This window comes from Miniopterus schreibersii (assembly GCF_964146895.1).
Source record: "Miniopterus schreibersii genome assembly, chromosome: 3".
NCBI lineage: Eukaryota > Metazoa > Chordata > Mammalia > Chiroptera > Miniopteridae > Miniopterus > Miniopterus schreibersii.
The window spans coordinates 74,684,454-74,756,542 of record NC_138103.1 but is presented as its reverse complement, the minus strand read 5'-3'; the positions used below and the strand labels follow the sequence as shown (position 1 = coordinate 74,756,542).

Here is a 72,089-nt window from a genome sequence, read left to right as displayed (position 1 = left end):
GGCAAGGATTTTGCAATTTTTAAGAGAAGCTTTCCAGGCTCTAAAATCCAAATGCAGAGCAGTGGTGTGATTTGGGGGGTAGGAAGGTATGAATTGGAGGTTTCTGGCATCTTTATATTTGCCCTCCACTGGTAAACAATATTTTTTATTGCTCTTGTGATAACATGTTTTAACATGGCCTCTACCCGCTCCTGGGCCCCTTCCCCCCTGGCTCTGGGCCTCAGACAGACAGCTCTTTTCATTCTTCCCACACTAGCTCCCTCCGCACCCGGGACCTTGGCCTGAGCTGCTCTCTCTGCCTGGACCACTCTCCCGACCACCGGGCTCCCTAATCCACCCCTCATAGTTCGAGCCTCACTTCCCTGACAGCCACCCAGGTGGGGCCCACGGACGTGCTCTCCAGAGTACCACTTATCCCAGTGGGGACCTGACATGTGTTGGATTGGTTTTTTGGTGAAAGGTCCCATGAAGGGGGAACAGTGTGTGCCTTTGCCCCACTGCTATATGTCCTGGAACCTGGCATTGTCTGAAATAGGCTTTTAATAAAGAGTTGTTGAATGAAAACATTAATTAATTAGTTAATTAATGAATCAAAAGCAACTAACTTTTCTGTAGAGGCCCAATTTCAGGATAAGGAAGTGAAGGCAAGTGACAAAAACAAACGGCAAAGTAATACATTAAGCTCCTAACCCTTGGTATTGCTACAGATGAAAGAGAGGGGGCAGGTGGACTTCTAGGGCAGAGAAAGCAGACAGGCTTCAGACCTGCCGGGACCTGCCACTCCAACCGGGGCAGCTTCCTCACTGTTTGAAAGTATAACAGGACCAAACTTTCAAACCAATAATACAGCTGGTGCTCAGATTCTTTTTTTTTTTTTTACAATATTATGTGGCATTTTCGTTGTGCCTTTCTACTAAAACTCAAGATAGGAATACGAATGGAAAAGATCATTGAAATCAGCTCAACATAAGGTGACCTTCAAGCAGTCAGCTGTGTGCCTTTGTGAGCTGACTGCCTCATGTGTGCCTGGGGAGGCGGCGGGTTGAAGGGGATTCCCGAGGCCAAGGCACCGCTCGTCTGGGATGGGGTGGAGGTGAGTCAACCCTCAGGTAGGGAATGAGGGGCACTGGACCGGTGACCTTTAACAGGACTTTCCACCTGGAAACTCCCAGAGTTTATGCCTGTGCTTCCTGTTAGTCAAAGCTCCAGTCTCCTCCTTCCCTAACCTTTGCTAGAAAGACTGAATCAATCCTGCTGCTCCCTGGAATTGCATGGGGAGATTTTAAAATCGAAAGCCTAGGCCCTGCCTGTGACCAATAAATTAGAATATTTGTGGTAGGGTCCAGGTATCGGTATTTTTAGAAGCTCCCTAGATAATTCTGAAGTGTAACCACGGTGGACAACCACTGTCAGACATGGAGCACAGTGGGCTGGTTCCTTTTCTTTCCTGGTGCTCCTTCCTGCCTGACCTCAGATGGCCTAAATGGTAATGGTGTGGCCTCTGCCCCTTGAGTGTGGTGGGCTGGACTTGAACTCAGATAAACTTAACTATCTGGAGGGAAAATGGCTAGCACCGTTGGAAGGGTGGGGAAGGTGAAACGAAAAGCCCTTCGTGATCCACAAACCTGGGTGGTCAATCTGTGGTTATCAATGACCTCTACCACCTCAGGGCTCCCTCCTCACTCTCCCCAACTCTAACCCTAATGCAGAGGGGGTGTTTTAGGGGTGATCAGCCCCTTGACGCTCTAAGCACCCCTCGTAGAACCTTTCTTCAAGGCTTCTGGTTCAGCCTTCCTTCCTCCTTTGCATTTTCTCCTTACCTCGGCTGCCGCGTCTGAACTGAGGGCTGGCATCGTGGCCTCTCCCTCCCTCTCAGCTACCGAAAAGCCTCCTCTCAAAGTAGAGCCAGTCAGAACAAGGCTGTGCACAGTGTGGCCAGAAGAAGCTGCTTATCTGGATCATTACTGCATTCATTACTATGGTGTGAGCTCAAGCACCAGGGGCCAAGTCTTGTTGGATGCCCTGGCTCTGGCAATGGGCTGCTCTGGCACTGCCAGTGTCGTCTCTGAAAGGGAGATCAAACCAAGGCTTCCAGACCATTGGGGCACTTGGCATCTCTTTGGGGAAATTTGGGTTGCCAGGCCCATATCTTCCTGCTCCCTTAAATTTTCCCCAAGCATCATAGGAGCTGCTCTGGGGATTTGATTCCATGTCCCCAGTTCCCCCCACCCCAGAGGTGCCAGCAGCCCTTTTGTTGGTTTGGCTCTCCACTTAGATCACTGAAGCGATTTCAGGTCCAACTGGGCAACACTCAGCATTTCATTTAAGTCTTGGCAAGGTTACCATGTTATTACTTAACTGTGCTGCTGCTACTCAATAAGTGGGAACTGATTGAAATAACCACAGGAGTTGCTGGATTCCCCTAATTTTAGCGCAGAGTTAAAGCTCACTCCCACAGTTGGAAGTTAAAATAGGCTGCCAGCCCACAGAAATGCCCACCCACCACACCTAATTGTCACACCGCTGATGCCTGTCCCGGGGGGAGCCATGGAAGGCTGCGGAACATTCTCAGAAGCAACGTTCTTCTCCTTGGCAGATGCCTGAAGTCATTTTGGCCGGGCCCAGTTTTGTTCAGGCCCAATTTTTTTCAGCCTGTGGAAGTGTGCATGACTGCTTTAGATACTCCTGTTTTCTTCCTTAATTTGTTTAACAGGCGGTCCAAGTAGAGAGTATACACTAGAGCAACAGAAGAGAAGAGAAACTTCTGTTTGGGGGCGCCTCTTTAAATGACTCATTCCCAGAGTCCAGATGTGCGGAGGTCAATGACCCTGAACAATTAAGGTAATTTAGAAAGCAGAAAAATGGTATCGAATCCAGGCCAACTTGCCTTCTCTCGATGTCATAGCAGTCAACCACAACCCAAAGGCCGCAACTTGAAGACACATTTGTGTAACTGCCCCCAACCCTCTCTCTCTCTCTCTCTCTCTCTCTCTCTCTTTTTGGTTTCTTTCTATTAAAAACTGTTTTATAGAATTTTGAAGAAATTTTATGAGGAGTTATTTTTAATAGTGTGCCTGCTGCTTAATATTTCTCATCACTGTGCAATTTTGTGTAATCTTCTCCTATTTTAAGTCTTCATCTGTCCTTCACATCTTAGCACAGCATAGTTGCTCAAACTGTCAAGGGCAAAGTAAAGGAGCAGGACGGAGGTGATTTCAGAGAAAAAGGCTTTATCCATGAGGCATTTCCTGAGAGGAGCCGGGGAGCTCCCAGAGTTCGGTCAACCTTCCTGTCCCCACTGATCTTTCACTTCCACGCCCTCCATTGCCATGGCCACATGTTCTCCCAGGCCTCACGGCCTTGCCGCTGGACTGTGTGGGAGCCTCTTGACACCCATGCTGGTCATTAGTGTCACATTAGTCCTCTTTAAAATATGTCTTTCCCCATTCCGCTCTCCTGCCTAAAAATATTCAGAGAACTTTCTTTTGCTTGTAGGATTAAGTTCCAATCTCTTAGACTTTAAGTGAACTAACTATTCCTAATGGGGTGCTGCCCTTGGGCACCATCGCACCTTCATGAAAACTCTTTCTAGTCAGGCTCACCACTTCCTTAACCAACCTTCTTACCTCTGTCAACTTGTATTTCACAAATGCCACATCTTTCTCCCTCCTGCCTACCTCACTCAGTCCCATCGGGCCTTCCTACCTGTCCAAGGCTCTGTTCCTTTTGTAATCATTCCCAGCATATGGCAATCTCCCCATTTTTGGATTTTCACAAGTACTTTTTGTACCATTATCAAGCTAGTACTTTTTTTTAAAACACGATTTCTTGAGAGTCCTAATCCTTGTAACTATTGCTAATTGATTTTTTTTTTTAATAAGTATTTCAAGCATCCAAAATGGGCAGGAGAATATGGACCCAGGAAAAGACAAGGAAAACAAACAAAGGAGTGGCCAATTTTGTCTATGACATGGAGCTTTCATAGCTGGCTGCTCTCTGAAGTCTATCAAAATCTCCATGGCCAGTGTGGCTCAGTGGTCAGAGTGTTGTCCCATGGACCGAAGGGTCTTGGGTTCGATCCCGGGCCCTGGTTGGGGCACGTGTGGGAGCCAACCAATCGATGTGTCTCTCTTACATCCATCGATGTTTCTCTCTCTCTCCCCCCTTTCCTCCCTTCCACTCTCTCTAAAAAATAAAAAAAAAAACACCAAAAAATTTCCTTGAGTGAGAATTAACAACAAAAAACCCATCACAATGCCTGCTTTGGGAATCGTTGGGTGACAATCACTGTGGCATTGGGACCACTTGCACGTGGAGTCACAGTTCTTGCCTTTCAGAAACCTATCATAGTAAGAAAGAGACTTGGGCTGGTTCATTTTTTCTAACCCTGCAAGGAAATCAAGTTCATGACCATACTTATTCACACATTTACTGAATCAGGCTGAGCTCAGAACTAAATGATGAAAATGAAAATTAATCAGGGACTCCCATGGGTCTCACATATGGCAGTTTTGCATCTTTTCTTTTTTAAACTATAACTAACAACTGTTTTTCTTACTCATTTTCTTTGTTTGAATACACAACTATAAAAAGATGGGGGCAGTAGCAGTGATGGAAATGAAAAAAATCCATGGAAACAGTTGAATATCTGCAGAGACAAAATTAGGCAGGAAGGAAACCAAAGCCATTTCAGTATCTCTGAGTGAGGCGTGCATACCTTTTCTTGCCAGGACCCCTGTGTCAGGTCATCAGACCAGGTGGCAGGTGCTTCCTTGACTCACACAGAAAACAAGTCCTGGGTCTCTCGTGCTGTTGAAGCGAGTTATATCTGACACATGACCACCACGCCTTCCTTCCCTTTCTGTTCTTCCTAGAAGAGAGAAAAATGGTGAAGCCACTGAGAAAAGAGTCAGAGGAGGCTTTGTGCCTTTTCTTGATTCGTGGGGATTTAAAGCAAAAACACTACTTGACATTATAAAGTAGGGTTATGCTTCCTTTGTTGAATTTTTGTGGAGAAACCAAACTATAACAAAAACCAAGCAATTCTAAAGAATATCATGCCCCGGAACACCATTCACTTTGGGAGAACGTCATGCACCTTGGGAGAACACCATCCCGTTAATGCATAGAAACCTCTTCTTCTCACACTAGTTAACAAATAGCATTACACATGATTCAAGTCAGATTTTTAAAACTTGTCTGGTGCCTTTTATTAAGAATGAAAACTATGTAAGACCCTTGCTTCAGGAAACTGTTCTGACATTTTAATAGCAGTATTGCCTTCGAAAGAGCAGAGAACATCCAGGAACTTAGATTCATAGACCATAAATCAAGAATTCATCCAAAATGGAGAGCCCTGCTTCTGAGTGATGGGGTGCTTTGTATGTCACATGTAACTTCTACACTTGACATAAAAGTTCCCATAAAAAAAAAAAAACACCCACCAAACTACTTCTCGATTGTTTTAATCAAGCAGAGCTATCTAAAGTGCTTTTTAGAAAAGACCATCAGGAAAGGACCGGAAAGTAGTCATTATGACTAATCAGCCTCAGGACTTGGGGTAACCAATATTGTCAGTGAGGGATTTCAGAGCCCCAGGGACATTTTAGACGACTCGAATTCCTTCCATTGTCTGGAAGGGATACAATGAGTTAACATGCCCCAGAACAGATTGAATGTACTGCCAGCTGGTAGTTTACTCTTATACAGGAAGGCAGCTTTTCTTACACACCATCCTTTGTTGTGCTAAAGAGAAATATATAAAAGCCTAAAAGTAAGCCTCAGTTCTTTATGTCTGGCAAAATCGTCAGCACAATGTGCCTCGAGGATATATCTACCGTGCTTGCCTAGCAGGGTTGAGAAAGAGTAACATCACATTGTCATAACCGCCCCCCACACTGGACAGTTTATAAAGAACTTCCATATACATTCTCGCAGCTGAACCTCCCAGCATCAGTGGGGGGCAGACAAGGCAGATGTTAGCTCTTGAGAGGGGTGACCCTCTGCTGCAGCACCTGTCCTGCTTTTGCTTTAGGAAGGTTGAGTTCTTGTGTTGTATTTTCAAGTATTTTATATTGTACAAGAATGTTTACTGCAGCAGCGTTTACAATAAGGAACACTGGAGGCTACCTGAATGTTCGTTAACAAAGGACTCATTAAACTATGGTATTGGCCCAAGTGGAACACTATGTGGCCACTGGGAATTTTGACTCAGAGGTCTTAGAGGTACATTCATGAGTGCTGATGTAGATATATTGATGAAGAAAATTATTTGTAATGCATTTAAGCCAGTAAACAATGCAAGATGATCCCTTTGTGATAGGAATGTGCACCGTAAGAGCGCTTACCTTTGCTCTGAGAACGCGTGTGATACTGGTTTTCCTTCTCATGCTCATCGCAACTGTAATGTCAGTGACCTTTAGCAATGCGCTACTCAACATTTTCAACCAGACAAACTCTTATAATAATAATAATTAATGGAACAGGTATAGCTCTACCTCTGGGCCTCCTGGGTAAAGTGGTCCCCGCTGTGTAGGTGAATCAGCCATGGTCCTGGCAGGGACCTGAGTTCAATCAGGTGGTGGAAATGCAGAGTGTGAATGGAGGCACAGTTTACAGTGGTTGAAACAGGTAAGGGGAGAAAACAAGGATGACAAGGCACCCAGACACCAGGAACAGTGAGAAGCCACAAGCACCTCTAGGGCAAAGGGACAAGAGGAGGAAGTAGTTACAGGAGCCCAAAGATGGGTGCTATGGAGGAGGGCCCTTGGGTGGAAGCTGCAGCAGTGAAGAAGGGTCACAGCCCTTGTCAGGCACCAGTGAAACCGGGAAGAAATACTCTGTCTGACCCCTTTTCTTCTGCCTTCTTATTTCCCGCTGGTGCCTCCTGTTGACCAAGCCCAACTGTAAGCCCACTGATAAGGGAGTCTGGGTAAACAGTCCATAAAAGTGAGCTCCCCAGTGCACAGAACCAGGAAGAAAAGGGCAGGAAATGGGTCTGATGATGGGGGATGAGCATCAAACCCAGGGGGCAGAGCCCTCAGTGTCAGTGCCCTGGAGAGTAGGTCTGTCTCTTAGGAAAGTGAAACCGAAAGGAAGAGCCTGCTGGGGCGGTAGGAGGCCAGCGATTTGATTTTTCTGTCTGTGCTCAGAGCTTCAAAAGCATGGGAATGGGATCACAGATCACTTGGCCCAAAGTGAGCACAGAAATCCTTTTCCTTATTATAGAGAGATAAAAATTTTGCATTTTTAGATACCAATAATATCATCCCTGCTGCCTGAGGGGGAAAGGGCTTCAGGGGAAAGACCCAAGTCATCCCAAATCTCCTGTTTCCCCATCTCTACTCCCATGTCCTTGTCCATTTCAGTGTCCTCATCACCAATCCAAATAAGAGTGGAACAAGAGTAATATCGACAGCTCACATTTATTGTGCACTTACCAGGTGGCCAGCACCGCATGCTGTAGGTACGGTTAACTCATGTAAGTCTAACAGCAACCCTGTGAAGGAGGTCGCATTGCTTACTACTCTACTGAGTGGCCAAGAGCATGGATAATGGAGCCAGGCCACTAGGGTTTGAGTGCTGCTCCTGCCATTTCCCAGCTGTGTGACTCACCTTTCTCATCTGTATAATGGGGACAATAGTAGCGTCTACCTCATGGGATCAGTATGAGGAATAAATGAATATATATGAGTAAAGGGCTCTGAATGGGGCTTGGCACATAGCAAGCAGTCAGTAAATGTTCGTTGCTGCTGTTGTTCCCAATTCCCACATAAGGAAAATGAGGCACCGAGATGTCAAGGTAGGCACCTCAAGTCACAGAGCTGATAAGCAGCAGAGTTGGGTCTCTAACCAGGGAGTGGGGTTCCAGTATTATACAAAAGGGGACACTCTTTCCTTCCTGCTACTTTGAAACACAGAGGCTGGGATCACCTCCCCTGGTTTGAAGTTGATCGACTCTGCCTGACTGCCTAACATGCAAAACAAGCCCCTCACATATCGGGACACCTGCCTCACTGTGCAGGTGACAACCTGCAGACATCCACCCTTCCCACAAATTTCACTTCCTCTAGGGTCATTTCCTGCAGGTGTCCAGACCCCAGCAGACAGGGACAGGTGAGTAGTTGCTTCTCAGACTCATATGCCTTGATCAGGCAGAATGGAGAGCAAAGTTGTGGGAATTTGGGGACCAGGGTCAGCCAGACTGGTCCTGAGTTTCCACAGTGTGCACCATGGCGAGCCATGGAAAATGTGTGCTCCGTTCAGCTGAGCGGGCCGCTCTGGGTGGAGGAGGGTGGGACAGACTTCCTCCTTGCATGGAGGTTCCCATGACTTTGCCGTCATCAGTGTATCTACTAACCTGAGTAGTAATCCGAGAAGGGTCGGGAGCAGTCACCTGAGCAAGGTAATAAAAAGCCAGTACAAAATGTCAAGGCACCCGACAGAGCTCAGACTGGAATTCACAAATTCTTTAAGTCTGGGCCACAGCACAATCCCTCGGGCTCTTTATTTCATTTCTTGGAAACTAGCTTACCTGCATCTCCTTCTCGACTTCCTCTTAGATGGCAGTTTTATAACTAGATTTTTCATCAGTCTCATCTTTCATATTATAGTGGAATGTGATCAATTACCACCTACAACCAAGTGTGCTCAAAGCTGGGCCCCCAGCGAGTCAAAAGGCCCCAGTGGAATGTCCGTGGCTTGTTGAAAACACAACAATGAAATGGCCATTTAACAAATCTTTTTTTTCTTTCTCTTTTTCTTTTTTTTTTTGGGGGGGGGGGCTGGTGTTTGGTATACATTAAAAATTTAATATGAATCCAACAACATGCCCTCACTTTTACGGTGCCTAGTAATCAAAGTCAAAAGAGAATGCCTAGTATTCATAAAAACCCCCAGAAACTCCTTCCAAAACATACCAAGTGAAAAGTGTGTAATTTAAGTTTGCACAATGCTGCCTTATTTTCTCACTTTACTTATCTTCAGAAAGTTACCTTCAGGAAAGGGTTCGTTTAGTCACTTGACACTGAGCTGGCCACAGAAACTGCTCAACAAGCATCCTTGGCTGTAGCCTGGCACCTGGCCTGGTGAGAGCAGCAGTGGTTCTGGACTCAGTTTCCTCATCTGTCAAGTGGAGGGGTTGGCCTAACCTTAAATAATTTCTAAAGTTCTTTCCAACTTCAAAAATACCTTTTTCTCCCTAGTTCTGGACCTGAGAACTTTAAAATATGAGCTGTGTTCTGAGTTTTTAATTAGTCAAGAAAATGTTTCTTAGCATTGAACCAAATGGGGGGACATCAAGAACTGAATGGCAGAGGTGGGAGTGTGGATGGGAGCTGAACCTTTGCTGGTCCTTAGGATGATGTTCTGGTGATTAGAAAATGCGCCCTCCTTGGGTGGAAGTGCCTTTTAGGCATACCGCTCAGTGAGCCAACATTCCCTCTTGGGAATTAGGAAGAGGGGCCCTGTCTCCTGGGCAAATGTGGCCTGTGCCAGGTGCTCTGCTTGGTGAGTGAAGTCCCCACCTACTCCTCAGCCAAGCCCCGGTGCAAGATGTCACCTGCACAACCCACCAGAAGAGCAGTGTGATGTGCTTCGTGGCCATGAATAGAATCTACAACACTTAAGCAGGAACCTGATATTTTGTGTTCTCCAAATTCCTTTTTACCTAAAAACAAGCAAGCAAGCAAGCAAGCAAGCAAACAGAAAACACCTATGGTGCCAATATGAGTAGAGATTGCTTGAATTACAACACATGGACCTCTCAGTTGACAGAAAAAGCATGTTTATGAATAGATCTCTGGTAGTGTCTTAGCTTGGATTCTCTCAGAAAGCAGAGCCTGAGAAATGAGGATGAGGCAGGTGGTTTATTTGAGGAAATGCAGACACCAGGGATAGGAGAAGATATCAAACAAAGGAGGAGGGAAAGCAAACCAGGGTCGTTTATTGAGCTGGTCCCAATAGTGGTCAAATGGGTCTCTCTCTCGCTTGGACCTTTGTAGGCTGTCCTCTCAAGGAACAGAAGAGAGGATCACTCCCTGGCTCTTGGTACCGCTCTGTCAAGCGTGACCTGGAATGTTAACTCCTCAAGCATCCAGGTGTGCACATATGTCAGAATGCTTCAGTCCATGGTCGTGCTGGCAGAGGCATTGAGTCAAGGAAGGTAAACCCATATCTGATTCTGGTAAAGGCTGAGTCACTGCTCCCTCCAGGATAGAGGGTGTCTGATGGGAGAGACCTACTACCAAGTGACCTGCTGGTCTCCTTCAGGGACACATGGCACAGGGAAGGTTCTGTGTCAGCCTCTCTGGTGACAGGCAGACATTTAGTACAGAAGTTGCTAGCCTGGTCTTGGTGAGATGGCACTCACGCTTTTGGGGCCATGCAGACCTCTGTCCCTGCGTCATGTCCCCTCTATCAGGCAAGTCCTGGAGCCGCTGGTGAGAGAGGCTGGTTGGCATCCTCCGGACATCCAGTCCACTTGGTAGTGCAGCTGGCTGTGAGACACAGATCCGTGTGCTGTGTGTTCAGTACCTTAGGTCCGTCTATGTATTTTCTCACACTTTATCTCCCTGTCTCCAAACTTCAAGTTTGCTCCTTTGAGGCTTCTGCCCCAACCAGTGAGCCATTTGCCACTGCCTATGGCTCCACATGTACCCTTCACTCGGACAATTTCTCCCTCCCTACAGAGCAAACAAGCAAGTACACTGTCCACAGCTCTGCTCGCTGGGAGGACTGACCTTCCCTATCCCTCAGGGCACCCTGATCGAGGCTATAGTCTGGTGGTGGTTCAGTTTTTGCTAGCACCAACTTGTCAAGGCAACCCATCTACGAACGAGGTCCGAATTTTTTCTCATTGTTGGTTGGGAGCTATAAAGCCTTAGGTGTGAACTGAGCAAGAGAGGCAGATAACAAATGAATCTGAGGCAGAAGGAACTTACCTGTGTCCTCTGGTTCCCTCTGGACCAATCCCAAATGAACCATTTTCACTGTATGATACATTATTGCTATGCCTGTCGAACTCTGACCACACCCAGCTCATAGTGAGCAGATCTGGAAGCATGGTCACTGGATGTCCTATGGTCTCTATCAGGGCTCAGGAGACATTTTTCAAATGGCTTATACTTTTCTGCTGCAGAAGGAAGGTCTAGCTCTAGAACTCTAGGATCTGCTCAGCAGATCTCTTTATTGGGCTTGACAGAGACTATACACACACACAGCATCTTTATTCACAATAAATAGTACCATTAGATCTACTGGTCAGATGGCCTGAGTGCCAGGGCCAGTTGTCCCACAGCAGGATCTGCTGCAGATTTTGCTTTGACACAGAAAACTGGCATCCTTCGAGTACCCAGTAACTGGTGCAGTGTTCCTAAGAGTAGTATATGCTGCCTTCCATTTCTAAATATGTTTAGTGATTTTAAAACACCTCAGAATTCTTTGACAATCATGCAATCAAGATATGGGGTCCATGTTCCCTCTTCTGGAATCCGGCCAGGGTTTTTACTGCTCCAACTAAGAGGATGGTGGCAGGTGTCTAATGTGACTTCTGTGGCTGAGTTGTAAGAGACCATGTAGCTTCTCCTTTGTTCATTGGAACACTTGTTATTCCAACTACCCTGAAGCTTCCACACTGTGAAGAAATCCAAGCTATGTGGTGAGGCCACATGCTAGTGATCCAATTGACAGTCCTCACTGAGCTGGCCTTCAAGTCATCCATCCCAAGCACTAGAAATATAGGTAAAGCTGATGCCACAAGATTCCAGTCCAGTTTGAGTCACCTCCAGCCATTTGAGTTTCCCCACCTAAGGCTCCAGGCACCCTTTCTCAACTGAGTTTCCTCATCTGAGCCAGACCAGACAGAAAATGGCTTGAGGGACTATTTTTTCAGTTCTCCCAAGTATGGTACAAAATGAATACCATTTTAGATACACTGGAGAGAAATTGGTTTATTACATACTAATGGATGCCTTAGGGCACTAGGGCTTAATTCTATCATGGAACCCCAATTTAGAAAAGCTGGCAGAAATTGAGAAGGAGAGAGACAAGACATTCTTGGTGCATCTTGTTCAAATTTCTGACCCACAGGATCCGTGAGCATAATAACATGGTTGTTGCTTTACATCACTAAATTTTGGGGCGGTTTGTTATATAGCAATAGAAAACTGGCATAAGGTATGAGACCTTACCTCTTGTTCTGTGCCTGAAAAGTGTTGTGCCAGCACCTTCCAGATCATGGAACTCCTAAAAATGTTACTGATGGGGCAGGATGAGGAATCTTTGTGGGGTTTCATTTCTCTGACACACACCTTGCTATTTCTATTTGTGTGGTGTCATCAGTGTAGTTCCAGCACGCCTATGAAATATCCAGGCAATGGAGAGGTCTGCAGACTGTTTCATGACTTTCCACAAGAGTATTCTCATAGCCTTAAGCAAGACTATGAATGTATACTCATGTCCTTCCCACTTAAATGAGACCTGCTTTTGATCCTATATATTGACGAGGGGTTGAAAAGAACATATTCACCAGATCAATAGCAACATGCAGAGTGCCAGAGGCTATGCTGATCTGTTTTATGAAGACATCTAGCTCAGCAACTGAGATTGGGGCTACCACTTAGTTAAGTTTATGGTAATCCACTATCATCCACCATGATCTGTCAGTTTATTTTTTCAAGGGCCACACAGATGAATTATATAGGAATATAATGGAGAACATCATCCCCATACACTTTGTCCTTGATGGTGGCACCAATTCTCTTTCAGGATGCAGGGTTGACTTGGGTTTACTGTCTTGGCTGGTAGAGTTGAGGTTGGAGTTGAGTTACAGAGGCTTCACTTGGCCCTTCTTGCCCTAATGGCTCTTACTATGTATGTTAGGGAACCAATGGGAGGATTCTGCCAGCTACTTTGTTTATCCATCTAAATTATGCACTTGGAAAATGGGGAAAATAACCACAAGGTGAGTCTGTGGACCTATTAGATCTACTTTGAGGTATACATGTGCCAGCTCTCAATTTTTTCTCCATTTCTACTAGCAAGTACCACCCCAGCTGGCTGTTCTTCTGTCTCATTGCTAGAAACACTCTGGCCTTTTAGCCACTGGCACAGACGCCTGAGGGCCAAAGTATCTTCCAGCCTTGGTGCCCAAATAGTAATCACATATACCATTCACTGTCACTTAAGAATTGCCACATGGCCTTTGACATTCCAGTATCCTAACATCCTGATTGGTGCTAAGGATCCCAGACCTATAGCAGAACCTCCTCCGATCAACTTCAGTTTATGGGGGACAGCCACCATTGGAGTTTCTCAAAAGATACCAGTGCTTTCTTCATCAGTGCATTTTTTGTTGCTTTTGTCAAAGGAATGTCCTCTGGGACTTTCTGGGGAATATAGACAGATGAAGAGTTCTCTGATCTCACGAATAAATCCATCTTAACATTTCCATATCCCCAACCTTTCTTCAATAGTCTGCCAAGGTCATTTAATCCATTGTTGTAGCCATGTTCAAACAGTCATGCCAGCAGTGTATTATGAGTGGTGTTTTTGCCAGGATGTTAAGTCCTGAGTCAAGGAGGAATGCTCCCATATCAACAAAGTCTTCCCATCCATCTTTGTTATCAGACTTCCCTTGTCCAGTCCTCTCAAGATGCACATCCATGTATTTTTTGCTGGTTTCTGCCAGTGCCTATTTGCCAGGTCTTGCAAGTCTTTTGGTATCCAAGGAGCAGGCATTGTATTTCCTGGATCAGGCTGTGCTGAGACCTGACTCCAGTAATGAGAGAAGGGGAAGGTCAGATCTTGAAGAGGACAAGCATCATCTTGTGAAGCACCTGCCTCAAATGAGGCCTTGGTATTGTTTCCACACAAGGGGAGGTTGTTTTACTCTGGAATGGGGGATCTAGTTTTTACTTTAAGTCCAGAATGTATGACAAGATCTGTTTTTTCCCTATTATTTTTCCCTGTTTTCTCTATTTCTGGCTTCTTTTGAGTTTTTTTTTTGTTTTTTTTTTTTTATGATTCTGTTTGATCTCCTTTGTTGTCTTCTTAGCTTAAACTGTTTGTTTTGTCATATTGTACTTCACACGTAACTTAAAAACCTTAGAATACTTCTATTTTCCTCTCTAAAGCTTTGTGCTATTTTGTCATTCATTTCTTTTATATATATTATAAACCTTACTTTACATTTTTTTGTTTAAATGGAGAGATTTAACTTATAATTTTTAAAAGTCAAATATTTACAGCCATTTCCAATGCTTTTCATTCCTTTGTGTAAATCCAGATTTTCATCTGGAATCACTTTTCCTTCTGCCTGAAGAACTTTCTTTAACATTTGTGTGTATGTGTGTGTGTAGCATGGATCTGCTGGTGACAAATTCCTTCTTCTTTTGTATATCTAAAAAGTCTTTATCTTGTCTTCATTTCTGAAAGGTATTATCACTGGGTATAAAATTCCAGGTTAGCAGTGTTTCATCTTTAAAGATATCGCTCACTGTCATCCCACTTGCATTGTTTCTGATGAGGAACTACTGACCTTCTTTTGTTGTTGCTTCTTTGTACATAATGTGTCTTTTTGCTCTGACTGCTTTTTAGATTTTCTCTTTATCATTGGTTTGAACAATTTGTTTATGATGTTTGTTGATGTACTTTTCTTTATGTTTCCCATGCTTGGGCTTCAATTCTTTTTCTATACCCCCATCTACTCTCCTTGTAAACACCAATTACATGAACACCGGGCTGCTTAAAATTGTTCCAAAGAACCACTTTAGCGAGGCTTCATTGTGTTCTCATTCTTTTTCATCTATATGTTTAATTGGGCATAGAGTTGACTGTTATTTCTTAAAGTTCCTTAAAGATTTTTCCCTTCTGTAATATCTAATCTGTCATTCAATCCATTCCATGTCATTTTTATCTCAGAAATTACAGTTTTCATCACTAGAAGTTCACTTTGGGTCTTTTAAATACCTTCCATGTTTGTACTTCACTAGTTGACCATCCACAATACAGATTTAATAATTGTTTGAATGTTCTTTTCTGTTAATTGTAACATCTGTGCAACTTCTGAGTTGATTTTGATTCACTGTTATTTCTCCTCATTATTGGTCCTATGTTTTCCTGCCTCCTTGCATAACTGGTCTTTTTTTTTACTGGATGCCATACTTTGTAAATTTTACTTTTTGAGATATACTGGCTCTTTTTGTATTCCTATAAATATTCTCAAGCTTTGTTCTGGGATGCAGTTAAATTGTTTGTAAACTGCTCCTTTTCAGCCTTATTTTTAAGATTTGTTAGGTGGAATCAGAACTGTGTTTAATCTAGGGTGAATTATTTTCCATTACTGAGAAAAGAGCTTTCTTAGTACTCTATTCAATGCCCCATGAATTATGAGGATTTTCAGTCTGGCTGATGGGAACATGATCCTTTTCCATCTAATTTTTTTGGGTGGTCCCTTCCTCATTGGGTAGCTTCCTCACATGCATTCCTTCATCAGTGCTCTGCTTAATATTCAAGGGGACCCTCTGCAGATGTCTGGGGTTCTGACTCTGTGCAGCTTTCTCATCTTCAGTAGTCTGTCCTGCAAACTCTAGTTGTCTTGATCCCCAGGAATCAGCTCCATCCTTTCTCAGGGAGTCCATTGGATTCCTGTGCCTGGATTCCCTTTCCCTGCATGGACGCCTGAAAAGTCTCTCAAAACAGTAAGCTTTTGTAGGGCTTAATATATAAAGGAAATTGTTTGTTCCCCATCTCTGGAAAATCACTGTTTTCTTTTTGTTGCCTGATAGCCAGTGTTTTAAAAACTGTTGTTGGATGTATTTGTTCATTATTTTGGTTGTTCCATGAAGGAGGGTAAGCCTGTTATCTCTTATTCCATCTTGGCCAACTGCAAAGTACCTCTGTCTTTAAAATGTCCAATGCTGGCCTGGCCGGGCATGGCTCAGCGGTTGAGCATTGACCTGGGATCTGGGCGATCGCAGTTTGATTCCTGCTCAGGGCACATGCCTGGGTTGCGGGCTTGATCCCCAGTCGGGGGTGTGCAGGTGGCAGCCAATTAATGACTCTCTCATCATTGATGTTTCTATCTCTCTCTCCCCCTCTCCCTTCCTCTCTCTGAAATCAATAAAGATATATATATTTTTAAAATGTCCAATGCTGCATTTCACCTTCCAGTTGTAGAATATTTGCAGAGATCTTGAGGGCAGAAACTAAGATGAATTAATCTTTTAACCCTAGATGACTGACACAGGACTTTGCATACAGTAGGTGCTTAGTAAATATTTGGTAAATTGAATTGGAATAGGACAATCAAGTGAAAATTTCCCCAGGGATATTTTTTGCCTTATGCAAGAAAAAAATATCTAAGAGTTCAGTAGTGAAAACTTTTAAAAGAAGTAGCAATCTTGCTATTAGGGGAAGTGTTTAAGCAGAGTGAGGGCTCTCATTTGCTGGGAATCAACATTTCTGTATTGTTCGGAGAAAGTCTCGGTCTGATGCCAGCTTCCCGTTAACACCTCTCAATCTTATTCTTTGCCAAATGTGAAATATAAAAATAATTATTAAGGACTCTCTCTAGATTAATTATAAAAAGGATATTCCTCTCTAAACTTTCGTCAGCTATACTCTCTGTTATTAGGAAACAAGAAAGCCTGGGTACTGTTCTCCCCAACTGGCTGATTCAGAAGTGGAAATACATGGGGTTTAGGGGACTTGTGTTAAGTTACACAGTCAACTATAGAACCAAGCCAAGAACGCAGGTCCTTAAATACAAGGCAGCATTCTTTCTCTTTGGCTATGCTGTCTCAGAATACCAAAGGAGGTTTCAAAAGTCCAATTCTTATTTTTTTAAATGTGAATTTTAAAAAGTAGGCAGGAACAAAGATAGGGGAACAACTGTAGAATTCAGGTAACATGGCGCGTGTTTCCACCATAGAAAGTAAGACTGAAATTGGAGATGTTCTGCGGCAGAGGCGAAACAATATGAAAATGGACTCGGGAATCCCCAAGGCCCTGATGATCTGAAGAATCTAGGTAAGTATTGAATTAAACCGGACAAGCAGGAGTTCAGGTGAGCCAGGCAGTTTTCAAGGTAAATAAGACACATCCAGTAACACAACCTCGTGTCAGATAACAGAGTTTCTGGATAAAAGAGCTTTAGATAATCAGGGCTTGGCAGCGTAAACAAACACAAGGGAGTGGAGGAGGAACTAGTCGATATGATTCAGGTAACAAGGAAGCTGGTGTCTATAACCGCACTCTGACTGCGATGGTTAAATTTCCAGAAATCATCAGGGTAGGGTGGTGGAGAGAAATGTTGGATAATTAAACAGTGTATGTAGCCTACATTGTTGAATGACAAAATAGTATTGCAATTTCTGAACGCCTTGGGAAGGCAGGATGGAGTAAGGATAAGACAGGAGCCCCCTGCTTGTCATGGAGCAGCAAGGAGACAGGGAAGGAGGGGGCAGGGAGGAAGGGGCCGAAGGCTTTCTCGGGTGTCAGAGTTAGCACTTAGGCTCCATTATACTCCAGTAGGACAGTGGAAATGGGAAAGAGAATGAAACAGGCCTGGATTACTGGGCAGGAATAGCAGACCTGGTTAAGAACTGTGTGCTCTACCCACCCCCCCACCTCCACCACTACCTACCTCCACCACTCTCTCCTTTTCTGTCTCCAAGATCCAAGGCCCCCTCACCATCCAGCTGGGAAACCCATGACTTGAGACCTAGTAGAGCAGAGGCAGGGCCCTGAAAATGGGGAGCAAAGGGGATAAAGGATCAGTGAGCCCTGGAGAAGGACAGGTAGAGCTGGTCTGTCTGAGAGGAAAAAGAAGTGAGTCCTTGGTTAAACTGAAAATGGAAAGATGGTGGATGCAGGCAGAGGCTCCATTTCTGACTTCTACAACCTCTGTAATGTGGTATTTCTCCCATGGGTTGAAGGTGGCAGGAACATGGAAAAAATTTTGTGAGAAAAGTATTATTCCTTTTTTTACTGCCTTCTTATATTCTGAATCAGTCTAGAGAAAGCCATAGTTTGAAGCCCCATTCCCTTTAACACCTCTCCAACACTGCCTAGTCTCCTCTACCCCTTTCCTTAATAAAAAGTGAACAGGCCTCAGCTTAGGAGCCCTAGTAGGCAGCTGTAGTTAGCTGGAATTCAATCACAATGCTTTGTTTCCATAGTATTTATTTCTATTGATGGAAAATGATCTGATTTTAAATTTACAGTAGCCTCAGTTTTCTTTAAAATGAAATTCAAGTAAAAGAATTTACTGTATTAAAATTCAAGCTGAGTGATTTGAAACTAATTATCAAAAAAATTCATCATTGACCTAAATGTCAAGAAAATGACAAGATGCTATGGTGGAACTAAACCCTGGTCTGGGAATCAGAACTCTGCTGGGGACTCCAAGAGTGATTTTGGGTCAGTGATTTCATTTTTTATTTTTATCAAAGATGTATAACTGCTAGCCAGAACTTAGCAGGAGATGTTCAAAGTTTTAACATATTACATTACTAAAGTTCTAGTCAAAGGTAAAGAAATAAGATGTTTAGTACATGCCAACTTAACATACATATAAACTCAAAAACAGTGAAAGGTCATGTGAAGACACCCACCCTTAAAAGAGCTTTTGGATGCCAACCATCAGAGTCAATTTTTCTAAGGGATCTTCTGGTTCTAAAATGCTGTGCCAAGTATTCAATCCAAGGGCTGGCAAAAGCAATGATCTGATAAGGAAGAATAATGATAGATTATCACATTAAAATCTCATTTTCTTTATCTCTACCTTACCTATCAAGTAGGTAGCCTGGAATGAATCTGCTTGAAACAGAGGTCAGGTGCCAAGCATTTCCCTTGTCACCCAAATCCCTCTGTCCTAAAATAAATGTTCTCATTAAAAGTCTTACAACCTTTTTTTTTTTTGAAGGTCAAAGGAATTGGGGCCTTAACTAGATAGGCAAGGGGAACAAGCTGGTTGGCTTTTGTTGGCCCACTTTTGGCCCCAAATGGAGAGACTGCCCCTTCCACCTCTGTGCAGCTTCTCGCAGTTGGCCTGCCCAAAGAATTTCCTATCTGTGGGATTCCCCTGAGATCATCACTTTGCATTGGAGGGCAAACAGGGGTTAGGATAAGTGCTTTAGAGACTAACAGCCTGGGTTCCAATTTCAACTCCCCCAGGGAGCCTCCATTTTATTTAAAATTTCACATTTATCCAGCATAATAACTCAGTGAGGTAGGTTCAATTTCGGGGCAGTTGCTGTTACTACAAAACCTTTGTGTGAATTAGAAAAGCACATGCCCCTTTCTTTAAACCAAGCCCCAAACACACACATATACTCTGGGCCCATGAATCACAAAAAGACGCCTTGTCCTCCAGGCCTGTGCAGTTTCTGGCCTCCAGTTTGGGCTTGGCAGGGAGAGCAGGGAGAAGATTTAACACCTACCTGCCCCTCCACTCTGAGCTTTTATGAAGGGCTCAACCTACCAAACCTTACCCAGTGGCCTGGCAGTTATCACCATTTTACAGCCAGGAAAGGTTAAATATTTGTGTTTTAAAAAGATCACCCTGGCTGTTTTGTAGAAAATGGATTGGGAGAGGATGAGGTTGAGTGCAGGGAGCTGTTAGGAACCTGACACAGCTCTCCAGGTGGGAGATGAAGGGCACTCAGGTTAAAGGGTAGCAGTAGGTCGGTGAGAAGCAGACAGATTCCCGGATACTTAGGCGATGGAATTGACAGGTCTGGAGGCTGCTGCAAGGATTCAAAAGATGACGATGATGTGATGATGATATTAATAATACTATATAAGTTCTGTGAACCAGTAAAATTGACTAAGTTTCATTCCTGAATGGTTGCCATGAGAATCAAAGATAACATAAAGTGCCCATCCTATAGATCTTCCATAAATGGCAAACACTAGTTTAATTACTATTGAGCGTCCAGGATTTGAAATTCCTCTGTTAGTTAAGAAGCCTTGGTTTGTGGGCAGGGGCAGTAAGTGGTAGGTAAGGTAGGCAGTGGAGCATAATTATGGCAGTGCTTTCATCACTTACTGAGCATCAGATTAGATTCCTTGTGTAACTTCTAAAGGCAACAGATGCTCAAACCCATCTCCATTCACTTGGTCTAGGGTAGGGGTCTTGGTATCAATGTTTTAAAAGCTTAGAGATGGCCAGGGTTGAGAACCATGGAGTTTAAAAAGGGGGGGGGGGGGAGTGTGTGTGTGTCTTTGAATCAGACCAATCAAGGTGAAATCCTGGGTCTGCTCTCCATGCTGTGGTTTCCTTGCCTAAGCCTCAGATTTCCTATTTGTAAAGAAAGGTGTTTATACAGCCCCCTCCAGGTTATGTAAGGATTAAATGAGAGTGGTAGGTGCTCCTTGGGAAGTCTCTGTTCATGCTTAACTTGGCATGGTGCTTGGCCCCTAATGTGGGTTCAACAGATGTGACTGCCATGACTGTGGGATCAAGAAGCAAAGGAACTTCTGGGGGCCGGGGGCCAGCCTGGGGCTGAGAGCTCTCCATCCATCACTTTGTGTAATCCTGGTCCAAAATGCAGCCATCTCTTTCACAGATGCAGAAACCCAAGGCCAGAGAGTAAGTCATCTTCTCAAGGCACCAAGTGGGAGAACCTGGATTGGAGTCCCATTCAGAGCCTGTCACACGAGAGCTTAATGGTGGCAAGGAGGGAAGTGTAGGGAAGGGAGATGAGCAAAGGGCCAGGAGCAGAGGTGCTGCTGACTTCAGGGTGAGCAGAGAAGCGTGTATGTAGTGTATGGCCGGGGTAATGAGATGGCATACAGGACAATAGCTGCTAGACAGTAAGTATTCAGTAAAGGTTATTTTACCTGTCTCTTCATTCAGAGCTGCCTCCTGGCCCTCAGATAAGGGTACAAGTTCATCCTCTTTGGTGGGACACATCTGTTGGCATGTATGTCCATCCTTCCCTTTTCTACATGTTTTACTCCCCCATCTACATGTTTATGGGGACAGCCACGGTCATATAATGTCCCCTTTGGTCTTTGGGGGAAATTCAGAAGAGGTATCTACTAGAGAAATACAGCCACTCTGGCCTGGGAGATTTTAACTTTCTCTTTTCCATGTGCGTTTGCTTTTATCAAAGCAGGTAATCTGCTACTGACCAGATACAGCTGCATTTGGACACTGCACTGGGGCCCAAGGATGTCCCAAACCACTGCCTAGGAATGCCAATTTCTCATAACAAATTATAAATCAACACCAGCAGCTTCCCTGCTTAGTAAAAAAAAAAAAAAAAAAAAAAAATCACATAATTCCTTCTGCACTACTGCATTAGACACATTTTCTTTTCCTTTCCTGAATGTACAGTAAATCCCAAGTGGCTTAAACCATGGTGCCTCTCTTTAAACACAGTATGAAATCACGACCGAATTTAAATAAAAAATAAATTCTGTGTTGTGCTTGGAGATTTTCTCCTGCCAAAAATTCTCACACAATTAACACACTAGCAGAATGTGTTGCTAATTTCATGCCACCGGAGTCTTTTCTACTTCAGAATATAGAAACAGAATCAGGTCAGAGCTCCAATAATAACAGGATTTTGCTAAAATATACAGCCCTGCGCTGCAGATATGTTATAGGCATGGGCGAAAAGTAGAGTCACAGTGATGCATGAAATAGCTTACTCCCGCAAACAGCACTGGGAGAATTGGTCTCCAGCTTCTCTGTACCAGGGGGGGAGAGAAAGAGAATTCAGAACTGTCTGGTTCAGTGGGAAAAAGTGTCGTTACCAATGTTTGTCCATCCACATACCTATACAAGGGAGGCAAAAGCCAGGCAAAGGAAGTCAGGTCTATCCAGCCAGTAAATCCTAGAGTTCTGGCCCCCTCCTTGCTCTCAGACGCCCTCTCTCCAGCCTCAGCCCTCACCTCTCAGTCTCCTTACACAGGGCCGGGTCTTTTCTATAACAAAAACAGTGATAATGAAAATATTTGGGCAGCATTCAGGGGCCTTTCACATGGTGACCCTGACCTCCAAATCAATTTTCTCTATTCTTAACCTGACCTTGGCTTCCATTCTCCGTGGCGTTCAATATTGGTTACAAAATCCTGAACTCCCAGAGACCTTCCCTCCTCCCCCAGATAACCAGGGCAGGCCACCCTAGTGAAGCCCCAGAGAGGAGAGGGAGAGGAGAGAGAGAGAGAGGGAGGGAGGGAGGGAGGGAGGGAGGGAGGGAGGGAGGGAGGGAGGGAGGGAGGGAGGGAGGGAGGGAGGGAGGGAGGGAGGGAGAGAATTCTTGACAAAGAAAAATAAGAAGGGGCTCGCCCAGCCCTATGTGTTCTATGGGAGCCTCATTTGCACCAAATGCCGTTAGCCCCGTTATTTACTCAGCCAGCAGCGGAGGCAGCCCGCCCCCCGCCTGCACCGGCGCTCCGATGACCGTGCGCCAGGGCCCGCAGCTTCCCTTAAACAGTGATGTGTAAGGCAGGGCCTGTTCCATTTAATCCATCACCCGGGTCGCCGAGCGCCCAGACTGGAAAAATTGCGCGCATTTCTCCACTGCTGCCCGCATTTCTCCACTGCTGCCCGCATTAATACCAGGAAGGGAGTGAACTGAAAAGAGAAAGGGCCAATTTCAGCACACAAGTTAAAAAGAGAAGGAAAAAAGAAAAAGAAAAGAAAGCATCTCCCTCTGGAGGGGTGGCAGTTTAAAGGAGAAGACTGCTTTTCACAGCTCTTGTGCATTTACTGTGAGAATTAAGTGCCCACAGAGACAAGAGTTTGGGGTCGTCATACATTTAGGAGGAGAAGTTAGCTGGCAGGGGCTATTTTTCTGCAAATTAGTTTTCTCTCAAGGGTAACGGTGGGGGCGGAGCGGAGGGAAATGAATTGGAGCCCTTGAACAATCGCGTATTGTTTGGCTGGTGGTGGGACCTCTGAACTGATGCCCCTGGAAGGCTTTCCAGGCCCCCCTTTTATATGGTCCAGGATGGGAAGCCTCTCACAGCTGTTGACTAGTGTCCTGTAGGGACAGAGAAGGGGATGGCAGTTTGGCCCCACAAACAATGGTCCCCAGAGCATCAGCTCGACTAGGCAAGAAAGGCACGGTCTGCTGGTCAGGACGGCCAAGTACAGGGCTGGGCAGGTGGCAGGGCTGGGCAGTGAGAAGAGGCAGGGTCCAAAGTTTGTGCTGGTCACAAAGGAGTGATCCAGGGGAAAGGCGGAAAAACACAAAAATGCAGCAGGAAATGATAGAACAGCTTCCTTGGGGGTGAGGGGGGTATGTTTATAAAATGAATCAGTTCATGGAAAAGTGTGTCTCATTGTTTTCAGGTCCAGATTCTGACTGGAATGCTCAGCATTGTGTTTTCTCTTCAGACGTTTTCCCATTCTCACATTGGCATTTGAAAACATCCCATCATTTAAACCAGTGCCTCTCAGCCCCAACCCCTAAAGTCCTGCTAATGCAGAGTTGCTACAAGTCAAAATCAAAGTTCAGGGGCTCTAGAGGTAGAGCCTGCAAGTGCCGTCCGCAGGGAGATACTTCTTGAAATCTTGTATTTGGTTAGCTTTTAAAAAGTACCTAAAACTGATATATTGTGAAGTACTCTGAAATATTTAATATTAAAAATAACATTTCAAATTCCTTTACTTCCTCATTTCTGAGATACAGCTCAGTCTGTATGAGAAAAAAAGAAAGGCCAAGTACCAATTTAAGGCATTCTTTGAGCGTGAGAGCCATCCTTCCGGGTTTCCAAAGCTTAATGTGTGAATTAGAAAAGAATTGAAGTCACAAAATCAAGGAAATAAAGTCATAATGGTCAAGGAAAATGGAAACTTGAGGAAGCAACAGCCAGTTTGGTCTGTGGCTCCAGACACACCGGGGAGACTCCAGTTCCCAAAGCGTTACAAGGAGGGGGGTATTGTAAAGTGATGAAAAACAGGCTTCCCTGGTGTAACCACCTTGTAATAAAATGCTGTGCCCCATTCACTCTGGTGCTGTCAGAGTGCAGTGCAGCACCAGGCACATAGCAGGTGCTCAATAAATATTTGCTGAATTGAGAGCTGTTGATAGCACTCTGCATTCATTCCCCCCTTTAGGTGGCCCGTGGCAGGGAGGTGAGTGCAGGAGGGGACGTTTACTCACACAGTGTGACAGGCCACCCTTCCTGGGAGGGCAAAGCACCTGATAGGTGTCATAGGATTTCTCTCAGGGTTGGTTCCAACTTCCTAGAAGAATTAAAGGACTCTTTAATCCCCTTGCCCCACCAAAATTCATATGTCACTTTAAAAAACTAAATATATAAATATATATTTCAATATAAGTAAGATACGGGGCACTTATAATCTTGACTTAAGATTGCTTTCCTAGAGTATGGGAGCTTTGAAATTCTATCATATTTATTCATTCATGTATTCATTCAAAAAATATTGATCAAATCCTCATATATGGCCGACCCAGTGCTAGTCCTGAGGATATGTCCTGATCTCCTGACACTTTTTTTCTTCTCCGCGGCGTCCATCCTCTGTGTCCCAGGCAGTGGGTGAAACTGGGTCTGATCCACTAGAGAAGGGAGTAATTGTATTAGGATGACAAGTAATGCCCTTCGAGAGGAACATTGAAGGTGACGCCTTGGTAAACAGTCAAAACCGACTTTAAGTCAGTGTGGGAGGAACTTTCACTCATGGAAACTGGCCTAAAGCAGTGCTTCTCGGAGCCTGGTCCTGGGACCAGCAGCGTCATCGGCTTCACCTGTGAATTAGAAATACAAACTCCTGGGTCTGACCTGCAGAGCCGGAATCTCTGAAGGTCAGCTTCAGGAAATTGTTTTTTCACAATACTCCAGGTGCTTTTTATGTATGTTAAAGTATGAGAACGACTGTCCTGCAGTTAATCAGGCTTCACCCAGGCAAAGCCCCTTAAAAGTCTTCTTTCAAATCCCAATAGTATCACCAATTGAGTTCTATCACATGCCCGTGATAGCTCTAGTAATCTTCAAAACCACACGAGCATCTCCCAACCGAGTCATTTATGCAAAATTCCAACGCAGGGAGAAAAATAACAAATTCTCAAAATAATCGAAAGGGAAAATATTTGGACAGGTAATTTTAGGAACCAGCTATGGATCGCTATGTACAATAATGAAGTTGAGCAATTAGGTTTGGAAAGCCACAGCACAGAAAATAATTAACCCACAAAGTAATCATCTTGTAAGTCCCAAAGCTAATGATTAAAATAAACCTGAAACAAATGATTGTTTAACTTTTAAGCTGTGCTTGTTTTAGCCACAGTGTGCTTCAGGTGTGAGCTCCCGGGAATTCCTTCTGCCTGCCGAGATTGGCTTCCAGACAAGGGTATGTGTCCATCCTTCTGCCTCTTTCCCTGGGGAAGGCTGCTTGAGTATCACAAAATACCACTCCAGTGTGGGTCGGGGAAGTCGGCCGGGCTGCTCGGCACCGGAGTGCTTCAAACCCCAGAATTTAGTCTGCAGCTGGGGTGAGCTTCAGCCATATTGAATCCTATGTAACCTTGGAGGCTGGGATGCACACTTCGTTTTTATGCAGCTTGCTTTGCACTTTTGTTGGTGCTTTATTATTGCAAAGCACGGCGCTCCCCTCCCCCACGGGCCTCTCCACCCAAAGAAGTGAATTAATAACTAGAAAACGAGACAGAAATGAGATCTAGGGCCCTAGCTGCTGAATGTCACTGTGAGCAAACAGCAGTGGAGAGAAAAGGTTCCTTTCCATCTTTCTGTGCAGTGCTGTCTGTGCATTGACTTGTTTCCTGACACATGAGCCATGGCTTGAAAGGAATTCAGGCCCCGGCAAATTTTGCATTGCGCTTCGATGTGGCCTCTGGGATTGAATAAGGGCAAATCTATTATACTGTTGCCATGGAGACCCTGGCACAACTGCTGATAAAGAGTGTCTGATGTTTGGTAGGCCTTGTAGCATGGTACATACCATTTAAAGGACGGTGTGTGCGTGCGTGTGTGTGTTTAGCATGCGTGTGTGTGAATCTGTAAGAGAGCAAGTGTGCCTGTGTGTGTGGGTGGAGTGGCTGGGGGGGGGGTGGAGTGGGGACCAGGGTACAGTGGGGAAGGAAGAGAGGCTGGTGTGCCATACGATGAAGGAATGTCCTGTATTTTCACAAAGAATTTGTAAATATTTTCTTGCCTCTAAGAAATTAATTCTGCCTTCTAAGAATCCACACCTTAAACAGATGGGGGCAGCAGAAGATACACAGACACTCCCCTTGGTCTAGCAAAATTAGTCTTTAATTCGTCTGCAAGAGAATTAGGCTAATACAATATAAGTGAAAATGCGCTCTTTTGCACCCTTTGATGAATGCTGCCTCCATTCAGCTGTCTGTCTGAGGATCAATAGTGGGCCTGTAAGGATCGCCAGCGTTTGCTAAAGTGGGCGAGCAAGATGATGGATTTTAATCATTAAAATGATTTTATAACCACGAAACAAAGAAGGCTGGCCATCCTTTCACATGCATAATCTCAGTTTCGCCGTTATTGATTTTGCCAGTCCTAAATTCACTTCCTGTCTTGAAGGGAAATCTCGCCCTCCCAAATTCCATCCCACACATCCATTTCTGGCTCTCAGTGATTGATACGGGCAACTTGCGTTGTTTTATTGGCGCCCTTTTCCCTATTAGTTCCAGACCTGGAGAGGGATGGCACATTAAGCCTGAGCCAAGCCCCCTGGTTGGTGTGGTTCGAGGCGAGGCAGCTCGGGCCGAATCACCTACAGTAAGCAAGCTTTGGAGCGTGAGGCTCTAACAATGGGAGGCTGGGCAATCTGCGGCAGTCGATAGGATTATTATTATTACAGAGTGCAAAAAGCTTCTGCTTTCTTTTCTGCTGCTTTGCAGACCTCGTAAGGCCTCTCTGTGATTTCTGCATAGTTAATTTGTCAGTTTATAAATTACCACATTATGTTAACGCTGAATGCTTCAAAACACAAATATATGCACAGAGGGCTTGAATATTTGAAGTGTTTTAGTACTATGGGGAAATAATTTTGTTGTCAAGCTGTGGCAGATATAGAACTGCTAGGGGATACATGGCCATTTCATCAGGACTGTGTCGATGATGGCCCGTGAACATCCAAGGGGGAAAATCATCCTTTATCACTATTGTGCGCCGTGCCGGTCCAGATGGAAGATAAAACATGCATGAGTTGCCCGCAGCTCTGAAAATAATTATACTCATTTGCCAGAAATGTAGAAAGTGCATCCAACCAAGTTACCACCCATCATAGTGACACTCCGTTTGCATACTGATGAAGTTGAAAGCCAGAGACAATGGTGTTGGTATCAATAGCAAAGGGGGGGCTGGGCACCACCAGTGCCGTAGGATTAATAGCGCCATCGTTTTATATTATGCAGCGTTTCACTTATGCTGCATATCAAAAGATTACTGCCTCTGAGGTTCACCTCACTGTTTATAAGATTACAGTTTGCTTTAAGACTCCAAACATTAGCACAGGTTCTTTCCAGGTTCCACAAATGAATGCAGAAATACCTGTGTTCGATAAAGCACCTAGAATGTAATTATGGGTAGATGTGTTTGGCTGCCATCTAAGTGCTTGCATGTGTGCACATGTGTTTGTGAGTGTGGGCGGGTGTGCACATGCCCACAATCACACTCGTGGTTTGGGAAGACTGCAACGGAATATGAGAAGATGCTATGCGCATGCTGAGTCCCGGTACTACTGCAGAGTAATTGATGAATGGGCTTTTAAAATGTGGGAAGAGAATGAATACAAGTAGGACCCAAGAGAATAATTCTTTATATTGCAATCAGCTCAGCTTATATGTACTTGCTTTAATCGTAGAAATCAGCAATAAAAAAAATAGACTTGGTTATTTAATCCTTACTGAGTAAAAGAGAGTGTATTATAATGACCCTCTAAAATATTACAGAATATTAAATTATTTTGATCTGCCTCTCATTTTTAGACAACTATAAAATAATCAATGCAACCACTATCAGAACATTAACAGATTTCTTTACATTTTTGAATCCAGCAAACACACATGTACATACTGAGAGGAGGCACTTCTCTCATGGAGCCCTGAATTCTCATAGGTGTTACACAGTTTGAAAATAGCCCAATCAGGATGTTGTCACAATGCTTATTTTTAAGTAATGATTTTAATTAAACCCTCCAAAAAGGAAACAATTCTGTACCTCTCCTGTGCGGTCTGTACTCTGATGATTACACAAGTGCAGCTTCCCATTTTCCTCTGGTGTCATGGGGCAAGGATAACAATTTCCATCTCATCGTGGGAGGGAGACACTATACTTCACTCTGCACAGGCTTCAGTGTAATCAGAGGGAGGTTTTTACACTGTGAAATTACAATAAAATAACCAAGGAAAAAGTACAGTTTCGACAGAAGTGGTTCAAAGATAAGAAGTAATGCGGATCCTACAGGATATTTTTATATGATAACAAATATAGATTTTTTTCCTAACTAACTAGGGAAGACTGGAGCAATAAAGTTTTTACAGGTTTTGCAATTTTGCCTCCTTTAGAATGGCCTTTGAAACATGGAAGGAACGGAATCGTCATGGCTCAACGATGAGAGGTTGAGAGAATGAGGCCAGCAAGCTGCACCCAGAAGGACTTGGGCGTGAGTAGATGGCAGGATGTACTCTTGGCATATCGGGCACAGACAGAGGCAGATCTGCCTTCGCTTTCCTGTGCATTGGTGGTGAGAACACCGCTGGGGCAATGCTGAAAGCCTTCGGACAGTCCTGAAACGGTCAAGATGCAATTTTTCAGGAAGTCCCACAAAGTCTCAGCGAGTCAAAAACGTCTGAAAAAAACAGTGATATAGTTATTTAAAGTTCAGTGAGAAATTAGACCAATTTTGTGGTTTTCAGACTGTTGTTATCGATCAGTTTTCACATGCCTGAGGTTCTTCCCAAGGTTTCAGTTCTCAGAGGAAAAAGAATGAACAGAGAGGAGGACAGACACAGACGCACAGACGTGAGACTTGTCGGGAAGGTAGGCCTGATGGGCATGGACATGTAAAGAATGCTTTACTATGTGGCATATACAGAAAAGGTTAAAGATAGATAAATTAGAGTGATTTGAATGCAAGTCTGTCTGACTCTTAAGCCCACACTGATTGTATCATATCAGTGTGTGCCAGGCCTTCACGAGTATATAAAAAACACATTAAGAGCTAAGTACCATGAGATAGGGCAGGTGAGGCATCTGTGCTAATAAGGGAATGAAGTGAAAAAGAAATAAAAGGCAGTATCCATGAATAAGTGATCTTGATAATAAGAGCAGTTAAATATTTGAATGCTGAGGGTGCTCTAGTGCAGAAGTAACCAGTGACTTCGGTGACAAAACACTTTGAGGGTTAAATGAATCTGGACATAATTTTTCCTCTATACTCAGGTAAAGGGCCAAACTGTCTTTTGAACACAAACTGTCCTTTCTTGACCCTATTGACAGCCTTCATTGTGTGAGAGAAGGTGTGAAAAACAAAAAGGAGCTCTTCCTCCGCCTCTCCCCTTTTCTTCCTGAGCAATTCAGTCCTAAAGTCTTTAGGTCAGCGATTTTCTACTGGTGTGCTGCGGCAGGCACACTGGCGAGCTGCAAGAATTTTTAAAACATGCAATACCTGAGAATTTAGTCAGGGGCACTGACCTCTTTTCCCTTAGATTTTCAAATAAAAAAATGGCAACAGCCCACACAACAGTAGCCATCTGGTGCGAATGAATCAAAATTATGCCTATTTTTTTTTTGAGAGATCAGGAAAAAATATAACATATATTGTGGTGTGCCACAGAATTTTAGTAATTGTTTTAGGTGTGCCATGAGATAAAAAAGGTTGAAAATCGCTGCTTTAGGTGATAACAGAGCAAGGGTGGCATCTACTCCAAAAGAAGGGGGAGCCCGGCTGGGCGTGGCTCAGCGGTTGAGCGTCGACCTAGGATCCAGGCGATCGGGGTTCGATTCTTGGTCGGGGCACATACCCGGGTTGCGGGTTCGATCAATGACTCTCTCATCATTGATGTTTCCATCTCTCTCTCTCCCTCTCCTTTCCTCTCTCTGAAATCAATAAAGATATATTTAAAAAACAACAACAAAAAACAAAAGAAGGGGGAAGCCACAGTGGGTGTCAGAGCCTGAAAGGACTGTGGCTGTGGGGAAGGTGGCCTGACACAGGGTATCAGAGACTGAGCGAGGTTACAAGTGTGGCCTTGGAGGGAACTGGCCCAGTGTGAGGAGTCACAGCTCAAATGAAGTGAGAAGGGCATCCATGGAGGGCAGGACAGCGTGGCACAGTGAGGCAGAATCTAGGCTGAATAAAGTGGGCATCCCTGGGTGAGGCGACTTGGCGTGGGCGGGTCAGAGCCTGCTTAGGGTTGCAGGTTGTCTGTGCAGACAGGTGGCCGGGCATGGGGTGCAAGAGTGTACCCAGGGAGAGAGTGGTGGTCACATACAGGACTATTGCCTAAACAAGTCAATATATTGAGGATGAGAGCCAGATTATTCATGGTTGTCAAAGGGCATTACAAATTGGAAAGTAAGAAAACTAGAGCAGATTTTGTGGTACTGGTTCAAAATAAAAGATAACAGTGTGACTCATGGTTTATATATATAAAAACTAGGTATAGAAATAAATATATATAGATGTACTCCTTGGCTCTATCCACTGTGAGGATCTGGGAGTAGCAACAACCCAACAGTAATGAGTACACACAGTGCCCAAATCTTGGTTCCTAATACTATTCTCTACTCAAAGGAGCAGGACTCCTAGGAGAAATGGCTGATTCCAGGGCTGGGGCAGAGAAAATACACGATGAGCCTGGAGCATCTCATTTTGCAGAAAGGGCAACTGAGTCACAAAGAGATTAAGGCTACTTGCCCAAGTCACATACCTAATAAAATTGCTGTTGAGTTCTATGTGGATGAGACAATTCTAAAAAAGTGAGAGAGAGAAATTAACATCTAGAATGGTCTTCACTCAAATTGTTGGACCAATATCTTTACATCCTAACTCCTCTTTAAAGAATAGAACATGGAAATCAGAGACGATGCATTATGACTGACGCTTGTGCAGGAGCAACACCGTGGAACTCAATCAGGAGATTGGGTCACAAAGGAAAACTGTCAAATAACATCTTTAAGGTGTTTAGATGTCACTCTTTATGATTTTCCCACTTTGGCTGACTAAACAAACAGCTCCCAACCCTAATCTCCTGGGATAAAGAGGCCTGCTTCTGCCACCTGAGAAAGTCTATTTCTACTTGCAGTGAAGTCAGTGGGCACATCAGTCAATTCTGGCTTGTCACTGATGGAACATTTGGGAACCTGAATGTTTCCTGAGTCCTGACACTCAGTGGCGGGGAAGCCTTGTCTGAATCTTTAGCCACTTTGTATTTGGGTTTTTCTGTCTGTAAAGTAGAGGACTAGGGCCTGAGGATCTCAAAGGTCCCGGCGAGTCCTCGCATTTATTCTGTTTTTCTCTCAGGGAGGACACTGAATAAGTCTGAAGAAACTCATCCACTGGTTAGTTTTAGGCTAACATGGCAGATTAGTTAATCAGGATCCCACAGCTCCTGGGTGGACCTCAGGCCTGGATGCCTGACACGTGGTCACGTGTAAATGATGAATGAAGTGACACCCTGAAGACTGCAACTGTGTACCACCAGCCCAGGCCGTTAAAGATAAGGCAACATGGGTCGCCTTTCCCAGCTTCCACCCTGCAGGATTAAAACCCTGTCTCCCTTTTTCCCCTCCCCTCCCCCAGCTTGCAAAATGTATCAATGCCTTTATCTCATTCAGATGACCAGGTCACTACAAACACTATTGTACTTCATAGTCTGTTAATCGAGACCGAGATTTCTTAGCATAAACTTTTAAAATTTTTGAAACAGTCACAAACTTACAAAAGAACAGCAAGTAGTGTACAGGGAATGTTTTCGTGGACCATTTGAAACACACTACAGTGCTGGGGGATACTGAGGCATCAGGCTGTCAATTTTCCCCTCCAAATCATACGGGTGGGTTTTTTTTTAATAAGGATTAAATGAGTTAGTATATGTGAGAGGCAAAATAGTGCTCCTCCCCTTCACCCAATATGGAAAGAAAAAAAAACTAGAATGAACCTTGTGGTGTTGGTTTGGAACTGGAGATACCAGTGTGACTGACTCATGGTTTTTAAATATAAATGGGTATATAAAAAAATATAAATGTAACATATCTTTCTCAGCTCTGTCCACTGTAAGAACCAACAGTGAGAAATATACCTAGTGCCCAGATCTTAGTTCCTACTAGCATTTCCCAGTAAAGGACCCAGGACTCCTTGGACAATGGCTGACTCCAGGGTGGGGCAGAGAAAGTATAAGATGAGCCCAGGCCATCTTGTGCCAAAAGCAAGGGCGTGCTCAGAGAATGGCGGGGATATAGCGAGCCAATTTGAGGGCGATGCTACTGGCAAAACTGGTGGCAATTTGAGCATCAAAATAATTAAATTAGCATATTATAACTCATGAATAAAATGGGATATTAAGAGTCCTTACAGAGATAAATAATGAACTGAAAGTTGGATGAGGAACAGGGTATTTACATAGTTTTAAAGTACATCCTCCCAAAATATTTTTGAACTATGAAGGGGGGAAAAAAAAAGCTTTACAGTGGAAAAGCCCTTCAGAGCCCACCTTAATTAAGTGACCCAAGTGAATATCATCAGTAGTAGGACAAATAAAACTGCAGTATCTGATAAGATGCCTGGAAAGGCGCGCAGCATGATTTCATCACTGTATTTTGGGTATGATTCCTGAATAAAAGAATGAGGGAGCATTAGATAAATTCATAACGAGGAACTACAGACTGGGGGGGTCTGTGTTTCTAACCACCATGCTGCACCGTTCTGACGCGCACCGGAATTTGAAGGCCACCAGTCTCGAAAGAGATGTCACAGACCCAGGTTCACAAACCTAGACTGGTGGCAACCAGTCACAGTGTGAGACATCAAGCACCAAGCTGTACGTTTAAATTTTCATTAGTGTCAAGTTTTGGTACCTTGAAGTTGTAAAACTTTCACTCAGTGGAACCAGCCTTTGAATTTACAAGGTTATCTGTGCATGTACCTTGTGCACCAGCTCTCGAAAAACCTCGGCGAAGGAGGCCAACCTGTGACAGAAGAGAAGGGGCTGCTCACCTACCACCATGAATCAATAAAAGGTAGACACCAGTGGAAAGGCTGCTGCCAAACAGAGAAAAAACCTCAGCAACAATGAGGAGCCACTTCCGAAGTCAGTGAGAACGTTCACAGGGGCGACCCCAAATTCCAGAGGCAGAGCTTCTCAAAGATGCAACTACTATGTATCAGAAATGAGATGCTTAAGTCGCAAAATATCTAGTCAGATCACTGCAGATAAAAACACAAAAATCTTCTTCAAAGGAAAATTCTCAAGAAAAAATACAAAGAAAGCAGAAATGAAGAAGCTAATGTATTCTGAAACCACAGTAGGAGAATATTTAGCATTTTCAAGTGTCAGAGAGGGGGCACTAAAAGTATAACTAAGACAGAGCCTAATAATGAACTTGATGATGAGCCTGTTTTTTGAGGCACTAGTGAGATTCAGCTTTTTAGGATGACAGGAGCAAGGAGACTTGATGTTCGGACATTACCATCAAATCTAGCTTAAGGCCCCTTTTATCCCCCATTGAAGTTTTCTGCTCTTCAGATGTAGAAGAACTGAGCTCACCACAATCAACTACCAAAGCTTTCTGAACACAGTTATGTAATTAGTCTTTTTAGCTTGAATGATGCTTTTTGCCTTAAAGTCTATTTTGTCTGCAATCTCCACAGGCAGATAGTCTGCATCTATAGCTCATTACCATTATTCTGATGATAATGTTACATCTCATCAATTACTTGGGAGCAAGGTCAAATTCAGCAGCCAAATCTCCCCTTTTGTGTAGCCATCAAGAGCGTATCTATCGCCTCCCTTCCCAAGATTTACTCCCCCTGCAAAAGCTTTCGTGCGCATGTTCTTTTTCTCTCCACCTCCTCACTCAGTCACAGTGTTGCCAGATACAAAATCTTGCCTGATTTAAGCCCTGATTAATTTATTCCTTTTCACTTTCATTTGAGAAAGGACAAGAAAGAATGGGTGAGACATAAAGAAGGGGAAAAATCTAGATGTAAGGGAGAAGAGATTGTCTGATTTTGTAAGTAGATATTGAAAACTACATGTATCTGTTTCTCTTGGAATTTTAGTTCATGGGAGAATGTTTTTGATTGATACTATAATTTTATAAGCCATGACACTGAGATTTATTTTCATTACAGAAAACTTCCACAGCCAAGCAAATAAAATACAAAAAAAACCAACCAACAACTAATATTTTTTAAATTCCTCTCTATTTCCAGAATTCGACTCTGTTACAGAGCTGTCAGCCTGTCTGAGGTTCTCAAAAGTTGTTTCAGTTTCATAAGAAACTCATCAGGAAAGTCTACCTTGTTGCATGAATCTTGAACAATTGGCTCAGGTTTTAGATTTCTATATGAAAGAATTTTCAATTCCACAATTCATTTCCTCAACTTAATTCGTAGAGTCAGTAAGCAAAGATTCAACTTCATAAACACAGCTGTACTTGGCAAACAAACTTGACGAGATAAAAAGGATCTGTTTAAAAACTTTGCAGAGTGTATTTATAAATTAACCTTGCTTCTGAATAGTTAGAATTAACTTAAACCAATAGCCACTCTCTTAAATGTGGTCTTATTTTCTTGAGGTGCTAAGCCTTATGAAAACGCAAAACTCCTGGAAGATGCAGCACTTTGCGTAGGCTGCCGCCAACCCCTGATTTCTTTATGTGCTTTGAGTCCATGCTGTTCAGAACCATATATCTCCTGGTAATTTTTATTTATAATGATCCTCTTTATCCATAACATTATTTTGCCTTAAAGACGAATTTGTTTGATATGATATAGCCACAGTGGCTTTCTCTTGCTCAGAATGTGTCTAATAAATCTTTTCTCACTCCTTAATTTTCAGTATTTCTGTGCAATTGTGTTTAAGTGTCACTTCTACAACTGATTTTTAAATCCAATCTGAGCATCTCTGCCTTTTAAAAAAAAATTGTTGAATTTAATCCATTTATATTTATCATGTTTCTACACAGATTTATTTTCATCACATTACTATTTTTTGCTTTCAACCAGACATGCTTTTACTTTTGCTTGTTTCTCACACTATACCTTTTTTGAAGTGTTCATGTTATATTTATTCATATTATATAGGTATTAAAACTTCACATTCTATCTACCATGTTACTTAACTACTCTTTTTCTATTTCCTGTCTCTTTATCTTAGTATCACTCACAACGACCCACTTGTGGAATTTGTTTTCTGTCCTGGCAACTGTAGGCTCTGTGGTAGCAGTCCTGATTCCAAGAGGGTGACTCCTCCCACCAGAGGATATGGTAAGAGTCCCACTGCGCTTTAAACTATGGGTGCCACTGGATTACTCACAATTCCTTATGTCAAGAGACCAGTAGGCAGAGGAAGGACACACCATTCTTGCAGAGGTAATTTGCACTGATCACCAGGAGGCGGTGCAGCTGCTGTTACATAGTGAGGAAAGGGGAGAATATGTTTCACACTCAGTGAATAATTGGGGTACCCTTTGATACTCTGTGGCCAACTTGGGTGGTTAATAGATAAATGCAGTATCTTATCCTTATGAAAACTAGTTGTGCTCTTAAAACTAGCTTCAGCAGCAGGGGCTGTTAACTTTCTCCACTAACTTCCCCTATGTAAGATTCCTCCAGAAAGGAGACCCATCAGAAACCTGATGATGCTCTTCCTGGATGGGACAAAGTGACTCTAAAATGCAAATGGAAATAGAATGGGACAGTCCAAGGGTGGACTATAGTGGGTACCAATTTCTGCTCAGAGTCCCCACCTCCCATCTCCTACTCTAGGACCTAGACACTCATTTCTTTGTTGTTGGGGGCGTTGGCTACTGATGTTCATGTCTGAGTCTCTCTGGGAATTACCTTTGGCCAAAGGGGGCCATTTTTCCCAATTTTATGAACTCTTCTCAGGGACCACTTACCTCCAATGACTGGTTGATGTGGAGATACGAAGGTCCAGTCTTGTTATCTCAATCTGGGATATTCTTGACGGCCATCCCAACTTGAGAGATCTCTGTGGAATCAGCTAAGGCTTCTGTTGCAACTGTATCATTGTATCTCTTTCTGCCTAATCCTTCTTTGACTCCCTTAATGGTGTTCCTTAGAGTGTTCTCCCAATAAACTCCCACATACAAATCTCGATCTCAGAATCTGTCTCCAGGAGATTCTACTCAAGACATCATCTTTTTCAGATAATACTTCTATTATCATAGGTTACTGGGTACCCAACCTTCTGTTTTTGTACCTATATCTTGGATTATAAACTCATTTATAATGGACATTTTCCTATGAAAATCCCACATGGCTTAGGCTGTGGAAGCATGACTCCATAGAGATTTTCTGTTCACTTCTGCTAGGTAGTCCTGTCCCAGGACAAATTTTTATGTAAATTTCTAATCCTGACAGTCCCAAATCATGACAGAAGTGTACATTCTAACTTCAATACAGCATGAGGCAGAGGCCTGAGATTGTTATTTTTCTGAGAATATTTGTTTCCTTTTCCATAGCCCAGAATAGCAAACTTTATCAACTCCCTATTAAGGTGGGTAGGTCTTTTTTCTACACCCATCATTACTGAGGCTACATCCCTTTAAGTGTGTCGGCTTCATGAAGGGTTATTAGTTCCCATTCAGTGTCTCATAAGGCCCATGGCCTCATATCCTGGCCTGACTGTGTGTTAAAACCCAAACTACGTTCTAGTAATTACTGAATTTGATAATCACCCATGGGGAAGCTTCAGGATCAGATCCTAAGCTTATAGCTCTTAATTTCAGGAACCTTGAGATTTCCATTTATTTCTTGCAAATTGATATGCATAAATATGATTTTTAACATATTGCCAGAATCCGAAACCATCACTAAGTAGCTGACTGTTTCCTGGAGCTAGGTTTTAGTAAGAAATTGAAATCATGAGGGCACTGACCTTGGAACTGAAATGGAAGAAATGACAACTAAGGAGAAAATGCAAATGTCAAACTATCTTTTTCATGCCCAGGACAGGTCCTGGTTGGCTGGGCATTAACGTGATGGAAGCTGATTCCAAATGGTAGTGGACTTCAAGCATCTCCCTCGTGGCACTGTGAGTTCCTTGACGGCAGGCACATGTATTGTTTGCTGTTGTATCCCTAGCATCTAGTTCATGTTCAGCACACATCAGATGTTCAGTAGACACTTGTTGATTAAATGAATGAATTATTGATAAAGCAGTACTGTGCAAAATGATCAGATATTAAAAAATAAGAAGCAAGAAAATGGTATAACATTATATGAGCACTGGCCTAAGGAGAATAATAAAAAATAATAGAGAAAGAAAATGCGAACTGAGTTATCTATTCATTCTTTCCAATGTCCCGCCAACAGACATCTATTGAGTGGCTGTTATTAACCTGGCACTGTGCTAGGTATGGGGAATGTGATGGTGAACAAAACAAAGGACATGACTCCTGCCCATACAGAGACCTGGGGGAGGCAAATGTTTAAAGAAAACACAAAGAAGCAAAAAAAATGAGTATTAAGAACAGGTGACCAAATGTTCTATTTGCACAGGAAAATCTCTGTTCATACCTATTGTCCCAGTGTCATTTGTAATGGCATCCCCATTCACTCTCAGAAGTGTCCCAGTTTGGATGGTCATCCTGGCTCTGACTGAGAGATATTTGTTGTTAGCAAAGTGCCCAATGGGGAGAACCACATACTCAGGGAATAGAGACAAGGCTTCCTTGGGAAGGGCAAGACTGACCTGAAAAATGGAGGATGGGCATGTGATTGTGTCAGGGTGCCAGTGGGGAGAGCCTGATAGGCAAATCGAACAGTAGGTGCAAAGCAAGGAATCAACATAGGATCTGTGTGGCTAGCGTATCAAGGGCAAGATGTAGCCTAAAAGTGTAGATGGCACCAGGCCATGTAGGCCTTGTGGGCATTTTATGAAGTTTAGAATTTTTCCTTTACCCTTCAATCAGGAATGGAGGTGGAAGAGGTGGGGGATTCCCTTTGGCTGTAGCATGGAGAACAGATTTGTGAAATTTCAGGAAACTAGTTAGAAGACATGATAGTAGCTTGAAATAGAATAATGGTACAGATGAAAAGAAGTGAATGGATTTGAGATGAATCTGGAAGGCAAATGAACAGAGCTAGTTGATGGATCAGCTATGGAGAGAGGGGAATAGAAAAATATCTAGAATAGGTTTCTGGTTTATGCACTTGGATGGATAGCTATGCAATTCATTGAGCTAGGGAATGCAGCTAGTATTAAGATGTGGCATATTTATCTATCCATCCATGCATTTACCTCTTTAGGGAACCAACTCATTCAACTCAATTCATTGACAACGGATACAAAGCAGACATTGCGGGTAATAACAAAGATGTTTACCATGAAATGTAATAAAGAGTATAAAATACACACATATCTATTTTACCAGTTATACTTTCAGCTGCAAGTAATAGAAAACTCATGTCAAAATTGCTTAAACAATGAGAACATTTATAAGTCCTAATATGAGGAGCTCCAGCTTGGCGGATTCAGTGGCCCCAAAGATGTCTTTTTTTCCATCTTTCTGCTCTGCTGTCATTACTCAGTTGACTTTTCCATAACTAGTACCCTTTATGGTTGCAAGAATGTTATGCCAGTTTCAAGCACACTCAGCTATGACAACGTTCAGCGGCAGAATGACTATTTCCCCCAATGCATCTCTTTTTCAAGTCTAGGCAGCCTTTCCTGGAATCCTTCCAATAGATTCCTCCTCACATCTTAGTGCATGAGTGGTGTCACATGTTTATCCCTAAGCAAGGACTGTCAAGAGGAACAGGATTGCCATAACTTGTCCAGTGAGGCACATGGCCAGGTGGACTTGCCAAACAAATATGAGGTTTTGTTTACAAGAAAAAGAGGGTGAAATAATTGTGAGGTAGGCAACCAAGGGTGTCTGTCATATCTATAGAGAAGAGCAGTATTAGTGTTGTCTTAAGAGTGGTTCAGAGTAGTTCAGGAGATTGAAGCCAAAGAAATACCCTTGGAGATTGGAGGGGAAGACATGTTGCCAAGGCTGGGGAGGGTTATTAGGTTTATGTCACTGAAGGCCCAACCTGAGGTCTGAGATCACTCTTCAAAGAATACTAGCATAAATCCCTCTTCACCCATTGGTTCCCGTGACTTCAGGCACCCTCCCAGCTTTCCTGCATTCCTCCAGTCACATAAAATACTGTTTCTTATTGTTTCTAAGCTCCACTGAACTGAAAGAAGAATGGTTGAATAGTGTTTTGCATAAAATACTAGAAATATTTGTTACATAGCTCTGGCTTAATCTGAGCCCGACCTGTTTCTGTCATTACCGCTGGAATAGTCCTCCAGCTCTTGCCAGGTTTTGAGTTGTCAGGATCATAATTTACCCATCTCATTGTCAGATTCACAGCTAGTTTGCCTGACTCTAGGGGAATCTAAATGATTATTACTACACATGGTGTGCAACTCATATTTTAAGTGCTTTTAATTTTAATACCCTCCCCCTGCCACATCTCCTATCTGAAGACAAAACTACTGTTGTGGCACCATGTTCCCTGTTGGAGAAGCTGCACCACCCACCGAAGATCAGTTTCCCTTTGGTTTCCTTTAAATGCTCACCAAAATGGCTGGTGGTACTTGCTGACCACAGTGACTGAGTCACTCCCCTGGGGCTCTAGGCCCAGAACTCTCCTGTGTTTCTATATTCCCTCCATCCTCACAACTCTCAAATTATGCCTGATTTCCCAGTTTGGCATATAATTTTTTTTAAACAAATGGCCAATCTCGAAGCTTCTCATTTAGAAGACAACTCTCTGGATTTGCTGTACGAGGCCAACCAATCATTTTGCATGATTACTGATTCATCCCCTTCGGCTTTTCCCCTTACAATGGGTCCCTTTCAACATTTTAACTATAAGCATTAAATTATCCTCTTGATGCATCCCTTTCCTCCCCCTCCCAGGAATGTTTGGAAAGGAATCCAATTGTGGGCAGATGTTAGGTCTTTCTCAAAAGCATCCTGTGTCAAATAACAAGCACCCAGTTGTAGCTCAGAGAGAATACTAATAGTGATTTACATGTTAAGTAAGAGCGGTAATTACTGGCTTTGAAAGCATATCATAATGACTTTTTACAGTTGTTCTTATGCTTTATTATTCTTCCTTTCTTATTCTCTAGTCAGTGTTCTTAATGACATGCCCCAGGAAAGTTCACTGGGAGAAAACACAGCAAAACACAAGAGATGGTGACCTGTCCTGGCCACCAGCAGCAGCCAGGTGAGACTGGGCAGGTAATGTGGGTCATAGGGCAGCTGCACCAGGATATTTGGGCCCCTTTCTCTTACTTTCCTTTGCCCACCCTTAAAACTAAACACGTAACTACCAGGGAATCACTTAATCAAAATATATTTATCAAATATCTACTACTGGACTGTGTAAGAGACTCACAATTTGTTAATATCCCTAGATGCCCTCACAGTTGTTCCTAGGCACCACCAGACCAGCAGAGAGCTAATTCCACACAATTTTGTTCTTTCCTCCCACCCCCCGACTCCATGGGATTTATTTTACTGGATTTGTCCACGGCATTTTATCACTTCTTTTATCCTTCATTGAAGGGTATTATAAGAAATGGGGCTATTAAATGTGTGGTTCTACTGGCTGCTAGCTATTATTGAGGACATTGTTGATTATATCATGCAGTGTCTTTTTTAGGAGAACTCACTGGGAAAAATTCTATTTAATTTTATTATTGGGAGTAGCCATACTTCACGTGAATCCTTCCTTCCTTCCTTCCTTCCTTCCTTCCTTCCTTCCTTCCTTCCTTCCTTCCTTCCTTCCTTCCTTCCTTCCCTCCCTCCCTCCCTCCCTCCCTCCCTCCCTCCCTCCCTCCTTCCTTCCTTCCTTCCAATTTTATGGTCCCTGTGAATTATGTGACTGATCATGTTTCCTTTTTTGCTTTGACTACTGGAAAGCTCAGACTATAATGTTGTGGCTCATCTCTAAAAGGCATCCACTCAGATATTGAGAAGTGTGTGTGTGTGTGTGTGTGTGTGTGTGTGTGTGCGCGCGCGCGCACTGGGGTCTGTCTTTGCTCCGTTACTCAGTTGACTTTTCCATGACTTATACCCTTTATGATTGCAAGAATGTTATGCCAGTTATCCCTACACTCACTTTACACTGTCCTGATAGCTTCACTTTTCAATTTTTTTACACAATAGAAATTTATTTCTTGCTCACATAATTGAATGCAGGTATTTGGTAGGTAGCCTTCTGTGAGGTAATTTGGGGACCCACAATCCCTTCACCTTATTGATTTACCATCCTCTAGGGCCTCCGCCCTCTGCATGGAGTGAGCACATGGTGAAGAGAAAGATAAAGGCACAGGCGGGAGGCTTCACAGTGCAGTCACACAGCCACAGCGGATAGCAAGGGAAGCTGAGACGCGATCTAGCATTGTGTCTGGGAAGAAAGGAAAATGGGTGTGGTAAATGACTAGCCAATATTTGTCATCAAGCATGAAAAGTAAGGTTTAGAGGAAACAGCTCACTCTGTGTTCCTTAGGATATTTCTGCTAATAGCATTAGCAGGGTTGTTAATGTTAGCAGAAATAATCCTGAGTTGTTCTGGTGCAGAGCCCCAGAGTGAACAACACATTTTTGGTGGCACCTTTATCTTCTGTCCCTTCTTCTGCCATTGCCTTTGTTCAGGTCTTTTCTACTTCATGCCCAGTCTGCTGGAACTTCTACCTTCCTCGCCTCTGGAGAGGACTATCTTCTAAACATGTCTTGTTTTATTTTATTACCTAATACTATGTTAAAAAATCACCCCAAAATAGCAATGATCATTTATATCTCTCATGGTTTCTGTGGGCCAGGAATTTGGGGACCAGCTTAGCTGGGTGGTTTTGGCTTAGGGTTTCTCATGAGGCTGCACTGTGGTATCTGCTGGGGTTTGCGGTCATCTGAGAACTTGACCGGGGCTTGAGAATCCACTCCCAGCGTGGCTCACTCACACGGATGGCGAATTGCTGCTGCCTGTTGGCAAGATGCCTCAGCTCCTCTCCACGTGGGCCTCTATTCAGGGCAGCTTGAGCAACCTCAGGACATGGTGGCTGGCTTCTCCCAGAATGAGCATTTCAGAGACAAGGAACAAGCCACAGTGCCCTGTGTGACCTGGCCTCAGAAGTCCCACTGTTGCTTCTGCTATATTCTTCTGTTCACCCAGAACAGTCCTGCTTCAATGTGAGAAGAGACTACACAAGGTGACGGATATCAGGAGACAAAAATCAGGAGGCTGGCCACCACACAGACCCTGCATTGGGAATATGGCCCTCCCTCAATCTCAAGTTGTCAAAATGTTCTCCCACTTTCAATTCCTAGATCAAAGCCCACCCTTTCTGTGAAGCCCGCCCTCATCACTCAGCAACTAGCGCTCCTGTTGTAACTCTTTGTTCTTACCACGCACATGGCCTTTACCATTTAACGCCTTGATCGGAAGATCTATGCATGTCTTTTCTTTCAGATGGAACTGAAGCAGTTAGAGGAATACCCCCGTCACATAGTAGGCACCCAACAAATACTTTTTAGATGGATGAATGAAGGCGTGAATGAAGAATACAAGCCAGCAGCCCTGGGTCTCTGGGTGTGGACTTGCCCCTGTTGCTTGACCTTAGCCAGATCACTTAATCTCTCAGTCTCAGTTTCCTTCGAATAAAATAAAGACAATAATATCTACCCAACCTTTCCTCATAGAGGTGCTTTGAGATCTGAAAGTGGTAGAGCTCACAAAAGTGTTTGCAAGTGTCTAAAGAATAAGGGCAGTGTGAGGTTGGTTACCTGGCTTACCAGTGGTGGCTGAGATGTATATTGTTGTCACAGGCGGAGGTCAGTCAAACCTCTGATTTCCTCCTCAAGGAATACTTAATCCCCACATCAAACTGTCAGCATACAAATGTCCTTCAATCCGGCAGCCGCTGACAGGATATAATGGCTCTCAGAGAAGAGAACTGCCTGGACCAGGGAGCTGGGCCCCATCACTGGCACAGTTGGGAAGTGCCAAAGCTCAAGGGCAAGGTTTGTTTCTCTAGGAGAATTCTCAGGTACCATCTTCCATGATGTCCTGGGTTTTCAACTTTACTGTTATAGACAATTGTCTTGGTATAATTTTTTCCATCCCAAACCTTAAAAATAGTATTTTAAAGATCAACAAAGTAAATTCACATTTTTTGGTGTATAGTCCCATGGATTTTAACACATGGGAAGATTTATGTAACCACCACAATCAGGATACAGAGCAGTCCTATCACCCAACAAATTCCCTTGTGCTTTCTAGTCATACTCCTCCCTCCCAAACCAGTGGCAACCACTGATCTGTTCTCCATTATGCACTACAATTGTGTCTTTTTGAGAATAGAAATGGAATCATACAGAATGTAACCCATATTTTTGAGATGCATCTAGGTTTGTTCCTTTTTATTACTGAGTAATATTCTTTTGTAAGGATGTATCTTGTTTGCTTCTCCATTCACCTGTTGAACTACATTTGGCATGGGATTGCCGCCTAATGGTAAATGCATGTTTAGCTTTATAAGAAACTGCCAAGCTGTGTTCCAGAGTGGCTGTGTTATTTTACATTTCCACCAGCAATATGTGAGAGGTCCACTTGTTCTTTGTCTTCATCAGCACTTGGTATTGTATTTTTAAAAAGCCATTCTTACAGACATGCAGTGGTATTTCATGACTTTATTTTACATTTCCCTCAACGGTGAAGTGTCTGTTCCAGTTTTTGCCTGTTTTTAAATTGGGTTGTTTGTTTTCTTCTTATTGTTGAATGTTGAGAATTATTTATGTATTCTGGATATGAGTCCTCTGTCAGTTATGTGATTTGCAAATATTTTCATCCAGTCTGCAGCTTGTGTTTTTATTTTCTTAATAGTGTCTTTTGCAGAGCAGAAGTCTTTAATTTTAATGAAGTTCATTTTATTAATTTTTAGTTTAATGGATTAGGTTTTCGGTGAGATGTCGAAAAGCATTCTACCTAACTATAAGTCACAGAAATTTTCCCCAAAAATCTGCATTTGTAAATATTTTACATCTAGATCTATGATCTATTTTGAGTTAATTATTTTTTATCCAAATCTTTATGCTTGTTTATTTATGTACATACCAAATCTCTATTCCATATCCATTCACTGAGAGCCACCTGGGCCAGGCACTGTGCTGTTTGTGAAGATAAATGAGACACAGTTCCTGCCCTCAAGTTCACAGTCTTGGAGAAAGACAGACATGGGAAAAAAAAATCCAACATGAGGTAGCATGGTGGTATAAATCAAGTGAAATATAAATTAGGTGTCAAGGGAAGAGAAAGATGCATAAAGTTGTCTCCCTAAGGAAGTTTAGAATCAAGCTGGACAGAAAGCTGGAGTCATTAAAAGTCAACGGAAGCAGGAGAAGGTGGAGAGCGTTGCTTCCTAAAGAGTTGTGTGGAAAGAGGGCTATCATCGCTTGCAGGAAGCAGTGAACACTTCAGGCTTCATAAAGGAAGTGGATTTGAGCTTTTTTTCCTGAAATTTTAAAGATAGAGAGGATTTTGATCAGCCAAGAAAATGGGAAGGAGCCCCCCCAAAACAAGTGGTTTATGAAAAGGTAGGCAGGTTAGAAAAGCCCAAGGCATGTGTTGGGTCCTGGCAGTCGGCCAGCTTGGCTGCAGAGTACGTCCAGTGGAATGAATTCTGGGTAAGGCCTTCTTTCTGCTTAAGCACACATTCACCCGCTATCCGGTAACTGTACCTAGGTTTCCTTTTAGGCAGCCATCCTCCTACTACTCTAAGCACAGGAGAAAAGCAAGTCCAAGGCCTGGGCTAAACAGAGGATCACATTTCCTGGGCTGAAATATTAATTCAAGACGTCAGCAAGATGGGGGATTAGGAGGTCATGATGCTTGTTAAGCACCCCCCCCCAAAACGAAGACAATAAATAACCACAAACATAAGAAAATAGTTCAAGAATGGGCACACAAGCCCCTCTAAACCTATCACACACCCAGAGAGAGTTGCTGGAACTTCTATTGAACGGGCACCTGAAAGATCACAGGGGTCATGTCTGCGGCTGCAGCTGTCTTGCTGCCAAGCAAAGCCCAAGGCTTTTCATCTGCAAAGACAGCAGAGGCACAGCCCAGAGCCGGAGAGAAACTCACTGCTGATGACATAGCTGAGTTCCGAATCCAGTCCTACCTACAGCCTTATTTCAGAATACTCAGAGAGAAGCCACTACTCAGATAGGAAACAAAGATTTGAACCAGGTATCTGAGAAAAGGGAGGGGAAAACAATGTAGAATTAGAGAAAAGGGGAATCTTGGGCTTAGGAGTAAAAACCAAAATGATTGTGCAGCCTTACAAGGCCTTTGCGATGTAGTGCTCACCTACCTTCCAGCCTTTGCCTTCCCTGCATCTCTCTCCTCCCCTTAAACTTCACCTGGTGTCTACACCAACGCCGCTCTCTGAACTCCTTGGTCCTGCCGAGCCCTATGCCTTCGCCAATGCTGTTTCCCATCTGAAATTGGCCTCCCCTGCCTTTTTGTTCCTGAAAGCTCTTTAATCACCCCTGAGGGTCCGAAAAGGTGCGCCTTCCCCCGCATGCTTATGTAATTCTTTATGCTCTTCTCCACTGTAGCGTTTACCTCATTGTTTGGCATCGTTCTTTGTCTGTCTCTCCCATTATGCTGGGAACTCCTCGAGGAAACACATCAAGTCTTATACACCTAAAATCCCTTCCAAGCACTTAGCACAGCATCTCATACACAGGAAGAGCTTGATAGATGCTCGTGGAATAGATAGTGAATGAATGAAGGAGGAATGGCAGGTAACAAACGCAGAGAGACCTTGCCAGAGTTCCCTGGCTTTTGTCACAACTCTCTCTAGAATCTCTGCCGTCCTATTTGCTCACCATAACTCATTTATCCTGTTTTTCAGCCTCCCTTTCGTTAGGGATGGCCATGGGACTGATTCCATTTTGGCGTAGTGATGTGCACCACTCCCAGGCCTGGACTTCAAAACTTCCATGCTGCTTCCTCCTTTCAACTGCCCAGCACTTTGGGGTCTAATTGTTTGTTTCCACAGCTAACATTGCCCTAACTCATATAGAATCCAGCAGGACTTTCTCAGTGCAAACCAGATTTGAGTGTGGTGCATGCTAATGCAGGGCAGAACTGCATTCTGGAAAGCCTCCCTGTTGTCTCTGGCCTCTTCTTTTTTAGAAAAAGGTCACTTGTGATCTGAGGCAGCTGGGCACAGTTTTGGAGCAATGGATTGAGGATGAGAAGGTTCAGTTCTATTCCTGGGTCTGCCCCCCACTGGCTTTGGGTTCCCAGCCAAGGAAAATGACAGCATGGATGCTAAAGCAACCCACCCGAGGGGAAAACACATAAAAGCAAAAACAATCTCCCCAGCACAAGTGCAGGGGAGGGTGATTTCTGCCACAGGAGCAAATAATGCTCTTCTGCCTCGTCTCTTCCAGGCTTCACTCACCTTAACGCGTGATGCCTCCTGATCCCGCACAGGCTGCTTACTGATTCCAAGCCCAGCCAGCCGAGAGGAGCATCCTGACCTTTCTTGGGTGCAGGCGGACTGCAGATGCACCAATCAAAATGCCTCTGTCCTTGTCAGTGTCAACTTGCTAAGCCACAGGATGAATATTGACTTTACTTAGTTAAAAGACAAACAAATAAAAATGCCAGAAGGAACAGCCCTGTTACTGAAACCCACCAATCAATGTTTCCAAGCTGCACACTTTCCTGGCCTGGAGTAGAATCTATTTTTACAGAGCCTGTCCCCAACACACCCACCTCCTGCAAACAGGCTCTGTGAGTGTCCACTGCCTGCCCAGAGGAGGGACAGCTATTTCTTATCTTCTTCTACCAGACTTTCCCCAGTTTGCTCCTGTGGAGAGGAATCACAGTAATTGTTTCTTAGGGCCAAAGTTCTCAAAGAGTCAGAGATCCTTAATTCCCCAGGCTGGGGATTAGCACTTCCCCACCCTCCTCATCAGCATCTGCCACCATATTTGATTCTTTTTGTGTCCTGAGGACTGGATGCCTGTGATCTGACCCTCAGCCCGAAGGGAGTAGCCGCCACTGACCTGTAAGAGTCCCGTGAGCATCAGAATGACTGGAGAAGGTCTTCTGAAGGAGTGTAGGCTTCCGGTGTTCACCCCTGGGATGCCGACAGTGCGTATAAGGTGGGGCCCAAGATTCTGCAGTTTTATTGGCACCCCAGGTAAATTTATGCTGGTGGACCTGAGACCACACATTTAAGAGCATCCCTTCCTCTTGGCCAGGAGGGATCTTCTGAAAACTCAAATCAGTTCATAACATGCCCTTTAAAAATTCTTTCATGGTTTCCCACTGCTACCAGGATCTGGTCCAAACTCCTTAGGTGGCAAATCAAAGCCCGTCAGGAACTGGCCCTTACTTCTTTCTCTAGGCTCAGTTCCCACCACCTGCCCCCTTGCCTTCTTCATTTCGGTCATTCTGAGTTGGGATCTGCATCCTTTCACTGCTTTGTGAGTGTTACTCTCTGCCTGGAACCCTCTGGCCCCGACCCCTGTCTGCACCAGGCTAACCTGGCTAGACCTCCCTTCCCCTGGGAAATCTTGTTCCTCTTTCCTGACTAAGGAAGGGCCCCACCTCTGTCTGTTTCCATCGCTCTGCCTGTCCCCTGCCCAGAGCATTTATCACTGTGTGCTGTGTTCACCTTCTCTTGTCCGTGTTCCCCACCAGAGCCAGGGCTTCTCATAGCAGGGACCATGTACTCCTTTTCAGGTCCCCAGGGAGTTCTGTTAGGGGACAGCAAACAATAGTGGGCAGAGGTGAGCCTGAAGGGTGACTGCCCTGGGCCTCAGTCTGCCTATAAGGGTCAACCGAACAACACTGGAAAAACTTGGAAACTGTTTCTGTTCCCATCAAAATAGACAGAAGTCTCAAGGTGAAGACCCATCACTGTTGAGTATTTTTGCAGCAGCATCTTGCTGTTGCAGTCAATAAGAGTCGCAAACTGAACAAGAAGTGGCCTAGTGCCCTTTATAGGAGCACTGGACTTTTTTGAGACTGTATTGTGACCCAGGAGCTCTTTCATACCAACCTACGAACATACCAACATATGAAAATGCCCCACATCCCACATAGAATTTAAGTTATATCTCACTATATAAGTTGAATGGAATTGTACTTAGGATCAAACAAACAAACAAAAAACAAACAAACAAACAAAAACACAAACCAACAAAAAGCTAGAAGGAACCCGGGCCTAAGAGCCACTGGGAACAGCCCCCTGCCATGTTCACCTACTCCCATCAGGACTGTTGCCGGTGAAAGAACATTCCCCATAAGTAGCTATATGTTCACGTCTCTGTTACAGAAAGGCAGCCTTCACTGTAACCAATACGGTGGGGGTCAAGCCTCCTAGGCAACTTTGTCAGGACGAGGCACCTAACTCAGCAATGAGTCTCTCATTTATTGCCCCAGACATTTCCTGCAAGGAAAGCTCGGTGGGGAAAGCAAGCAGGTGGAGCTTAGCCTGATCAGTCCACGCACGCACCTGGCAGTCCACAAATTAACCCAGAAAGTGTATCCCCTCTTTCCTACTCCACTGAGGGAACAAAGCAAATAAAACAGAAAATATGCAATGTCAGGAGTAGGAAGGCCTTCCTGCCTTTGAGAATTCAGAATGTGGGTGCCCACCCTCAATTAATACCTGGGAATTAACAGGAAATTCTCTGGAGGAAAAGGTGAAAAAGAGAGGCACTTGCTTTTGGGCTCCCTGAACGAGGAGTGCAGGGAAAGCCAGTATCTTTCTCTTGCAGGCTGTTGCTGCCTTCTCACGGGTACCAGGAATGCATTTGCTTCCAACAGCTCCTAGCCTCCCAGGAAACAACAGAGCCTTGTCATTCACACAGCTTCCCAAGGGCCTGGAAAGAAGACATCGTGATCCCATTCTCTAAATGGGAAAATGGAGGCTCAGAGGTTGAGTGATTTATTTAAAGTGCAGTATAAGCAACCAAAGAAGCCAGCAGGAGATAAGAGCTCATCTAACTCCCCAGTCAATTTTCAGTTCCCCAGATAGCACAGAACCTAAATAAACCTACATCAACACCATATGGTATCAGCAGAGCAGGGGAATGTTGGGCACTCGTATTAAAATGGGCTATAAAGGAAAGATAGTTTGTACTTGTGAACAGTCAGGAAGCAAACTATCCTTTGGATAATTCTCATTATTTTTAGTTCAGTGACCCAGGATGGCATGAGTTTTGATGGGCTGGACAACTTGACTTAACACCTATCCAGTCCTTATTTTTAACACAAATTGTAACAAATCACAATTGTTGTGAATGATTGATAGGCAGCAAATGCATTCAGCATGCTTAGAATTCTGGCTTATTAAATATTCTTCTTGGCTAGAAATCTTGAAGTCCCTTTAAAGGGCTGGCCTCGAGTTTTGAAATGAAAATACATTTTGTGTTCTTTTGGGATAAACTGTTTCAGAATTTTCTTCAACAACAGTAGGAAATGTAGATTTAGTAAAACTATGTGCAAACCTCTTAACCCATAACAGCCACCAACTAATCCAATGCATGGCCCCCTGGACACAGCAATGCGTCCCACTAGGCTGCCATAAGGGCAAACACGATTTGTCTGTAGAATTAGTCTTCGCAGTTAGAGCCCCTGCTTTGGGTACGTGATATCCCGTGGACTACAGGCAGATTTAGTGTCCCCAAACAGATGGGCTTTCCCTTTATGGGCCACTCTTAAGTTTTCTAAGCAAACTGCAGCTGTGCTAATGTCCCTTTGTGTAAAGGAGTGTTTAAGTTGAACCACTTCCCTTTACCTGATGTGTATTCAGAGCTTTGAGCCAGGGACAAGCGGGATTTGCCAACATCTGCAGAAAGGGAACATTCCCTTCTTTGTGCTCTTTAGGAGTGACTGTGACAAGCAGAAAAAGCTTCTCTGGATCTCAGTGAGGGTCTTTAGTTATAAACAACAAACCCACTGTAGCTAGTGGAAGCAAATATGGGAATTGAGTAACAAATTGGTGGTGGCTCAAGGAGTTTCTTGGAGAATCAAGTTGGACTGGTTTGCGTATAGAAACAGTGCCCAGGCTGCAGTGCCAGGCTGCTCCATGGCAGCAGAGGCCAGAGGTCCCCCTGCCAACACGACGTGGGATGCTGTGGCCAGGACCTCTGGACCTGCTGCCTCCAAAAGCTGGATGAGTCTCCGCCTCTCTCACCAGCCTGTATTCTTCATGGCATCGTCCTCTTCATAATATTCCCTTTCAAAGTGAACTCTCACGTGGCATCTCCGATTAGTGGAAACTAGGTCACACTTGTGGAAACTCATCTCTAGCTGCAAAGGAGGCTGGAAAAGCAAGTGTCTGACCCCTATTTTGGGAAGGTGGGAGATTTCCCAAACACCGAAAGGGTGTTCAAAAAGTAAGTGAGGACACACAGCATAAAATATGCCCACTGTGTCTACCCTTTGGCAATTCAACAGCCCTATAAACTCTCTTTCATACTAAAATTCTAAACAACTTCAGTCACAAGAACAAAAGGCTTCTACAATTACAAGAGCATCATGCAATTACATATTCCATGTACAACTGAAAAACGTACTTGTCCTCCCCTCCAGAGGGGGACAAGGCAAAGTCTGGTCAGTTTCCATGTCAAGCTCTAAGCTCGGGTCACCAGAGGATGTTCACCTTCTACAATTCAGTCACAATCCCACCTGGATATTCTGTGCCCCAGAAACTAAAGTATAAAGCTAATTACCACCCTCTGTGACCCACACACCCTATAAAAATGGAAGGGAGGGATAAGAAAGGAAGACTAGTCAGTGTACACAGATGGAAGGAAGAGGAATGAATGGCTGCTGTGCTCACTACTTCTGCGAGTGATCGTGTGCATGTAGACGGTTTTCATGACATCCTTCCTCCACTCCATGCCATGTTCTTTTTGCCCTCAGAACGAGCATGTCAGCAGGTCGGGGCTCTTCATGTGTTTGTGGCCTGAGACCACTCCCATCAGTTTCTGTATCGGTGAAAGAGTTGTTAGTTGCAAACAACAGAATCCAATTTAGCTAATAGGTGCAGATGTGCAATGTATTCAACCATATTAAGCAGTTCACAGAGCACCAGCAGGTCAGATATAGAGGTATGAAGCCATAAACAATGTCCAAATGCCCACAGCCTGCTGCAGTTAAAGCCTCCTGCCACCATCTCCATGCAGTCTCACAGCTCACTTGGCCTATACCAGGTGCAGGATGCCTCCATGAGGACTTCTGACACTGCTTCTTATGAAAAATGACCATCTCTCCACCGCTTTCCCCAACACAGAGTCTATTCAATACTTCTTTCTTCATGTCACTCTCTTCTAAACTTAAGTCTCATAAAAGAATGTTTGATCCTAAGTCTTGCTGAAGAAACTGGGAAATGTAGGGGATGGTAGGATTCACAACATGGAAAACTTCTCTACTTATGAAAGCTGTGCAAAGCATGAACAATGTCCATTGTTGTGGACATGTGGCTAGCTCCCATTTTCAGTTAGAATGAGATTGTTTGATGTTGAGTAATATACTACATCAACCAGCCAGTACATGTGAAATCATGACAGAATTAGAGAATGGGCTTCCACAGATGATCTAATTGAGCCCCAAACCTCCATCTCCAACATATGGAAGGTAGAGAATTATTTATTCCCATTGCACGTGGGAGACAAGTTGAGTCCTAAGGAAGGCACATGCTCTGTACACTGCTATCTAAATTCCCACTGAGCTGTTATCTTACTTTCACAGGCTGGTTGAGGTCCTTAAGTGAGAGAGGATGGTTTTCCAGTCTTGGAAGTGTGTAATAATCTTGCTTATAATTTTTTTTAATGCTGAGGATATGTCCATACATAGGACAAGACTGAAAAAGTAGGTAGGTAGACAGGAATGCTCAAAGACCCCCTGTGTTTTTTGAAGGAAACCATGCCCTATAGTGAGCATCTTTTGTTATGTGCATGACATCTATGCCCCTTTCTTTGGGTAATAGTATTTACAGGGGAATTCCGCTCCCCCAAGTATTAGTGGTTGCCCGACTATCTGCCCTTCCCTCCTCCAGCCTAGGGTGAATACACAACAGGTTCTGAACAGTCAGCATATCCCATCCCTGTGCTTTGGGGTGCACTGAAACTCAGTCTTTGGTGGGGACACTGGGTGAGAAATTCCCTTTCTCCTAAGCTGGAAGTAGCAGATGTGTCCCTGGAGCTTTGGGATGCACTAAAACTCAGTCTTTGGTGGGGATACTGGGTGAGAAATTCCCTTTCTCCTAAGCTGGAAGTAGCAGATGTGTGCCTGGAGCTGTTGGGGTCACCATGCAGAGAGCTGCCTAAGAAAAAAAGCAACAGCGAAAGCCAGAGCTGAGAGACTGAGTGAGCCTGGGCACCGATGACATGTTTAAGCTCCTGGGTCCAATTCAGTCCACCCCCAAGAATTATCATTTGAGTCACATTTCCTTCCTGTTTTGGTTTTTGGCTTACATTACTTTTTGTGAAGTTTCTGACACTTGCAATGGAAAGAGTCTTACCTGCAATACCTGAGCAAGCTTCCACATTTAGGTGGCTTCTGCAGTGGTTTCGGGTGAGTCATTCAGCCTCTTGGAGTCAAGGAAGACGGAGGGCCTTTGAGGTCACTCAGTCCACTCCCCTCCACTTGGCATTTCCAGTTCCTCCAACAAGCTGTTAGAAAAGCAAGCACAAAGGAAATCATTCTCACTCACGGGTGCGTCAGCTTGGTTTACATTCCACACAGAAAGTCCATATACCACTTTATGGAAGTAATAAAATGAAATCAGGATGTTCCAGACCCAGGCGCATAGACTGTTTGAAAAGGGCTCTTCTAAGTCATTGGAATTTCTATCACAGAACAAGAACAAACTATAAGAATTAGTGCATCTTCCAAGAAGACAGCCGTACTCCTATTTACCAGTAAGGTGGGCTGACTGTACAGTTCCTTGAGCATCTCAGAAAAAAAGCTGTATACAAAACCCAAAGTTTACATTGTCTGTAGTATAGGTACCTTGTCAAATCGTGATCCTCTTGGTGCATGAGGCTATTTCTGGTGTGGGAGCAGGGACCTATCTCCAGTGGAGAGTGAGGAATGCAGCACAGCTGAATGAAGGAGGCCTGACCAAAAGAGTACGTGCTGAATGGTTCCATTTATACAAAATTCTAGACAATGTGCTCTAACCTACAGTGACAGAAAACACATCTGTGGTTGCTGGGGACAAGGGAGAGGGAGGGAGACATTGCAAAGGGACACAAGGAAAGTTTTGGAAGTAATAGAAATGTTTGCTATCTTGATTTTATGAATAGATATATGTATGTGTATATATATATATATATATATGCAAACACATACAATTGTACACTTTAAATATGGTAAGGTTTGTTGTATATAAAATCTACCTCCAGAAAGTAGTATATAAAAAAAAAAAAAAAAAAAGAGTATAGTACCAAACGAGTAAATAAAGCCTGAAATGAAGAACAAGTTGAGCTATACAGGAACTTAGTGGAAGCCTTCACCATCCTGAGTGAGCCCCTGATACACAGAGAAGCTTATCGCAAAGTTAGAAAATGTTCTCAGGGATAAGGTATCTCAAAAGGCCCATACGCCCCAAGGTTCTCCTCCACCTGAGCGCAATGGTACCTGAAATTCCCTCCAGTATCCAGTATTGTCACTCCCGCAGAGCCCCTGGAGGCAGGAGCATTTGTACTGAGTGTAGGCATCGTGTTACCTCATTAGCTAATGCCTTACTTTATTCACACCAGTGGCTCCCAACCTTTCCCCCCAGGAACCCTAAGTTATACACCAGGGACATTCTATGACTCTGAGGTTCAAAAGTAGCTCGTATTTTTCCAAGTGATGAGTCTTGCACATCAGGATAGTTACCAGAATCCCAGATGGCCCTTAAACCTTGAGCTGCACCTACTCTTTGCCCAGTCCTTCTATTCCCAGCACCCTTCCTGTCCCCTCACCGACTCAGACAGAAACAGAGATGAGCCATCATGAATGTGACCGCTGCTTTGGACCTTGGTGTCACATTCCTTGTGATCGTGAAGCTGAATTTTGCTTCCAGTTGTTTCATGCCCATCCACCCTCTCCACAAAAAATAAAATAAAATAAAAAAATAAAATTCATACCCTTTATTCTACTTTGTTTCTTTTGGCTATAAGACTAAGAAGTCACTCAAATGGTTCTTTATGATCTTCTGTTTAAATCCTTAGAAATATTTCCTTCCATGCTGACCTGGGGTTGCAAACCAGTGAGGTGGCTAATGTTGCAGAGTGATTGTTTGGTGTGATTTACCTGTGTGGGTCCACAGCCAGTTTGCTGAGAATTTGGCCCGTGGAAATAATCTATAGGATGATAAATGTAGAATGTCGGGAGGGCATGAGGATGAAATCAGAAGCAAGAAGGGGTGCCAGTTCTGGTGGGGTGCTACAGATGGGAGCACAGGGCGTTGGAGGCCATGTGGGGACATTGGCCACATCCCAGGGTGGCCGGGCTTCCCCCTTGTCTCTCTCAGTGGCTCTGAGATGTGGCCCACAGACCCAGACACCCCGCCTCTGGGCAGAATATCCTCCCAGGAGCTCAGAATCCACACTTGTCTTGTTTCCACACAGGGGAAGCTCTTTGGATATAAGTTAAGCTTTTAACTTAATGACTCGCTAATCTATGCATCTTGAAGGGGACGACGTGGAGCCTTGCAGTGGCTCTTGGTATCTATACCCTGGCACAGTCACACACACAAGCCTCATTTGTGAAGATGTCTCTGAAATGTATTCACTGAAGATAATTACAGAGGTCTAACTTCTGCTCTTCAATTAATGCTATAAAATTAATGGTCCTTCATTTTTACATCCTATGCAAATGATGGTGTCATCCCCAACTGTAAGCCTCTCTACTCGCACCCGGAATGTGATTAGTGTCTCTTTAAGCTGAATCAGAGCATGTGACCTTCTGGGGTATGGCAGGAGGGAAACCTTCAAGTGCTATTTCCAAGGTTTCATTATGATAGGTTCTTAAAAAGCAGAATTTTAGAGTTGACACCAAGACACGTTTCCGTGACGGATCTTTTGGGGTTGTGGCCTTAGGAGAGAGCAGACAGGAACTGGAGGACAGCTCATAAATCTCCTGTTTTCAGCCTGAGACTTTCCAGACTCCACAATAAGCACATTTCCAAACAAAGGACGGAGAGATTCCTGTAAGATAATGAGGCGGGTATGAGGGAGGGCAGTGGTCTTCAAATACTGTGCCCATTACAATATCCTTTTGCAAACAGACCCAGGGACATGGCTGGTCAGGGAGTAGATGTATTTTCTTAACAAGAAGTTCTGAGAACTTAGTAGGCTCAGCAGCTCAGAAAGGGGGAAGCTAAGGTGTTACAATTCTTTTATTTCAGGAGCTGGACCCTAAGGAACTCGTGACTTTGTGGCCTCTGACGAGGATGGTGACATCTTGTAGGAATCATTGAGTGCACATATTTATTCCACGAGGTATATTTCTGCGCGGTAGGCAGCTTGGATGAATTGAAAATATCGCATGGCTCAAGTGCCCTTACCCTCGGTCAATATGCTCACTCTTGGTTGGAGAGTTTTTGTCAGATAATGGGATACAATCTGGTATTTGAGTTCTGGGGAGAGGGTGCAAGCTGACGAAGACTGGGGACTAAGGAAAGTGTCAGAGGGGACATGAAAGACAGAAAATATAAAGAACCTTGCCCACCCCACCCCTTTTCAAGTGTGTGTGTGTGGGGGGGGGGATTGTAAGCAGAGTCAAGACAGCAGGGTGGAACTTGGTCCCAAGTTCATGAATTCTGCCATCTCTGGCACCAGGATCGCTGAGATTGATGGACATACTCCTGAAGCCAAGTTCAAAGAGACTGTGCCATTTATTCTCTGTGATCTGCTGAATTGGGTGAGACACAAATATTTAGGTAATTTGTTCTCTGTGGCAAGCGAGAACTCCTTGGCTGCGGGAATACTGACTGTGAGCTGAGAAAATTTGGAAGTCTGGAAGAGGCAGGCTTAAACAGTCTCCTGCAGCCATCGGCTCGCCTGCTGGGTGGTGAAAACTGCTGAGCTCTTGCACTGGGGAGCGGCGCATTTCAATGAAGTGAAAAAGACTTCCAGTGTGGGTGGCATCACTTCGCACCGTGCTGTTGCTCTTTTCTGAACAGCTGTGGCCACATCGGGCAAGCAGCATTCCTGGGGTACTGCTCTGTTAGAGGAAGGTGTCCAGGGAGATGCCCCCAGCATGGTTACGAATGTGTAGGGTAAACCTGGGAGTTGGACTGAAAATAGGAGCTGACTTATGCACTTATAATGAGGCAGAGAAAATTCTACTCACCAGAATTCCTCTTAAAGACAGCCCTGAATATATTTGGATGAAGAAATACTTTAGCAAGCCACGTGGGGTAGAGGGTGAGACCCAGGAGTATATTCAAGCTAGAAAAGTTATTATTAATCTGCTCTGCATGAGATAAGGAGAGGAATTTGTCATAATCATAAGAGGGAGAGGAGAGAAAAGAAAGTGAGGGGAAGTGGGTGGGTGGGGACTAGACAGAGACCAGCAGGAGGACAGGTTGTGCTCTCTGTGAGGAGAGCCCCTCTCCATGGCCTTGGCCCCAGCTCCCAATTCTTAAATAAAGGGATGCAGCTCACAAAATGCTGCGTGTGCATGGAGGTTTGTGAAGGCCCCTGAAGGAGCCGAGTTTGGGGTCTGGTTGAGGTGGGTGAAATAGGGGCACACCCATGACTGTGAGCATCAGAGGGGAGGAGCCAATAAGCACATCACCCCTGGAAGGTCTAGGAGTCACCTATTGGATTTTAATAGGTGGTTCAATTGGCTTTGAATCAAGTTTATCTTATTTTCCCAAAGATGGGGCAGTTGGGGGTGTGGGCAGCTGAAATCCAGGTTATAGATGGTCAACCATAAAGCAACTGAAATATCTAAGGATACCTGTTATTAGTGTACTTTGTATGAGATATTATCTAAAATAGAAGAAAATATAGAATCTAATGTATTTGGAATAACTAAGGCCTGTAAAGAAGAAATGAGGTCATATAGGTGGACCCTAATCCAAGTGAGATGGGGCTTTCAAGGGGGCGATTCAGTTAATCTGAGGTCATTAGAGTGAGGCACTAAGCCTATGTCACTGGTGTGCTTGTAAGAAGGAGGGACACCAGGGGTAGGTGTGCACAGAGGAAAGACCATGTGAAGAGGCAGCAAGAGGGTGGCCATCTGCAAGCCAAGGAGCGAAACCCCAGAGGCAACCAACCCTGCTGATACCCTAAACTTGGACTTCCAGCCTCCAGAACTATGAGAGAATAAATTTGTTTTTTAAGCCACCTAGTCTGTGGTATTTTGTTATGGCAGCCCCAGCAAACTAATATAAACGAAGACGGAAGGGAATGAAGCAATACCGGATTGACCTGCTGAAATGCATCTTACTCCACTTTGAGATTCCCACCTTCTTTCTCCCCTTTCTTTCATCGCTCTTGCCTCAGTCTCCTTCACAATCTAAAATTCTGGTCCTAGTGATCTTATATCTGCCAAACTATGGGGACACACACTCCCTAACTCATGGGGGTTGGGAGTCCTCTGAGGCCACGCTGTGTCTGTCCTCAGAGCGTCTGTCCACTACCTGACCTGTCATTGACCTTGTGGATACAAACAATGAACCCCCGGGGAGAGAGAGAAATTTAAAAAATAAAAATAATAACTAGATTACTCTAGGAATTACAATTGAGTAGTAGCCTGTAATTCTACTTTTCATCTCTCCTGAAAGAGAAGCTTTGTCCCAATACTTAAAGCATTTATTATATCTTAAAGGGAAGTTCCCGTTTCTGGTTCAGAGACTCAGCGTGGCATTTATAATTATATTCTGGAGATAACATTGTTACAAATTTGGGTTTTCATGCTAAAAGTGGCTTTTAAAAATATATATATAATTACCTATTAATTCTCCTGAAATGGTGTGATTTGCCTTTTTCTTTTCTCTTTCTTTCTTTGTGTGGTGTCTGTGTGTGTGTGTTTGTCATGCCTCATCCGAAACAACCCCCCCTTTTTTAAAGAGAAACTGAAATAACACATGGGCGCCTTGGCCTTGGCATAGCTAAACTCTGTGACACATGGTGATATCTGCAGGAACATTAAACTGAAGTCATAACAATGGGTAATTTTTTAATATAATGGAAAATGATCATTAGCTTTTCTCTACAGGAAGGAAATGAATTTTCCTCATTATACACATTCTGAGAAAAGTAGGTATGAGAAAATTTCAAAGGAGGTTCTGCCCACCGAGACTTCAAGTACTATCATGACAATAGTCTTACACGGTCTGGTGTCAGCAGACTGAACAAATGGAGCTGCCGAGGGAAAGAATGTGGTTTGATATCTCAGAAATATGTGTAAAGAACCTGAGGCTTCAGAGGGTGGCGAATCCTGCAGAGTCAAGCACCTTCCCCAGGGGTCACCCTCAGGTCTCAGGTAAGTCATCATCCTGATCACCTTCCTCTGTTCCACCCACTCCAATCAAATATCCTATTAAACCGCCATAAACCTATTTCAACTTCAAATGGTGCCTAGTAATATTAGAAGTGTGCCTTTATTAAGTATTCTAGGTAAGTCACCGGAGCTCGAAAATATTTTGTAAGATATCTGGGACTGTCATAAAAGTTGTTTTCCAGCAGTCATTCATCTCAAATGTTCCCTTTGCTACAGATCCCGATTCTGTCCTGGTCCCTTATGCCACCACCCCTCAACAATCCTTACCTTGCCCCACTTCCTGTCATCTCTGTTTCTTCTCAATCTTTCTCAGTAGTCCTCAGCTGTCCAAATACAAACAACTGTCCAGAGTACACACATGCCCTAGGATTCTCCCCCCAACATTTACATCCAAGTCAAACCAAAAGGGAACGGAGACCAGATCCATGAATTTCGAGATTAAACATCAGTTCAGGAAATAAAAGGGAAGCAGACCAATTTTTAACCCATCAAAACAAAGTAACCAACTGATTCATTCTTTTTTGTTGTTTTTTCACTTCACTGTTCCAGGGGGTCATGGACACACAGCCACAGTGCTCTGAGGCCTCTCCTAGCATCTCACACTGCTTGTTTTTCTGGCCTATGGGCAGGTGCATGCAGGAATGGAAACAGGGCACTTGCACCCCTCCCTCACCATCACAAAGCAGCTTGTTGTTACACAGATTTGGATCCGCTCACCACCCACCTCCAGCATAACAACTGTGGCACAGAGTCCAGGAGTCCGCGGTGACTGCCCCAGGTGTGCTGGCCTTCCCCACAAGGCTAGCCTCTGACACAGGGTCCAACACACGACGGCCCCTGTAGCCAGATGGACTGTTGGCAACTTGCATCATTAAGAAAAACCTTTCCATGCCTCTCCAGGTTGTCATCACAGATCAACTTTTTGTCTATCCCTCTATTTCCCTCCTTGTCATCTCATGCCCAGTGAAGCCCTGGGAAGGGAATTTCTACTGCACATGCTCCTACTGTAAGTGCGTGTGAAACTTGGGCCAACCTGTTGATGGCCCCCACCTTTCTGCTCCCCAGCTCCCTCCCTGGGACAGAAAGGACTAGAATGGTGCATTCCTGCCAACTGGGCTGGTCACGGCTGTGCTGGGCTTCCCTCAGGCCCCGGGGTTCCCACAGCCTGGCAACAAAGCTCTTCTGTGGGCAACCTTTGAGGGGCACAGGGCTTTTGTGATCAACAGAGCAAAAACAAGCCTTTCTTCCTCACTTCACTCGACACTGCTCTTGCACACAAAAAATAGATCTTCATTCGACCCTTCCCTGACTAACAGGGCAAACGTGAGACTCTGGGCTTTATTTTTTCTTTTTAAAGGCTTGGTTTTATTTTGCTTTTGTTTGTTTATTTGTTTTATTTTTTTATCAGTATACTAACTAGAGAGAAACACCAAAAAATGGAAAATGCCAAAAAGAAGACTGGGTCACGACGGTGTTGCTCACGGGGCAGTAAGGTAAAGGCGAGGGCCCCAAATCATTCACTCCAAGGCAGAGACCGCGCCCTTAACGTGGTTGGGGAAACGGCCTGCGTCCCACACCCGCTGCAGGTGCTCAGTGGCAAGGACACGAGGACACCCCCTGCTGACTGTGGCTGCCCGCTCATGCCTCCTTCTGTTCACTCGCTGGCAGGCAGCCCCGCGCCATATGCTTTGGGGAGGTGGGAGTGCTGGATGTTGCGGTTATGGGGAATTGAGTCTTACTGCTTTATCGGATTCCGGGCGCCAGAACTGTTCTGGAAAAGAACATGTCCCAGTAGGTGTGGGATAGGAGTCTTAGCACAGGAAGGGGCTTCAGAGAGCCCCTCCTCTAGGCTCTTAATTATCCAGGCGAGGCAATGGAGGCCCAGAGAGGCAAAGCAGCTGGCCCAGGATCACACAGGTGCTTAACTGGAGCATTGGAATTAGAACCCGGGACTCCTGATTCTCCTATCCTTTAGGCCAACTCACCACTCATGAGCCTCAGGCTTCAGACTTCATCCTGTGGCTTTAAGGGTGACGCCAGAGGGGCCGATCGATACTGATGCTTCCCATATTTTCAGCCATTAAGGTGTCGAGAATCCTTTATGCTCTCTTATACCAAGCAATTACTATCAAAACACAAAGGGAGAAAGAGTACAAAGAAAAAAATGTGGGCTTCGGAGTCAAAATAAATTTCAGCTCGGCACAGACAATGACTTGATTTCCTAATCTGTAAACTGGGAATGTGATTCTCACCATCACCACCATCACCCCATCACCACCACTGTCATCATTGTCGTCGTCATCAGCCATATCTTATAGGGTTCTTGTGAAGATGAAAAATGCGTGGAAAGCATCAAGCAGAGATTCCAGCACATAGTAAATACCTAATAATAGCTATTTTGGCAGGAAAATGTCCTCTAAAATCCCACTGTAAGCTCCGAGCCTGAGAAGTTGGTCAGTGGGACAGAGGCCTGACGTATTCGTGACACAGAAAGGAATCGTCACATTGTGGTCCCTTCAACTGCTCTCACAGCCTGAACAACTAAAATACTCAGACTGAGGGCTCTTGTGTATGGACATATGCATTGGAACCACTTGGTAATGAGATGATTTCCCAAAAACCACCCGAGAAAATCTGTCTCTGCAGTGGCATCTAAAGGAAGAAAAGTACTTTTATAGCATTGGAATGATGTTTGGATCCTGGCAAAGTAAAAAGAGAGATGTAGGCTTGGAATGAGAAAAGAATTAAGAAGAAAAAATGTTTTGGGAAGAACTGGTCTCAAAGTCAGAAGAGGGAGGTTTGAGGTCTGCCCTTTGTCTTAACTGCTGTGTGACCTTGGGAAAGTCACTTAACTCCTCCGAGTCTATTTCCTCAACTATGGAGTGAAAATAAACTTATATGCCTTATAGGGTTACAGAGAAAATGTATACAAATTATTTTAAAGAAATAAAATGTACACATTTGTTCATTTTAACTATGTAACAAAGATGTGATAGAAACAGTTCAGAATTGGTCAGGTTTCAGAATTGGCTTTTAAAAGGTGTTTTTCCACTGAGTGAAACAGGAATGAAACGGAAATGTGTCTTCTGTGTCTGAGGCGGGATGTGAACTTAGTTTTCTCTCACCTGACCCTGCCTTTGAGTGACATGCGGCTTCCACCCTGCCCTTTCTGAACCACCTGTCTCGCAAGGGCCTCATAGGTGAGATTCAGCCCCAGAGAGTGGGGGGGGGGAGTGGGGGGAAGGACAGTTCAAGCGGCAACCCCTAGAGCTTCGAGGGAGGGGCACAGCCTGCTTTTCTCCACTGGCCCCCACCCTAAGCTACAGTAAGGACACAGCAGCCCTGCAGACATAGAGAAGGGAGGTTAGAGGAGAGGAAAGACCATTTTCTGAACATACAGCAGCTCCTTTAGAACAGAAGAGCAGGTAATCTTTGTTTTTAATTATCCTTCCCATCCTGGAATGTGCCCCTGTTACCCTGGATAAAGGCAGGCAGCCTTGTTGTTCCTGTCTCTGAGAGAAGCATGCCCGGGTATGTGCAGCAACGTAAGCACACATATGCGCACATGCACATGCACACACACACACAAACACACAACACAGCCCACAGGTCCCGCAGCCTGCCTTACTTTGCTTAATGTGTGCATCCTGAGGCAATTCCTGCTCCTGCTCCCAAAGCCCAGAGGAGCTGTGAGCTCTGCTTCCACGAGCAGCATCTTTTAAGAGTGATTTTCAGTTTGGAGCTAGTCTTATAAAGAGGGTCAACTTGCCAACATCATAACAGACTTATTACTTTATTAGAATTATTTGAAGTTGCACCTTTGGTGATTCAATCACACAGAGACTCAAAGACAGGGGGGAAAAGGCAGGTAATTAAAATACATAAAGCAAAAGGGGCGATTGCTGGCACACATCGCAATCAATAAAACAACAATGTAAAAAGGCAGGCTTCCCCTCACACCCTGAGGCTAGCACAGAGTCTCTGTCACATTTTGGGAGAAGCAAAGACTTCCTCAGGCAAGTGCCACAAAGACCTGCCAGGCTGCCACCTCCTCCCAGAAGGGATTTGGGCATTTTCAGCAAATCACTGCAATTGTTCTCAATGATTGTGTGGGCACTTTGGGCAGAGGTCCTCCTAAAGGCATGATTCTCAAACATTTCTTTTCCAAACCCATATAAACATGGTGTTCACAAGCCTGATAGACTCCCAAGGAAATGTGCTGGTTTCTATTTAATATAATAAAGAATGTGGGGAAAGTTAACCTCTATGATAATTAATAGCTGCCAAAGATTAATCACTAACGTGGCTCAGGCCAGAGAGGAGAGGCTCAAGCCACCCAACACCACTCAGGATTGCTGACACGCACGACGGAAGAGTATCCCAATGCAACTGAGAAAGAGGGCAGCTACATAGGGGCCAGCCGGAATCTGTCCAATTTAGAAAAATAAAGCTTGTTCATTAAGAACAGACACTTGAGATACCAGAAACAAGTTTTATTCCACAACTCCAAAACTGGTTGAAGCCTCCCTGTGTGACATACGGTGGGAGTTCAGGACCACTTTTCTCAGGTAGCATACACCGCCCACAGCCAACATGTCAAGTCCTCGTGGAAGTAGGGCTAGCCTCTGTCCCGAGTGTGCAGGTCAACCCAGCAGCCACCCTCCCCAGACATTAATACTCTGCCCACTGTGGGCAAAGCCATGTGCAGGAGAGAGAGGTACAAAAGGAAACCAAAGGCCTGATTTTTGTCTTTAAAGTGCTGACTCATCTCTAGCGATGGGCAAGGTAAATATACACAAAAGGCCATCCGCAGTCTGGGTAAGGACTGTCCCCATCTTGTATGGTGTTGTTCACATCTGTATCCCTGAACTTAGCAGAAGATTCCCAGCCTACATTCATTGCACGAAAGACAAAAATCGGAGGAAAACCAAACATCAATAATGCAGTGCACCTGGGGTCTAACTAGGAGATAAAACAAATGAGTCGGTTACGCGGCTGCTGGTAGCTTCTGTGAGGTTAATTTGGCAGTAAACTAAGGACAGCGCTCTAGTGGGAAAAAGGCATGGAGACGCGAAGGTGCATGGAAGAAGGGGCCCCTGGCTGAGAGTACGGGGCCTCCAATTTTAGGTGTATCGTGTTTCTGGAAGCAATGACAGGAGGCAGCTCTCCCTCCAGTAGGTTCCTGACTGGCAGTGGGCACGCCGCTTCCTTTACCCGGTGTATGTTGTCCAAAGGGAAGGAAGGAAGGTAGAGGACTTGGTGCGGCGAAACCAAATGCCTGGGATGTTGTGAGCTTTAATGGGGAAGGAAAGATGTTGTCTGAAACCAGAGCAGGACGGTGTCAGAAGAGGGCTCAGTGGGTGGAAGGTAGGGACCCTGTGCATGGGGGGAGGGGCTGCCATCTGCAGCAGCAGGAGCGTTCCTGGGCTGAATACCTGCCTAACCCTGAAGCATCCCTTTAGGGCCTATAAGCCAAAATAAGTAGAAAAAATATGAAGAAATGTGTGTATTCGGAAAACATAAAAGCAAGGACATTTACAAATGTCTAAATGCTGCACAGCACCCAACATCTCCACTGCTGCCCCCCAAATTCCCATGGTCTGAAGCCCTCACCTCTATTTTGAGTTCACTCTTTCTCCTAGGGGGGGCTCTGGATTTGGCGTGGGGTGCCTAGCTGCCAGACATGCTCTCACACTGTAAGCTCCCCAGATACTAACCGGAGAATCAAGTGGGAATCCCTCAGGACCCTGGAAGGGGAGCCTGATAGCAGCATAAAGATGCATTTTCTACAATTTAAATGAGGCCCATTTCTCAGCCAGCTCACACTCATGAATCCTGCAAGTTTGTCCTTTCTGATTTTAAGATGCCCGAACCTGTGACTAAAAGAAAATGGGTCAAACCCCACCCTAACAAATCTCAGGGGATGTGCTAATTCTTTGGTAGTCCTTCACATTGCTTACATTGGGTATTTGCCTAAAGGAAGCAGGGTTTGGAAAACATCTGGTTCTACAGATTTTTGTAGGCAATTTGATACAATTTCTTGGTAATAGGATTTGATCTGTACTAAATCTGAATGTCTGTGTTATGTCAATGGATTTAATGAAGTTTTGTTTGTTGATAAGATATATGCAGTGTCATCCCTCATCCTGTATTCTGTGGACTCCAGGTGGGAGTGATCAGGCAGGCTGGTAATAATAGCATACCGTATAAGGAGGCATTACTTTGTCAGGCAGTTCAAATATGATCTCATTAGTATCTTACCTTGGGGAAAGTTGAAGGGAGAGGAGATGAGTTGTTCTTTAAAAAAAAAAAAATAAGAAAAAAACCCCCTCACATGTGAAAGCAGATATGAAGAAAGGACCAGACTAGCCTCACCCATGCCACCTGTAGTGGTTAGTTTCCAAAGATGGGTCCCTCAGTGAGCCATGCCTCCCATTGCTCATGCTTTATGGACTCCTGTTTCCTTGAGTCTGGTAGGTTCTGTGACTAGCTTTTGACCAATGAAGTATGGCAGAAGTGACTCTGTGTGACTTCTGAAGCTAGTTTATAAGAAGAATTACATCTTCGTCCTGGGTGTCTTTGAATAGTCACTCTTGAGACACCCCCCTTTAGAACCCAGCTGCCACTTCCTGAGAAGCCCAAGCTACATGGAGAAGGCACACAGGTGCTCCAGGAGAGTCCTCAGCCAGCATTAATTGTCAACCTTGTGAATCAGCAGTCTTGGACTTTCAACCCAGTTGAGCCTTCAGACAACTCCAACCCCAGCTGCCCTCTGACTGCAACAGGATGGGATGGTCTAAGTGAGTACTGCCCAACTGAGCCTTAACTTACAAACTGTCAGATAAATAAATACATTATTTTAAGCCACTAAGCTTTGGGGAAGTTGATTACATAGTCATAGCTAACCAGAACACTGCTCTTAATGTTTGAGTAGATGCTACTTGGTGAAAATTTAATCTGGTCCTCTTGGAACAGCTGTTGAAGACAAGCTTTTGCTGGTGCCTTATGCAGATGTGATGTTCCTCCTAGCCCTGGATTTCCCTCCTCACTTGCTTCAGAAAAGACAAGTGCCCTGCCCATGGAAGGGAACATGGTGGCAGTGGGTAGGGGGAAGTGCAAGTAAACGGGGAAATAAGAGGCAACTTGCTCAGGTAAATTCTTAGTGGACCAGGACTGCAAATTCAGATGCCCACGAGCACTAGGCAGGCGAGGTGATAGAATGGTGAGGGTATGAGACACTAGGGAGTGGTGGAGACTGGGTTGAACTAGTGAGCACATGCCTGTGTACAGGAGACAGATGCTATAGTCCAAGGAGCAACTGTGGCCACTGCAGCCATGTCTTCTAATTTTTGAAGTGAAGCTAGAAATCCATTTTTTAATGTAAAATTTTTTTGTTTGTTTTGTTTTAATTTTGGCAATGAATTTCAAATAATTTTAAACACTGTGTAGAGTAAACACAATATGCCTGAGACTCCAAGGACTACTAGTTTGATGTCTCTATCATAGATGGCAGGATGAGGCCCAGGCCGGGCTCGTAGCAGTACCCATGCCCCCTCAAGGAGTCGTCATCTGGGCATTGTATTACGGTTTATGAAATGCTTAATGCTTTCACACCACATCTGACTTGAACTTCTAAACCAGGGGGAAAGTAGGTAGGCCAGGCATCTCTTTTTCTTTTTTAGGAAACAGGCCCAGGGAGGTTTTGTACCTCCCCTGAGTCAACACTGCTTTGATGGCGTCCGGCTCCCTGCTCCTCAGACCACAGCTCACACCACTTCTGCTCTTTCTCTGGACAGAGAAACAGAGGCGTATTTAAGCTCTGAAAATGTATTGAGCCTAGAATAGTAAAATCAATTCTGGGCAGCTAAGAGATGAACAAGTTGAGAAGCTACTTTGGGGACCCTCTGAAGTTCCCTGAGTCTTATGTTCCATCATTACTGACAGCCTGGATCATCCCCAGGGAAATAGATGAAAGTCGGTGTCACTGAGCTTGGGTGAGGCCTGGGCCCTGAAAAATGTCCCTCCTTGTTGCCTGTGATCATTGAATCTGAATACCTATGACCTTAGGTTGAAGGTTCTCCAAGGAACCTAGAGAGAAAAGGGAAGGCAGCATCTGAATCTATTCCTTTCTCAGGCAAAGGAGGCGACTCCATCTGGCTCCTCATGGCTCCCATCCCACCTCTCCCCAGGGCAAAGCAGGCTGGAGGAGCCTCTGAGAGCCACCTGTCTGTCACAGCCAACATGCCTGGGCAGGTACAAAGGAGTAGGCTTCTTCATTCAAGCAAAATGTGCAGGACTTAACCCAGAAGATTCTAATTCCCTAACGGGACAAAGAGCCCACCGAGGAGCCAGACTCTAACCTCAGTTTCCAAAACATTGGAGAGGGCTGATCACCTGGTTACTGCTGTCCCCTCAACACAATGCTGGGACAGCCCTTCTCTTAGTGCTCATAGGCCCTGTTGGGTACAATGTAAGGGGGGGGGGGGGAGGAAAAGTAGCATAGGAAGAAATAAAATACAAAAATAGAGATTTCAAATTCTCATACCTATTCTCCCATTTTTTTCAACCAATATTTCTCTCCCTGAGAATGGAAGGAGCACGTGCCCCCCTCCTTGTGCCGCTCCCTCCACCCCCCACCTCAAGCCCGCCCTCCCTACCGTCCTCCAAGCTTCTCCTTCATCTTCTTCCCTCACCAGGGAAGCAACTTGGATTTAATATAAATAGAAAATATACAGGGAAACTTTTCTAAAAGGCTAAGCTCACCTAGGGCTTAGCTCATCCGGCCACCACACAACACAGGCCCCTCGGAGGCCACAGAGCCCGGCCTCCGGATCAAAGCAGACGAAGCAGGAGCGATCTGTGACGGCCCAGCGGCACCGGCAGGAAGGGAGCAGCGCACCTGATGGACGGCAGGCCCGACGCTCCCTCCTCGCCCTTTTATTCCATCTTCACTTTAGCCTCCGAGTCTCAGGCTGCTGTGCGAGGCTCGTGCCAGGAGACTGTGCAGACTTCCAGGCCTGCATAGGTTGTAAGTGGCCAACTATGTGCGCCCAGGCTGGCCTGCAGCCCCGGCTGCCCTCTTTCCCCAAACCCAGGCCATCTAGATGGGTACACACCAGCCCCACTCTTCCCGGGGCCCCAGGGCACGGCATGCAGGCTGTGAGCCTTTTTGGGGCAGTGTCCACGCCCGGCTGTGCTCCTGGAGCGAGCTGGAGTCGATGGGGCACCACGTGCACTCCTGAGGTGCCGCCCTGCCTCCCACTGTAGCAAAAATCAATTTTGGTTAAGTAATAAATTTTCTGTTGGAGGTGGGCTGAGATAGTCAGCTTCCCCAATTTTGGGCTTCTAAGAAATATCACCGGATTATTATTTGGCTTAGGAGACACTTCCATTGTCAAGTCATTCACTGCTCTGCATCCAGGAGTTTACAGCAGTCAATTTAGAGCACCTGCCTCGGACCCAGACCGAGGAGCCGAGCCTTGCCTTCTGGGATTTGAACTTGCAGTGCAAGAGACTGTTTGGCTGAGCGGGGAGGGGGGGGGGAGTAAGGAGTGGCTCCCTCCAGCAAGAAACAAACAAAGAAGAAGAGAAAAACTAGGTCTAGATAGGTCTAGTTTAGCCCCCTTCAGGGCATCCTCCCCAAAGCTGGGGGGGAGCCCGAGTCTCCAGCAGGGAGGGATCCGGGCTTGCCACGCGTCTGACACACCCTGCAGCTAGCCTAGGGAAGGAGAGCTGCTAGCCGCCCTGGATGAAATCCCAGATGGAACTTCCTAATCAGAAGAGAAGGGTCCTGGCATCGGAGTGGGCGGGGGGGGGGGGGGGGGCGAAGGGGGGGCAGTGGGAATGTGTGAGGAAGGTATCATTGCTGAAAAGAGAGTGTGATATGCCAGGCAGGGTTTTTAATATTCAGGTTGAAAAGGATCTTAGATGTGACTTGGCATCACCAGCAATAATCTACTTTAACTCAATTTGCTGTAAAAGGATGCCACTTCTGCTTTTTACATAACACATGAGAAAATGCCACGCTTGCCTTGCTAAGTACCTTGGCTACGCTCCTGTGGCAGGAACACACCACGCAGGGGACCCTGGGGTCAGGCTGCTGTAGCTGGCTGGGTCCTCTGTGACTCTCCTCAACCACATGGCTCGGGTCACCACACTTTGTTCTGTTTCCTTTGGAAGATGCTCCTGCAGTTCCACTGCCTCCTGGGGGAAAAAAATGACATCCAAACCATGATTGCAAATTGTCCCTTGCTTCATTTCACGTTCTCCTGATGCCTCACAAGCCACCAAGATAAAGGGTGCTTCAGCACAGCTGCACGGTTACCACAAACTGAGCTGGACAATCCACACACAGTTCTCCTAACCTTTCCTTGTTTCCTGTTTCTACGTCCCCAACATTAATCCACACATACCACATGCTGCCCCAAGTAACTGGCAAATGTCCTTTCACAGCATAGTGACTGGGGCCAGATAAACAACTGGACCTTTAGCCACTCCACTCCTTTATCTCATGGAGAGGAAGAGAAAACTGCACATCGAGGAACAATATGTGCGAGGCAGGTCTCTTGGCAATTTGTGGCCAATTACAAGTGTACACTGCTTTGCACAATGGATGTGCTACTGAAAAGGTTATATGCAAATCAAATTTTTGTAAATTGAATTATATTTAACATGCACCAAGGGAACTGGCTATTTTAGGGATACCAAAGTTGAATTCATTTTGTGGAGCAGGGAACACTCTGTAAAGCAAATTATCACCCTCCAATTCTTATATTCTTTGATAAGGTCAGGTTTTATTATTTTGGACCTTTTCGAACTAGAGCATACCTACATCGTTAAAATGGTAATAATAAGATATTCAGAGCTGTTGCCAAATTCTAGAAGCAAGAGAAGGAGAGACTGAAAACTAACTCTAATTCTTTTCCTGAAGAAAAAGATGGGTTGGAGAAAAGGGAGACTTCCCAGCATTGATGTGTCAGGATGCCCAGGGTGCTGTTATTTCTCTTGGTCTAAGCCCAGCTAGCACCCCTCAGCCAGGGCTCTCTGTGCCCCTGTTACATTAGTTCTCTCTGAAACTGCAGGCTCCTAGACTGGTTAGGTTCTCAAAGTGACAATCAGCCTAACCAGGACCTTGTTAACCCTCAGGACCTCTTATCACCTCCACATAATTTAGGCACAGAGGCTCTACTCTTACATATATGTATATTGAAATGGAAAACTCCATACACATCATATTTCCTCCAGAGTCTAAACACTTACAAATCACTACCTGACATAATTGCTCCCACCTTTACTTAATTTAATTAGTTAAGAAATGGGTCATGGAATGAAGGTTCCTCCACTTTCAATAAATAAACCATAATTTCTTTAATAAATTATAGATTCACACCCAATTTTCTTTCTGATCTCCATGAAATCAATGACAATAACAAAGTGACTCCTTAGTATTTGCTCTGAAGTCATTGCTTTTAATGCATGTCAGGTAATCCTAAACACAAATTCCACCAGCCTTCAAGGGGGACCTCAGACAAGTGCTCAGCAGGAATATAAAGTAGCATTTCCACAAAGAACTGCTCACTTTACACCCCACTGTAGGCTGCCTTTAGAGCAGGACAGTGCCGACATGCCCAGCCTGCTGTTTCTCCACCTCTCACAAAAGTCTGTATCAACAGCAAGAAATCCAGAAGATCAGAGAAGCCTCAGGGACCTTCAAAGTCCCTCATTTGTTCAGTCATTCACTCATTCATTCCACTCACACCTTTATTGTACACTTACATTCACAAGACACTATGCTAGGCTCTGGACACCATCTATTCACAGATATGCAGTTTTACAATTTGTTTTCTTTGTTTGAAGTCCCATCAAGGACACAGTTCCTCTCAGGGGGAACTGTTCTAGTTAGCATTGGAAACTGCAGTGTGGCTCAGCAAACCAAGGAGTTTAGTAAAGATTAATAAAGATTAAGTCTAAGCGGGTTCTAAGTTCTCATTTATTCCAGAATGACCCTAAGACCTCAATTTGAATATATGGGTAATGGGGGAAGTGCCTTCTCTCCTAGGGATAATAATGGCAAATTTCTAACAAAAAATGATGGCTGTAACTCTGGGGCAGGGAGGATAGTATGTGTGGTGGAGGGGCTAGAGAGCTCTGGCTTCACAGGCTGGCTCCAACGCCCACGGGCTGGGATTCCTGGGCAAACCATTCAGCTCCTCTGTGCCTCAGTTTGCTCATTTATCAATCAGGGACAACAATGCCCTCCTCGCAGGTTATTGTGACAGATAAGATACCATGAGAGAAGCACGCAGCACAGTGCCTGGTACATGGTAGGCGCCCAGGTAAGCACTGAATGAACGAACAAGTGAATGAATGGAACAGGAGCTCCTGTAGCAGCTGGAGAGCAGGACTGGGCATCAAGAATAGGACTGCACTCCAAAGAGGAAAGAGCAGGGTGTCTTTTTCTTCTCAGCCCTGCTCTCTTTTTTCTCTGCCTTGGACCAAGGTGGGCCAGGAGAGCCGTGTGTGGAAAGACCCGATGCTGAAAGGGTGACTTTTATGGATTAATGGGGACACACGAGAGGGAGGGGATGCAGTCCTTTCCAAAATTGCTCAGTCACATAGGATAGTCCTATGTCTACAGAAATTCCAGAATTTCAAATATTCTTCATTAAAGATGCTTATACTTATATTGAAGCAATTGGCATTTGGAAATGATGCTGCTGTCCACTTGGGCCTCGTCAGGAAACCAGGCCGTGAGAGTTCTTTCCGCAGCCCTGTGAGTTTGTCCAACCACATTTGCACCTTTCCTTCCCTGTGCCTTGCTTAACTGCCCACTCCTGGTAATGGCTCAAGGGTCGGGAGGGGAGGGAGAGCACTGTGAAGTTACATACTCCAGACTTAGTCCTGGACAAAGAGCTTTGAGACGTCACTGCAACTGTCTTTGAGGAACTTGATTTCTGGTCTTTCTTCCCTTCCTCACCATGATTCTACCTGCTGTGCTCTCCAAATAGTTTGGGGAGGTGCCAAAGAAGATGACTGGAATATCTATAAAAACGTTAAAAGTCACAGTCGTCTTTAAAATGATTTCAGGCCAATTCCTAATGTATCTCAGGCATAGTTTACTGATCTGTAAAATGGAACACAGTATTTTTAACATTGGATGATAAAACGAGATAATGTTGGAAAAGCACCAGTAACATACTGGGTGATAAAGAAATGTTCATTTTGACTCTATTATATCACATGGCTTTCTGTCAATTTGTCATGTAGAGTGAATTAGTGGCCACTGTTTTTCATCTATATAAGGCAATCTTAAAGAGATGATGTCACCTCT

General features: G+C 44.5%; 1 long non-coding RNA gene across 6 annotated transcripts; it reads left to right on the top strand.

Moving 5' to 3' along the window:
- The first annotated feature begins 25,248 nt into the window (after positions 1–25,248).
- Positions 25,249–55,999, top strand: LOC308555201. 6 transcript variants are annotated; one of them, XR_013998516.1, is made up of 7 exons: positions 25,249–25,330; positions 28,527–28,624; positions 35,343–35,452; positions 36,673–36,707; positions 37,166–37,244; positions 40,344–40,441; positions 46,681–46,904. It is a non-coding gene; the product is annotated as an uncharacterized lncRNA (long non-coding RNA). The 6 variants fall into 6 exon arrangements; XR_013998517.1 differs by having other exon boundaries at positions 37,161–37,244; XR_013998513.1 differs by lacking the exons at positions 36,673–36,707; positions 46,681–46,904 and adding an exon at positions 55,653–55,999 and having other exon boundaries at positions 37,161–37,244.
- Positions 56,000–72,089: the final 16,090 nt, after the last annotated feature.